Below are 72,089 nucleotides of genomic sequence, written 5' to 3'. Positions count from 1 at the left end.
GTCATCGGGGACCAGAGAGGAGCATTGTTTGTGGACGTTCAAACCACAATCTACAAAGAGAGACAGATGCAGCAGATTGAGTTCATGACTTGTCTGCGGAGGGAAATTTGTCAACCAGAAAATAGAGTCAACAGAATGATTCTGTCGGGTTCAGTCATTAAATCTCCGAGCTGCAGACTATTATGTAAATTTAAATTCAATATCAGGTTCATTTGGACTTGGTTGGGTGCTTTCGTGTGTGTGTTTTGGCTTGAAGAACAGAGCTAATTCCCCTGATCAATATTTGGCACCTGAATGTCACGAGACCACTGGAGAGAGCTTTCCCTCCACCATGCGTTTGACCTTGGATTCACCTTGAGCACTGGATGGATCCAAAGTCACCTCGAAAGGGCTATTTAATAATCACAGATATAACAAATAGTCCAAAAGGACCATTATAAACCAGATGATAAGTTATTGTTATTTATTTTCCTACTTTGAATAGCAGGCGAAAGAATTTAACAATTACCAGATAACCCAGTGAGGAAATTCAGTTTTCAACAATTTTTTACAGCTATTAGAAATGTAAATTATATCAATTAATTTCTGTGAGTAGCGCTTTAGTTGTGATGTCATGTGTAAGTGTCCCACACTGCGTTTTGTCTTTAGTCCCATTGCACGGGGCCCGAGGCTCCGCTGTACCAGTGCAGGTTTCACCTTGTGGGGAAAAGAGAAGCCTGTGGAGAGCAGATGCACGGGGAAGACTGCATCTCTGCTTTGTAACAGAGATGCATGAAGGGAATTAGAGGAACAGTGGAAACGCTGTGGCCTGGAGGAGGGACAGCGAGCACCGCTGCGCACGCTCTATTCTTCTCCAGATCCAGGCTCACACACAATGGCAGTGGAAGCAGCAGTAGAGGCGCTGCGGGCTACACTAGACCTAGTTTCCCAGACTAAAATGGGGCAGCTCTTCAAGCTCTTAGATCTTTTGATCTCTCTCCAAATTCGGAACCGCTTTTTTTGTTGTTGTTGTTGAACAAATGCCATGTGCGGTTTGATTCCAAAACCGTTAACAAAAACACATTTTGACCCTTTATAAGAAGTGATACTTTTCAACATTGAATAAAAATCGCCAAGAATCCATTGCCTCTGCAGGACCTCAGACTACATCGAGATTAATATGGGTCCCAGGAGAAATTCAGGCGGCCTGCATATATATTCACTGATGCAGAAATCTAATTACCTTAAGAGATGATTCTCTTAAGGATACGAGACAGGCAGTATAATAGAGGAGATCCTATCATCACGCAGGAGTCGGCTGAGCTCCTGGCGTCCATGTGAGCTCACCGAAGGCCCTGTGGGTCCCAGGTGGGGCGGGTGAGGGTGAGACAGGGGCCCAAGGGACACCAGGAGACAGGAGACAGGGGGATGCTGCTTCACTGCACCATCAGCTGTGTCTGTGCTGCTATGGGGTTGTGGGCGGCACCTCTGTTTCGTGGAGGTGATGAGAGGAGCTTTATTGGTGGCTGGCTGCTAATCAACACATCACCGCTGTGTCTGAGTTACCAGTTGAAACCGGTCTCTCTCTGACACGACCTGAAGACAAGGCACCGCTCGTGTTTTGGTCGGATGTTTTTTTGTTTTTGGTTCCTTCTTCCTCCAAAATATTTAAGTTAAATAGGGGTTGAGCTGCGTGACCCAGCTCTTTGGTTGAAACCGCCGTGTTCTAATGTGTGTGGAAACGCAGCTCTTTCCCCACGCTCCGAGCTCTGCTCCTCATTAAAGAGACATGCCAGCTTTGTTTTCCTCCATGGGCATGATGGGCCGAGGCTGGGGGGGCGGACTCTGATGAGGAAATGTGGCACAACAAGCTCAAGCAGAGGCTGGCTCTCTGGCACTCGGCCAAAAAAACAGTTCTCACATTCAAAAAGAAGAAAGGGGGCGGCGGAAAAGGACTTTTTTTGGTATGCAAATTTGATCATCATGTGAGTCCTCGCTGGCCTAGATTCTGGGAGCTGTGGTCGAGTCTGAAGGAATGGTGGTCTACCAGTGGAGGAAGCTGGGCTCCAAACATACGGAGGGCCCTTTATTTTGATTGTTGTCAGCTTTCAAAACCCAGACGTCAATAATTGATATCAGCGCTCCCTCAGATATGTGTGACACACTTTGTTTCATCAATAAAACATCAAACACACATCAGACTGCATCAGCGCTCTATTCAGGGAAGGGAGAGGAATTCTAAAGATGGATACGACCAAATGAAAATCTCTGGTTGACACGAAAAGAGACTTATATAACAGGACCTTTTCATTTTAGTCCCAGGACTGGATATGGAGAATATCTAATCCATCACCCAATGTAAAGAAATATTTACAAAGGCTAAAAATTATTTTTGAGTGTAGTTGTTTTTTTGTTTTTTTGTATGCAATAAGGGGCTCATTGTTTGTCGAGCTCGTTTGCTATTCGTTCCTCATATTAAAGAGACTGGAGCTTAAATGTATACAGCTTGTTATTGTCTGATGGTTGCGAGTACTCGTTCCGAAAAAGAATAATGAACAATCCTATATAACCAGTCACCATCGCTCCAAACCCATTATTCTGCGTGTTTGATCTGCACCATTCACAAACCCCATGAAGAAAAAAGTGGGTCAAAAATAACACTCAGCCTAAACGTATCGGTTGCATCACAGTTATAGAGCCACCACGTCCCTCAGACTATTATACAACCCATAATCCACAAGCCACTGTTGGGATTTCGGATTAAAATGGAATAATCCAGCACCAGATGCATTAAAAACCAAGTAACCTATATTCAGTATAATGCTCACTTTGTACATGAGGGAATGTTTTGACAGGATCGAGCAGTCCATGTAAGACATGTGTGAACGTATAGAACATCACGTACCGGCACATTTGACCCCCTGGGCCATCAGTCCCCACATGAAGCTGGCACAGTGCTCGCACCAGTGAGGCCCTCGGAAGGTGTGGACCTGCGAAAGAGAGGAGGATAGTGACAGACGTTAGTGATGAAGAGCGGCGTCAAAGCAGCGGGAGGTTTGCTCGACAGACACCTCATCATCCTCCTCCTCCTCACAACAGGCCCGAAGACCTGAAGGTGCTGCCATCTTAAATGAGGAGGAGGAAGAGGATGGTTGTTCACACAGATCCTCAAACTGACAACACTGAGGCGGGGGACACCGAGCACGGGCAGGCCAGGCCATTATGGCACAGTAGGGTTTTGACACTTGGTGGAAGTGGTCAGGGAAATTCTGCTACGGAGACAATGAGAGGAGCCGGGATGCTCGTGTGGAGCTGGGAGCCACCAGGTAACAACAGCTCAGCCAATCAGAGAGGCATGTGGGAGCGAGAGCGAGCCACAGCTCCCCCGGTTCTTCTGCACAAAGTCAATAACAGACACAGGCAGAGGAGACGTTTAGTATAAAAACTGTATTTTCTGTCGTCCACAACCCTGTACATGTGACCACTGTGTCAGGAAGAGTAATGATCAGTAATGAAAAGTAGTGATTTTCATGTTTACAGAATATAAACATGTAAATCACATCTTTCATATCTGGTCAATTTGTTATTTTTTTTATTTCATATGATCATATAATTATTCTTTATTCTGCTTTTGACCCATCGTGTCATGCATTTTAATAGGTAATAAAAATGTCTAAGTGTAGCTGGTTAGTGGATTCACTTAGAGTAATTAATATAAGAGGTTGGGATGTAAAATGGAGGAGTCAAACTGAAGTGTCGCTTTATAGTGTTGAATAAAAGCCATTTCTGCATAATCCAATTTAATAATTCAAACAGGAGACACAACACACTTCATATGTATGTCTCAAGCTTTACCATATAGAGGACGGTAAAGCTCAGTATGTTTATCCATGTGTTTGACATGGAGCTCACTTTGAAAAGTTTTGAAGTTAAACGATTTCCCCTACTATGTTATTAAAGTCTTATTCTGCATTTATTCTAAACTAACGCACATGTAAAACCCCTCCTTGGTTGTGGGAGCTTTAAAACACAGGAACTGATGAAAAGAGCAACATTCAGCACATGTGAGGGAACAAAGCAGCCGAGAGAAACCAGTGAGCATCAGCAGTTTGAAAGCCTTGAAGGTAATATTTCACCCCCTGCTCTCCATCCCATTAACCAGCCAAACCAGGAGAGTCAGCATGAGCCAAGCAGGGAAACACTCCTCCACTGTCTCCCCTCTCGCTCGGCCTAATCTGTCCATCTGCTGCTCAAAACCAACAGCAGTGGTCCACGGACCGCCCGACAGATTTCCTTTTGATGAAGGCTCACTGGACAGACCCAAACAGCTCTGTTTTTCAATCCCTCTTCCGCTCAGTAACAATCTGTCCCCCCCTCTGGTTCCATCTACCTCAAGGGAAGCCTGAGCAGCAGCCCTCAGGCCCCACATGACGAAATGAAATGAAATACTTATTGGAGATGCAACAGCTGACAAGAGTTCTTGGAGCGGATTCGGCCCTCACCTTGAAGTTGTGGACTTTCTCAGATCTGGGCGTCCGGTCGCTCTCCCTCAGTGTGGCTCTACGCACCAGTGAGGTGAGCTGTGAATAGGCGAAGAGTTTGAGTGGCTGCCAGAAAGCTGCTGGAGGTTTCTGTGGCCCCATCCTCATCCCCAGGGCTGCAGCCAGAATATCCTCCTGATTGGCCTCTCGCTTGGCCTTTTGCACCAGGGACTTCTCTTCCTTGTGAACCTCGTAGGACTCTCTGGATGGCATTCTGCTTCTGCTGCTGCTGCTGTTGTTGTTTCCGCCCCCCCAACCAGATGATGGAGCAAGCCCAATAGAGAAAAGTAGGAAAGATGAAGCTCCTTGATGCTCAGAGCGAGTCTGAATCAAACGATATTTCTTGCATTGTCCCAGTTAAACAGAGACATCACAGGGAAGCAATTCAAATGACAAAAAAAAAAGAGTCTGGAGTCCAAAAAAGAAAAAGTAAAGCAGTGGTCCTTAACAAATCCTCTCACAGCAGTGACAGTGGATCAAGTGGAGCCCTGTGTAGTAGGAGTGCCAGGTTTTATACAAAAGAGGAGCAGCTCTGGGTGCTCATGTGCTTCTCTGGGAATGTGTGTATGCAGATGAGCCGAGTGGCTAATCCTCTCCTCCCTGTGCAGAGCTGATATTCTCCCTGGAACCGAGACGGCACAGTGTTGTGGAGGGATGCTGCTGCTGGGGCAATCAGAGCGAGGGGGAGGAGCGCAGGGGGCGGAGCCTGTAGCAGCCACAGCAGATTAAACGCATCCCACCAGCCAATAGCAGCATGGATTGCACTGGCTGTATGGTATCCACTATGCACCCCGCCCCCCACACAACCATCTCTCCATCAGATATCTAAGCCACGGAGAGGGGGGGGGACTGCATGGTTAGGATGAACTGAGAGTGGGATGATAATGAGCAATGAATGAGTCATGCATCAGGAGTGGGCTGCAGCCGGCAGGAACTTGCGACAGCATTGGGCCGTTAGAGAAAAGAGAGGGGAGCTATTTTCAAAATCATGTTGCCACAGAAACCAGCCGGTGGACCACAAAAGAGAGAGAGAGCCAAAGCACACAGCACCCATGGGAACACGATAGGTCATCCATGTTAACCCAGTGCTCCAGCTTCCATTCAGATAAATATTTATTATTTGATTTTCAGCATCATCTGGATGAAAAAGAAATAAAAAGTCATGAAATAACAAAATAAAGAAAAACATAGAGGAAGTCCTTAATAAAATGGAATATTGCATTTGAATCAAACCATCCATGATTAAAAACAGCTTCATTCATTTATCTACCAACGAGAGTTTGAAATCAAAGTTCTCCCTTTGAGAGGATGCATGTGTATCTTTTATTTCTTAAAGGATTTTCCCTGAGTGTTTTTTCCAGATTATGTGAAACACTATGAATTTTTCCTTTGTGTATGAAACCTGCTTTGTTGTCATGATCCCTGAACCAACAAACAATGTAAATATAGCCCCAAAAGGAATCACAACATTTATTTCAGATATCAGCTATGATTCCAGTCCATCATTTGAAAAATCTATATTCAATGACACCAGCAATTAATCGCATCTTTAAAAAAATATAAAACATACAAGAAAATAATTTAGAAACAGAGGCTTTTTCTGTCTTTGTCTGAAGGTTCAGCTCCTTGATGTTCACACAAACACAGCGTTGTGTTATGTGTATGCAAATGAAGTATGAAATACAGCAGGCACACGGCGATGTGGGAGAAACGGATCTGCGACCTGCTTCTGCGTGTCACACTTCGAGTCAGATGTGATTATGCTCCCACGTCTCTGAGCCTGATTTAGACTCAGCTGTAAAAGTGCTGCTTCTCACCTTTATGGAGCACAGCAGGAGACGGAGTGACTGTACCGGCTCGCCTTCAGGAATCAATGAGGAGAGAACCTGTAATGTGCTGCTGCCCAACCCCTCAGCAGAGAGGTACCACAATGTATATGAACAGCGGCAGGGGGGGGGGCAGAGAGACGAGGAGGGCTTTGAGCATCGTTGTACTTATGTAGAAGGGCATTCGCCAAACTGTGATGTCTGACAGGAACATGAAAGATGGGGAAACGCAGGAGCTTCCCCGTGCAGCTTTGCTCTCCTCCTGCTCGGTGAAGAGTCTCTGCTCGGGAGGGCACCTGAGAGTGGTGGAGATAAAAGGACAATAAGAGCCTTTTATATGCACCGCTTCATCCACTCAGACCCCGAGCACTTTAGAGGGGCTGGCTGAGGCCTAATTGTGTTGCCCGCTGTTAAGTGCAGAATGAGCGCCTGACTCCCAGGATGTGGTTTGCTTTGAACGCAGCTCTAATTGACACTGATTGATTTGCTTGTTTCCCAAACATGTCCAGAGATGGGACCCTGGAGGACGGATGTATACGAGCGGTATCTCTTTACATCTCTGCAGCATCCGTCTGTGTCCGGCCTGGACATCTGAGCTTATCTGAGAGTTTGGCTCCTGCCTCAAGTAGGGGTTGTTCGGTTCAGTCTCACTATTATAAAGTTTTAAACTGATTTAACTCAGAAACTGGAACAAAGTCAGGCTACATCCACACTAGACTTTTAGAATGACTAAAGCTACTGGCCCCGTTTTAGTTTGAAAACTCCTGCACTGCATTTGAATCTGGTCGCCCAGAAACGGAGATGTTTGGAAACGATTACGTAGACTCTCACAAACGACTCACTGATTCTTCAGGCTCATATCAACTGGTCCAATTCCAGAAGAAAACTATTGGCACCAGCCTTAACTACCAGTATAGAACAAAACATAATCAATTACAAGTGTTACTGACTTTGTTGTCTTTGCTACTTATTTGCTACAACTATCTGTAGTGCAGGTAAATTGTGCAATCTACAATGATACAACTCCTTAAGGCCCGCACATGCTTCTGCAACGGCGACTGCAGCTTTTCACGCAGTTGGGACGCAGGACTCGTTGTCATTCATGGTTTTACAAGCGTTGCACGTGTTGCCAAGCAATTCCCCGCCAGAACACTAGGCGGAGTAATGTTTTTTGTCAAAGTCGGCTCTTCTTCGTGTGTGGCACGTTTATTTACATCGCCCAGCAGCTCCTCAGAGCCTTTTTCTGGCGGACAAATCCGCCAGTCAGTGACGGGTTATACTAGTGGTCATAGTTTCGGATCTCTTCTGCCAAGTGCTCTTCTATTTGGTCTATATTCGTTCTTCTAAATCTTCCGTGGTTTCTGCCGGTATTATCGGGCATGAACCGGAAACGCGACTCCGGAAATGATGTAGTAAGCAGACCAATCACAGCCTTGCCGGCTACGTGACGCTTGCGGAGCTTTGCCGTCTAGTTAGAAAAATTGGGCGACGCACATAAGCACGTAAGAAGGGATACGTAAGCACGTAAGGGGCCCGGAAGGGCTCTTGCGCTTCCGGGTCCGTGAAAACGCAGAAGCATGCGCCGGCCTTTACATGCTGTGGAGATTTGCTATTATTCAAGCAATTCCTGTGGAGACCAGCCTGCACATGTCCAGTGTGCGTTTTCAGGTGTGTTGGGGTGGATGGGGATTAAAACTCATACGGAGCCAAACTGCTTGTGTTGACAGAGATTATTTTAGTTTGAAAAAGACATTTTTTAAGTTCAGAGTAAGAATGTAGCCTCCAAACTTTCACATTCTTTGTTTAAACTTTACTTCCTCCCCCCCTCCGTCCCTCCTGTGAGCCATTAAGCTGCTGAACATTGTGCTGACTATTTCTGTGGGTAAGGAAATGTTCCTCTAATGCACAGCTGACCCAGCACACGGACATGAGGATCCATTTAGAGGACATTGGTACATATCCGCTCCGACTCTCAGGGCGACGATTTCTATTCCCGTCTCTCACATCACACACTTTGTTGGGGTTAAAATAACATCAGTTCACATCTAACTCAAAACATCACAACAAGTTTCTGCGACATTCAACACTAAAAGCATCTGAATTGATGTCAAACCCTCCTGATCCATCGACTCCATCCTTAGGGAGAAGCAGGAAAAATCATTAAGTTACGCAACATTACATAAGCAGAATGGAGAGCAGGATGACGAGTGTGAGAGCGAGGGGGGCGCGATGAAGGCCAAGAACATAGAGGAGGGATGTCAGCGACTGGGATGCCTGCACACTGGGAGCTCTCACTGGAGCTGTATATAGCATAATGTGTGAAATGTATGAAATAACCAAGACAAATTAGAGTCTTATCAACATTACTTCTACATCCTTTAACTATTTAAAATGCAGCATATAATACAAAAATAAACATTAATTTCCCAAGCACAATAAGGGATTTCGGAAATAATTTAAAGAGTGTTGAGAGTAAATCGTGGCTATTTTGCTGGGCTTGTGAGAAACCTGGAAGTAATGACATCACAGTGAGACAAATACATTACCTGTGTGTAGCTGGAACAGTTTGTGCTTTGACAGTGATGCATGGCGGCTTGCTATCAGGTTTTACTATTCGCACAGCAAGGTCAGAGCCTGCAGAGGACACACGCTTTACAATGCAAAGTGGGAGGTGAAGGTCGCAGCTGCTTTTTAAACCGTGGAATTATCCCAGCGTGCGATTTTTACTCTTGAAGAATAAAAACATGCATCAACAGCGGTTGAATTAGAAAATCTATTGAAAGAAAGGAATGTTGGTCTGACTGATGGAGCTGATAGATATACTTTAATGATGTGGAAGCAAATAGGTGATAAAAATCCCTGCTGTCTCACTCACAATGGGAAATACATATACTACTGAAAGCCTTTACTCTGAATTGAGCTGCTGGTATTAAAGGTTCAGTGTGTAAGATTAAGTTGAAAAGGAGATATTGGCGGAAATTGTCTTATCATCTAAATTGTACGAAATGTTGTTATCATTACCCTGGAGTGAGTCCTTTTTTAATAAAATACTTTATATTTACATCAGAAGTGGGTCCTGTCTACGGAGGCCGCCATGTTTTCTTTACAGTAGCCCTAACTGGACAAACTAAACACCTTGTGAGTTTCTTATGACTATAAGTGAAGGCTGTTAGGTTCTCCTTCATGGAAGGGGAGGGTGAGGTGAGGGGTATTCAGCTGCAACATGCAACTTCACCACTAGACTAATTCTTCACACTGTACCTTTAAGAAATAAAATCCAATAAAAGTCTTAAATCTAGGTATCAATTTATATATTTTTAATATGTATTAGTGGTGAATTTACAAGCGAACCTCACAGCTACAGACAGTCAAGTAGACATTCTGCTATTAATCCAATCTCGAGAAACAATTTGGTCACGGTGAAGGAAATCACCTGCTTTTATAAAGAACGACCCTGTGTTATGTGGAATGACAAATGGTCGTGAGGAATAATTAAAAGGCTCGAGTGCTCCTTTATCTCTGTGTGAGTCTGTGGAGAGTCGTTTCCCCCCCGACAACAGCGTGAATCGCTGTGGTCGGAGCTTGATGAATGACTCATTGTGCATCAGCTATTTTGGCAACAGCGTGATGACAACAGGACAGAGTGATTTAGTTAATGCCTGCAATATTTATTCAGTCCTTAAGGTGCTTTAACAGAACAGCAGAGCAGGTACTAAAAACATGGAAAATAAGGAGGTTGAGTTTACATATGTTGTATTCATAAAGGAAAAGTGCAACATTTGGGGTATTATTTTATATTTCTATGCAGGACTGAAGTTAGCAAATCTGCATAATCTCATTTATGCACTGAATTATGTGCACCTATTAGGAGATGGTTGTCAGAGATGTGACTGATTAGAGTGTTTACATCTCAACATGGCTGTATAATAACAGTCTTAAAATTGTTTAAAGGTTACAACTACTCTAACAATACAACAATACATAAAATCCAGATATAATGACTGGTGTTAATAACAAAGCATTAAAGATGATTGTAGGTGTGTTGTTCACCCTGGAATTTAGCCATGTTAGCTGTTAGCCCCGGTTTGTCTTGCTGGGCTTTGTCAACCACAAGCTCCAGCTGTGTACAAATTTACATTATATTTTTTACCAAAGAAATAATTAAGTCTTCTTTTCAAGTCTCCTACTATTCTCCTGAAATGTCCTCTTTCAAAAACAGCTAAATTAACTTGGTGGCATCATCTTTCCATATTAACTCAGTTTTTATGCTAGTAAATCCATTTAAAAACACATCAGAAACTAGCGTTATATCCACTGTGCTGAAAAAGTGAAATTACATAATTTGCGAACACGTCTGTGAAGGTGCATTAACGTTGTATATGCATTAGAAAAGCTCCCTGTTTGAGCATCCATAAATCTGAGTGCAGAACATCACATCACGCTGTTCAGAGGTCAGAGATGGATGAAGCTGCCACAGTATATTATAATTATATATATATATATATAATTCACTCTTATGTAACTGTACCTTACTCCTCCACATCCCTGGAGAGACAAAGGCTGAGCCCTGCAGCTTCCTAAAGGACAGAGAGTTTTCATGAGCGCCTCTTACACAATCAGCTCCGGTCACACAGAATAAATACCAGGCAGAAGGTCAGAGGTCATTTCTGTTCTCATCACATAAGCATCATAAGACACTGCACAAAGGAGCATGTACACTTTGTAAAAACATGTCCATTAGTATCTGAATCAGAGGAAGAACTGATTATGGAAATCCTGAAAGACATTTGAACTATTTCATTCCCATACATGATTTCTTGTCGTCATATTTGGTCAAGATAAAAATAAAGACTATCATTGAGGGGGATTCTGGACTGTTCATGTTACCATATAAAATATGTGGAAATGCTCTTCCACATATGTATTTTTGTATCTTTTTCAGGGGATCTTATGTTAATTCCTCAAAAAATGTTAGATATATGCTGTTTAACTAGGTTAAATCCAATTTCCAAGCCATGTTTCAAAGGTATGAGTCAGCCGAAAATGTAAAACTGTGAAATCTGTTCATGGCTTAAAATTCAACATGCATGAAGAATTAAGGTTCAAATCACGTCAAGTCAAAATTGATTTAATATTGACTTTTTGAAATGAAGATGTTCTACTGGGTATCACTGCTCATATCAGCAGTTTTAAAACTCAAACTAAATCTGCAGCTTCTTGCCTCTGGTATTAAATTACACAGGTATTTTAAAGAAACTACCAAGATACTTTTCGAAAACTACAAGGAGAGAATCAACCTGGGAAATAAAGTGTTAGCCAGATTTTCACGGTTTGAGCAACACCCCTTTATGATAGTGATATTCCATACAATAGTACGTTCCATCATTTCAAAGCTAGGTGCATTCAGAGTGGTTTGGACCGATCCGAGCAGGGAAATGCAAATTTAAGCAGTAGTGTAATTGTAATTGTAACACGATTATTGAAAAAAAGCTTTTACATATTAAATTTTTCATCCCAGTTTTTGAATGTCACGATGAAGACAGTGTATAACGACAAGCAACAAATACCGTCTACGTGCTTCTTATGGACAAATCCATCTTTGAGTATGTGTAAAGCCCCTGTGGCTCTATGCGTGCAGACAGGTGGTCCGGGGCTCGACTCTGTGATCAGGAATCTGCTCGCTGTCTGCTCCGGCTGAAAGGGACACAAACCTGTGGAGCGTTGACCATATTGTCTCTTATTATGTTTCACTGGCTGCAGGAGAATAACATCTGTTGAGAGTTGCCATGTTCCCATGAGAACAATGTTTCTGAGCCGGTGGACTTCTTTTATACACCACTGCTTGTCTCACCGACTGAAATTAGCCGACTAGTCCCAGGAGGACGCTGTGTTAATAGATATTTGGGAGGCACTGATGTATGCATAATTTGATTAGAGCACTTTAAACTGCTCTGCACTGAAAACATATTGCTTTTCTCAGGAACAGAGTATTAAAAGAAATACAACTTAAAAGATATCTCAGTTTTGCAGGGAGGACAGAAACAAAAAAGACATCGCTAGAAATAACAAAAAAAACCTCTAATTACGTAACCCTGCAGGACAGAGCTCTACAAAGCTGCGGCAAAGTAGCCTGCAACCCTAATCATCCCTGAAAGTATTCTGGGCTGAGCTCATTAAAATCTCTGACAGTTTTAGCAGCGTGAACATATTCTGCAGTGAACCACAGAGGAAGGAGATAGACTCTCTATTCTCATCATACAAAGACGTGTCCTGTCTGTCAGAGAGGTGTAACATTTGGTACAGTCTCAACAAGGGGAACATGACAGCCGTGGTCACCTTGAAAACTTATCAAACATCACCTGCAGCATTCTCTACTCCTCTCTACGCTCAGTGTTAAATGTAATAGTCGTCTTGCACCAATAGGCCCAAGAATAACTGTGTTCCTCCTTTGTCCACTTTAAAGAATTCAAATTGCTGTGAGCCAGTGAAGTGGTTGAGATAAAAACTGATTGGGGTTCCTGTTCTGAATTCAAGACTATTTCCTGTTCCTTTTTTTTACAACCTGTGCGTGTGACTGTGTGTAAATATGAACGACACATCGCCACTTCCTCCCATTGTTCAAAACTGAGGCCAAAATACCTTGGATGTGGTCGCCGCCATCTTGTGCTGGTGATGCCATGTGCAGGAGTGGGCGTGGTCTGGAGACGCTGTTTCAACGACCCACTGATATCAGCTGTTGATCAAGATGTTTCAGCTCATTTCTACAGCGTCATTAACTAACTAAACCAAACTTACCAAACATATGAAAACTTGAACATACATCAGCTTATTAAGAACTAAAATGAAAAAAACTGTCTTTGAGAAAAACAACATGTGTACTTTAACTTTTTTGTTTGGTCTATGTTTCATCCACTAACATGGATGAGGCCCGGTTTATGAGCTACACTGCAGCCAACAGGGGGCGCTCAAGATGTATTTGCCTAACTTCGGGACCAGTCAGGTCATCCCTCTTTATGTACAATCTGTATGTTCTGAGATACAAGGCGCTTTGGGCTAGATTAATGTTATGATGTTCTGCTATAGGCTGATTTAATAAATCTGAGTTTTGGACAAATTAGAACATTAATTTAATGATGGCACGAGTTAAAAGTCAACCCAACACTAGAGACATTTTTGATCATTAAATCAATTTGGATCCTCAAATATTTCTGCGATTGTCTCGTACAATTGACTCTTTACTGAGCTCAGAACCGTTTCTCCTCCTGAACAGCAGCAGCTACACTGTGTTATATTCACACATCAGACTGAGCCCTGAACAGTCACCTTCTGGAGCTTGATTTTATCACTTTTACATTCACGCCTTACTGCGTTATTCTCATTATCATTCGAGAGTTTCTGCTCTTCACACCTTGAATACAGAATCGTATCAGACCAGTGAGCGGCTTCACTGATTGTGCACTGGGTATTATAACTGTTACACAACAGGAAATCACAGACTTCAGCTTTTAATGAAGATCCAATTAATTTCATCTTGGGTTTTTGCCATCTTTTCTATCGGTGATAAGAATGTCACACACTCTCAGCTGCCAAACATAAGTGAAAAGTGTTGAAGAACACAAGCAATTAGCCAATGATCCTGATTGTATGTTAATACACAGATCTTGTAGTTAAAAGTAAATTAAATAACTCAAACAATTGGTGATCATTTTCTATTCAAGTCTACAGACGCCTGGGTAGTTGTATCTTGTCCTACTGTACTTGTCTTAGCTTTGTGCACAGAGGTCGTTGGTTCGATCCCTGGCTCCTCCAGTCTGCATAACTGATTGGTTGGATGCAATTTAAACTCTAAAGTGCATTGAGTGCTTAATAAGTCTGGAAAAGTGCAACATAAAAAACGTCAATATACAGGTTTCAGAGTGAGGAATAATTAGTTTTAATGACAGTATTGTTTTTTTAATCATTTTGTTTTTACCTCCAACATGGTTAAGCTGTTGGCTTGTGTAAAATGTTGTTTTTTCCCTGCCTCATGTGTATTTCCCTGTTTGACTTTGTAGTTGAGCTTTAATAATTGGACATTTTAACAATGTTGTGTTCACAGATCAAATCAATTAATTTATCAACCAATTGATTCACTTACAACACATGTCAAAACAAAATACAATTTATAATAACCTGGAATTATTCTTTTAAAAATCAGCGGTCAAATTAGCTGTGTTTCTTGTGCTGCAGTGTTATGGCGGGTGGCGAGGGCAGAAATGATTGACACTGATTGCTGCATGAACAACACGCCAGCAGATAGAAATGTATATGAATTTATATTTCTTCCACATGAGGCTTTTTGGCTGCAGGCAGTTTTTCAAAATCAGCAGGTCATGAATATCAAATCATTCAAAATTACGCAGAGCAGAGCGATTGGTGGACATCTGGACGCCCGGTGTCACCGTCGTGCCGCCTGCTTGTTAGCACATCAAAAGACAGGAGAGTATTCAGGAGTGTATTTCTGTAACAGAAAGAGAAGAAAAACACATCAGTTTAAAGGAAAGACTGGAGAACAGGAAAAAGTGGTTTAACAATAAAAATCCTTTTGTCTGGGAGTTTCTAGCTGGCAGAAGAACACTATTAATTTACATAACATCCAGAATAAGACGTTACACAAGCAGTGGGCTGTTTTGTGTAATCTGCTGGGATTTTCACACAGAGCTGCTCTTTGTTTTTAACCATTGAGGTCGAACTCCCTCCCCTCCCCCCCACCCGACCGCTCTTCATCCTCTGAACACATTTGAAAAGCGATGTGAAATTGTCAGATACGTCATCTCTTCCTGCGCTGTTATGCAAACACAATCTCGCTCATTGTCGACACACACTGCCTCACTTCGCCTCTGGCAGTTGATTTAACAGAGGAGTAAACAACTCGCACTCAAACTCATGATGGTTCAGTCCCATTTTGATTTATTGCTGTTATTATGAATAATAGTAGAATATATTTTCCCTTGTTACCTAAAAACCCGAATCAGATGTACAATAATGATGTTCTGGGTTTTTTGTTATCAGTTTATGATGTTGGTACTGTGGGTGGTGGTGGTGGTGGTGGTGGGGGGGGGTGTTACAGTGGTCATTGCAAAGTTGAAGTTGAAGTCACATGAAAGGACTTGTGATCCATGTTTATAAAACCACTGATGCTCAGAGAAACCTCCTCTACCTGTTTCTCCACCAATCATTTTAGAAAGGAAAGGACCAGAGAGGCTAAAAAAGAGAAAGACCCTCTCCACAGACCCAGAGAAATCCTGCAAAACAAATGTTTGCCAGTAAATAACGAGTCAAAGTCATCATATAGGTCAATGTTGTTTCTAATATTCAGTTTTAATGTGAATGTGTGTGAATAATTTACTATGACCGATGGTTCTCGTAGACAGTTTTTCATCCATCACCATAGCATCCATGAAAGTCAGTATTCACATTCACTCTAAATGGAAGAGAAGTGAGACTTTTTACTTGGAGGCTACTAGTTTCCTCCCAGATGAACTTTATGGGTTTAAAGCATAACCAGTCTGTAACAAAAAGGGTTAGCCTGAAATATTAGAAGTCTGATGGGCTGCATGAACAGGGCGGCCTGGGATTGAATCCAATTCTTCACCTGAATTATTGCTTCACTCTGCCCCTGACCTAAACTGACATGTACAGTAACACGCGTGTATGAATATGAAACTGATGCACCGGTGTGGTCAACATTTCCCCTTTGATTAAAACAACCTCCCCTTTGTGATTAGTTCAGCCTTTCCTCACGCATTCTGATTATTTACAAACCAGCCTGTCAGTAAATGGATCAAATGAATAATACACAGACACAGAAGATTAAAAAAAAACAATTGTTTTGCAGAATAAAGACACAGTATTTTCCCCTTTTCCTTGAAAATGTCTCTGTAGCTTTGTGTTCTGTTAAAAAGAAACATATTCCCCAGTGTAAAAGCAGAGAGCTGCAGCCAACAGTGCACAGTTCACTGAGCAGGCCGGCCGTCTTTACAATGGAGAGACTTATGAGGAGGACAAAATGATTGTGGTTTAAGTCGCCCCTAATTCCCCCATTATTGCTTTCCTGACCATGGGAGTAGTGGAGAGCTGCAATTTGAGATTGGACACATTGGCAGAGGCATTCGGTTTGTTTGCGATGAGACATAAATGTAATGAAAGGGTGAAAATATCACATGTCTGGACTGATCAATATCTGTCACGGCTTTCATACACCAGAGCTGCATGTTTACACAGGGAGAGTCCCGAGTGTGTCAGGATAACAACAGTCGCTCACAGGAATTTGGAGTAAATATTACAACTGTTCTCATGTATTTTTTGTACATTAAAAGAGAAAATAACTTGTCGGTTATTGAGTATTAGTAGAAACTTGGGCACAAGGAAATCCGGTGTAAAGCACAAACTGAAGCTCTATAGACAAACTGACAGGAGAGTGGGCACAGAGAGAAAATCTCAAAGTAAAACAGGAAATAACTCAAATTGCTAAAGTACACGATGTAAAGATTCCATACAACAGAAGGATTCTCAAAGGTAAGGGGGGGGTCTCAGGGATCTGAATTAGATTTTGGTGCATAGAGGCCAAAGGTCAAGGTCACTGTGACCTTACAAAACACATCATCAGCCTTGTGAACGAAACATCTCAGAAACACTTTGAGGGAATTACATCAAATCTGGCACAAACATTCAATCAGATCACGGGCCTCACAGGGTCAATGTCCCAGTGGCCTCTTGAACATGAAATCTATCTTTATTGACTTTATCTAAAATTTGACCAGTTGTCACAGAGACTGAAAAATTAACACCTTCAAAATAGAGACATTATATAGAGTGCACTGGCCGGCAGAGGCATCGTAATATTTCAGCTATTTAAGTCTTGTGTTTCTTTTACATTTTGTCATGATGCCTTTTTTTTAATTTTACGTTAAGCACATTGAATTGCGGTGTTGAAATGTGCCATACAAATTTGGGTGAACTAACCCTTTACCAATACAAAAAATTCTTTGACATGACTATACTTTTAATAGCAGAAGTTAGTTTTAATGTACATATCACATACGTAGATGAAATAAAGTATGACGATTTTGTATTTCTGTGCGGATGAAAGAGAAAACAAAACCTTGCTATCTTCAGTGTGAGGTTGGAAAGGGATCTTTGAGAATTCATCAAGAGATGGAATTTGACTTAGTAATTAAAAAAATCCCTGAAAGCCTGTCTTAAAGCACAAACAGTAATTAGCCGTCACTTCATTTAATGGGCAAATGTTAAAACAGTGATTAGCTCGTCTTTGTTGTCTTGATTAATTCATTCTCCGGCGTGAAAGCAAGCAGCTGCAACTCGGCTAATCAGCCGCTCCAATCATTGCAACACGGCAAACTCCAAAAACGGTGATGTTACATCGACCAGGACTTTAGGACCAGGACGTTTCCTATATCCTGACCCAGCTGGGAATGTACCAAGGTTTGATAAGAAACTGGGAGCCAATGTATTTAAATTCCATTTCGCAGTCATGACGATTATCTCTTTGTTTCTTTTCAGATCCAAAACGTGGCCGTCGTGCCAGGGATCGTTCTGTGCTCATCACATGGTCCCGATGAATAATGGGTCAAATTAACAGAGATGGGAGTGGAATGGATTATGGGAAAGGAGTAAAGACAAAAATCACACTGCTAATAAACTGATTTCTTCAACTCGAATGTGGCTCCACCTGAAACCACTGGAAACATAAAAACGATGAATAACAGATTTATTTCTAGCGGTGAAAGAAGGGGCATCTCTTGTAAATTATGCATGACCACTTTTTTAACCATTGCTTTTCCCCCTTTTTATAATATGATCTAAATAACAAAGCTCAAGCAAGAGTTGCTCTCATCAGCACGGAGGTATAATGACATAAGATCAGTAAACTACAATATTCCCCAGGTCTGAATTCAAAATCAAGCAAAGTGCTGCAACATTAATCCGACACACAGGAGCAAAGCTTTTGAAATAAATAAAATCAAATAAGTCAAAAATAATGCACCGACTGCTTTCACAGTTCAGGGATAATACAGAAGCCATTGTTGTGGCTCAATATCATGAGGGTATGAATGTATTGATATCAAGCAGGAATAATACTGACGACATATGTGATGACACAACTTTACAAATTAAGGTTCAGTGCTAATTAATATATTCATACATTTAAAACAAAGAAGAAGCTTGAAAGTACTCAACCTTTTCCTTCCGGTGAAAAAGTACAATTAAAGACTGAAACCCCTGTTATCTTGCTTCCATACTTTTCAGTTATCATTTTTTAAGTCACTAACGTTTACAACTCATCTTAAAAACTCAAGCGTCTCATGTTAAGAAGGTTCAGAACAAACCAAATACAACAATTGCAAGCAGTGTTTTTGTTCGGATCCTTTTCAGTCTCAGATTTAAGCTAATAGGTTGAATTTATATTTATAACAGGCGATGGGAAAAACATCAGTTTTTTGTTGGTTAGATTATTATGTTTTTTTTACATTTTGGGCCATTTTCTGGATCCAAGAACAGACAGAGTCCAACAGAGGTAGTTCTGTGCTTTATCACAAAGATTTAACACTAAAGTTTCCATCGACCCAGAAAAAACTTGTGACTGGAGCCAAGGACAACAACTTAGGGAGCAGGAACATGATGAGGAAACAGACACAGACCTGAACAGCACAATAACTGACTGAGAGCACAGACACTGAACATAACAGCTGAACACAGGTGAAACCCATGAGGTGCAGACAATCACAGGAGCAGGAAACAGGAAAAAGACAGGAAGTAAGCAAGGAAAGTGGCTTCAAAATAAAACAGGAAATGAAAAACACAAAGTGGAAACAAAACCCAAAACCCAAAATCCAAATGTACAAAACACAGTGTCAACACACAAGGATATCCTTTATTTTCAAAGGTCAAAAAACAAGGCTGCAGAATCATGGCAACATTATTGTTTTCCGTCTCCTCATGGGAAAACATAAAATGTCACCTGACTTTTTCTCTAAAAAGACTGATTATGTAAACTGTGAATTTGTGTCACATGACAAGTGAAGACAGCATCTCCTGACATCAGGTTTGACTTCACAGCTTCGTCAACAGCTGGAGCAGCCAGGGCTGGATTTGGTCTCTGCAGACACGTCAGACAGACGCGGTCCTCGTTTCACCTCCATAACAGCGTTTATGAGCACGAGAAGCATGAGACAGACTTTAATATTGCAAATAAAAGCACTGACCTCCGAGTCCCTGGTGTCATCTGATAAACCGCAGCAATAACACTGCCCTTCATGTGTGATGAGGAGTGCCCTCATTAGCTCGGCAGCGCTCTTAAACATTTGATGGTTAAATCGCGGGTTAGCAGCTTCTCCTGTAATCCCATTAACTTCATCGGGCTGCGGCCCAGAGGAGACAGTGTGTGTGTGACCATGCAGGACCTCGCTGAGACAGAACTAATTCTGTCAAATTGTGTGCATCTTGAACGTTTAAAAAAAATATATATAGGGATTTGTGAAATCCACACCAGAGCGAGGCTGAGGTTTAAACCCATTTAAAAGATTTATGAAAATCCCATTAAAGGGTGACTGACTTGAGTTAGTGCTGTAGAAATTAGAAGATACAGCTGTTGTGACAAAAATGGACTTAGCTCATGTTTCATGGTGAAAATAAAAATGCAGCAGAGAGAATCTACACTAGAGTTCATTAGACCCATTATGGTTATTGATGAATAGAAAGTTCATAAAAAGACATTAGAGGAAAATAAAACAACAGAGTGGCTCACAAACTGTATTCCTGTGATTCACAATCCTCACTGTATTCCAACAAGGTCATTTCACTGGAGCCGCACCCTTCAAGCATGACCACAGACTGAATATAAACATCTCCACTTCCTCCTCCTAGCCAGAAACGAAGCCAAAGTATTCTGGATACGAACGCCGCCATCTTGCACATTTGGAGCCCAGCAGGAATCAGGGGAATGGAGCACAAAATCAATCTGGAAAAAATAAGCACTTGTACAAACATCCATTTGAGACTCTGAAACTTTGTTTGACATATAAGGTTGATCTATGTCCCACCTGCTAACCTGGAGGAGTTAGACCTACTGCAGCCAGCCACCAGATGGCAATCGTTTCACATTTGGGGAGCAGTCGTGTCAGCCATCTTTAAACCGTTTACAGTCTTTTACATCCTTTAGAAGTCGATGAGTTTCTTTCTGTAAACTGTAATCGATCAGTATTTAAGTTCTAAGCAGAGGGAACAACAGTTTGTCTATTTTACAGGAACATGTCGTCTCAGTCTTGGATTTGTCAGCATTGTGTTTTACTTTGACGATGAATGAACGTGAACATAGCAGCAGCTGGTACAAATGTTTTTAAAGCTGCTTATTTTGCTCATCTCATCAAATTAGGAACTAAAACCTCCATATGATGCCCAAACAATCCGTAAAATGCAGGATTTACTTATGAAGTCTTCCTGTCATGACGTCGTCCGATTGGTCTTTTAAAGGCATCACATTCTGAATTCAAGATATGATCACTAAATCGATCAGTGCATTGATCACATGCAGGTAAATTGTTATTGTGGACCATAGATCATAACAGTGAGCTGGACAATTTAGAGATTATGATGGTGGATGGTGGTTTGAGATGGTGGTGGCAGCAGAGCATGGACTATGATTACAACAACATTACTTGATATACAGTATGCCTATACTCACATATTCTATCATTACTGTCAATTACTCCTCCAGTTCTCCTGAGCTCTGTCGTTTTCTTATGTATAAATATTTCAAACATTGACACAATTTTCCAATATATTAAAACTTATTTCCTCTAATCAATGTTGTAAATGTTGTGTATGTTAAGCAGGTATGATGTTGACTGTATTCACCATCCTAATTTAGCTGTTGTCATGGTGATATTTGCTCATTAACACTAAACAAAGAGTAGACTACAGCTCTACAGACACTGATGGAGGTACATTCTGTGTCCAGGTATTTGGATTCAAAGTATTAGACAAACTGAAACTTGGAGGAAATTATGGCGCTGAATGAAAGATCAACATATCAAAGTTCTGAAAGTAAATACTTATTACAGAGGACCAAAGAATTTTACAACAGTCTAGGAAACAATCAAGAAAATTACAGACCAAATGATTAATGGAGTAATCGGCCGACTTTATGCATATTGTGAATAATCATTAGTTACAGCACGAATCAGCCCAAACAAACGTGCATGAAGGACATATCTCATTATGCAGAAGGTTAACAGTTAAAAAGTGAGACTGATTTATAGTCCAGTTGTTGTTCTGTCTTATTTATTTAAAACCGGATCTTTTAAATAACCTTAATTGGAGTTAAAGACAAATAATTTCAAGTAAGCCGAGATAAAACCGTCCGGTGCTTGAGTTGCTTTGACTTATTTCTGACAACGACGAAAAAACAGATTGAAGATCAAACGTGGGGAAAAAACGAGGAATCCATCACGGTAACCACCGAGCACGGGAATGTGTTCGGAGCCGGCTCGATAGAGCTCGGTACAATCTGAACAATATGGCCCACCGCGAAATGATCGACGGCGTAATGAGGGAGCTAATGAGGGGGATCAAGATCTCTGCCGAGCCAATAAATCAACACAACTGTGCCTGCAATGATACAGGAGCAATCAGTAACACTGGTCAGTGCACAGGGAGCGGAGGGGGGGAGGGTGGTGGTGGTGGGTTGGGGACAGAAGGGGGGAGGGGAAACAGGCACTGTGGGGGGAGGCCGCCGCTGTCAATGTCAAGAGCACGGTGATGGTGGTTTATGGCTCTGGAAAGAGCACAGCTTCATTTTCTGTGCAGGAAATAAAAATGAGGATTTTTTTTTTCTCTCCCTCTCTCTCTCTTGCTCTGATCATGAAATAATTCAGTAAATAACCTCATGATGAAAGCACGCGAATATGGTAATTGATAAATAAGAATTCCAGTTGACTCCTCTTTGGATGAGATCAATGTCCAGGTTCCCGCTGAAGAGCCCGACGATCGATGAGGCTTTGAGCCGATCAGCACTCAGTGAAGAGGATCCCTGGTGTAAGCATGTTGAAGCGAAAGGTCAATCAACGCCTCGGGAGGCACCTTGACAGCACACTTTCAAATCATTCGAGCACAAATTGTCCTCACGCTGAGATCACAAGACAGCTCCAGTGCCCGGGTCGTGCGTGCCGATCGATATTGGTGAATTATGAATCAGAAACAAAGTGAGATGCCGGCGGAGAAGACGGCAGCTTCTGTCTCTGATCCCGAAACAAAAGAATAAGAACACAAGCTGAGAACGTGAGAAGTGAGGCTGCAGCGTTTTTTTACACAAGTCAACAAGTAAAAAAACAAAACTGAGCATGTGTCGTCCATCTCTCACTTATCATCAGTCTCTGGCTCTTTGCCTCAGGAATACTTGATCCTCAAAATGTGGTCAAAATGTTAAGTTTTTGTTTTAATCAGAATCGACTAAATAAGTTCCTAAAAGAGCTGGACACCGATATTTGTGGCCAATATTTCTCAAACTGTGTGAACTGTCCCTTTTAGTATTTTCAGCTATGGAACCACATCTTGAATCCCAATAGATGGGGAGTCAACACCCCCACTGGGATCACATGAGGTAAGGAGAGAATCTTTCAGGCTGGGAAATGTTCAGAACACAACGAGCTTAGATCCATCCCGCTGGTCCTTTGAGGAGCTGGACCCGATCCCAGTGGCACCGGGAGAGAGGCGACAAACAACCATTCACACTCACATCCACAGTCTCCACCTAGTGCCAGTCTGCATGTGTTTGGACTGTGAGAGGAAGCCGGAGAACCCCCCCCCACTGACCCACCTGACCCCAGTCTCCTCATTACCCGGCTCTGTATTTCTACCTGCTTCTGTCACCAGCTCCTCGTCAGATCCTGTTGGTTTTGTTGGCTTCGTCCTGTTTCCTGTCGTCGACTCTGCCTGCACACGTCTGTTTTCTCATCATTAAAGTATCTGTGCTGACTCTGAGCCCGTGTTCACCTCCACTCTGCCTCCCTGCAGCAAGCCTGACATATGGAGACTAAAAAAGAAACGAGGGTGGGATGGTTTTTGTTCAGATCGGAGATGGAATAACTGCCTAACAGATGGTTCACTCGATTTCTTCCACTATTTTAAAATGTGCAAGATGTTTTGTAGAAATGCAAATTCACAGCTTTTCATTATGTGTTTCGTTCAATGATACATGGATGAGTAATAAGGGGCCAGACAAGATAGAAATACCAAATCAAATTAAACTAAATCGGACCAATATGGGCTTTTTCCATTTGGAGAATTAAATGAATGTGTTGAGAGTAAAGTTAGAGGAGCGACTGACATCTGTGTGAGCTGCAACTGTTCAACCTTTCCAAGCTGCTGTGGTCGCTCCATCCTAACTGATGCAGATTTCATCAAAATCCTAATACTGATCACCACACTGTGTTCAGGCCCTAAAAGATTTTCCTTGTTTCTTATGTGCTAACACTGATAGTTTGATATATTTTTAAAGATCCGACTATAATCTTTAAACTTTATTCTCCAGATTTTGACCTTATTCTGAATGAAAAGAAAAATCATCTTTTTCTTATTTTTTTCTGGCCCTTTGTTTTCTTCTCCTCCGAGATAATTAGAGAAAAACAGAGCCCCCACTTCTTTTGCAGATACTTGCAGAATGAATTTATGTGATGAGCTCGTTATTTCATACACACAATGAAACATGAATGTCTCCAAAGATCTTTGTCTTCAACAACGACTGAGTACAACTAAAGAGGAAAGATTTGTCTCTACTCAAACAGTGTATCTGTGCAGTCCTGCCTGGTTTAACCAGCATGTGCAGGATCATCAGCACAGTGTGAGAAGGACCAGACATAAAATATTTATAACAAAATAAGCAAATCCTCACGGGAAGCGGGATCGAGTAACACGACCCCCACGCACAGTCATGGATAAACCACAGACCTTGATGCATACTAATGTCAGCAGGAGACGTCCTGGAGCCTCCAGACGCACGGAGGAGGGCCGGCGCCCAGAGGAAGGAAGTCGAGCTCCCTCCATGTGCACGTGCACGTGCACGTGCCCACTGGGGATTTGCCTCCACCCTTACACTAGGCGAGCAGAGTTGATATTCCTTGATAATGCTATTAAATAGATGCGCATCCCTGGTGGCAGAGGCAGATCCCGGGAACAGTCGCCCTCCAAATCGAGAGGAAGAGCAAACAGACTCAGTGTTAGAGTGTGTGGAGGTTGCCAAGTGGAAATAATAAGCCCTTATCAGTGTTTGTGGAGAGAACACATTAGATCTCATCAGGAGTTCAATTAAACACCCCGACCACGTGTAAAAGAAATATTTGATATCTTAAATTTGAATGACAATGGAGGCCATCTTGCAGGGGGCTGCAGGCGGCTTTGTGCCCCATGTTTGGTTTGGGACAAGACCAGTGTATTTACATAATCTGTATTAAATGTAAATCAAGCTTTTTCATCTCCGTCTCCCTGGATTCGAGGGGTTAAAGCGTGTGCCCAGAATCACAGCGCCCCTCAGCAGGGGCACCAGGCTCTTCATTGTTGAGAAATCTGGAGAGAAGGGCCCCGGAGCATCTTCCTCTTTCTACAGCAAACCTCTGCGTTTTTATCATTTATCCCCGATGCGCCCTGAAGGAGAGAGGGCGGCCAGTTTGTATTCATGATACAGTTTGTGCAAATGAGGCTGTTTGGCCTTAATCCTCGACTAATTAAGTGCCAGTCTGTTGAGGCGGGCCTACGAAGAGCCAACGTGTAATACCTGTCGAATTATGGGAACAGCTGGAGCAGCCTGTCTGTCAGCGGATCAGCTCCCCATTATCATCATTTATCCAGAGGCTAAAACACGGACAATCAACCACTGGGGCTTGTTGGCCATCTTTACTCCTGTCGCCATTCTTCCCCAATTATGGCTGATGGCTCCATGTTAATGGTTCATGATTTTGTGAAATATGGAATCTAGATTGTGCTTTTTTCCCTTCGTAAACAGTGTGTGGATTTCACGTTCCTCAGCTTGAAAGCTTTTCTTTCAGGCTGCATTAGCCAGAAAACTGAGGCTCTGCTAAATGCCAGGAATCCATTAATGAAAACCTCATGAAATTAGCTGTTTGCCAGAGGGAATTCAATTAATCCAACAATTAAAATGAAAAGGCTGCACATGGAGGTGAAACAGAATAAAAATGATCACTGGTGGTGCCTCTTTTATTTATTTATTATTTCTTCCTCTTTTGATTTGACTTCAAAGATGCTGAGCCGCATCATTCGGTTCCAGCACCGAGCCAAAACATGTTGTTGATGTTCACCAACACTGTGACCTACATATTAACATTTACAGTTCTCCCCTCTGTGATCAGCAGCTAATCAAGGATGCCCCAGTTTGGCTCCGTCAGGGAGCGTCTGCGTGTTGGCAGGCAAATATTTGTCTCTGTTAGATGAAAAACACATAAAGGAATCAGAGGAAACTCAATCCTCTCAATTCATTGTTGACTCTACATGATAATGTTAACTTGCATTTTCTCTTGAGTTTTACATCGTACAAGTTGAACCGGTGAAGATGTGTCTACTCTGAGTCGGTGTTTTGAAGTAAATCTCAAATTTAGAAAAAGTGTTTTCTCTCATTGACCTGATTCCATGTGTTTAATTAAAATTCTCTGGTAATTGATGCTGTGTTGCCATAAATAACAAATGCATTAAGTCAGGGAGCTTCCAGGTGAACTGTGGGTTTGGCTGTATCGCCACCTGCTGGTAATTCAATACTGGTGCTACTCGATCATGTGGAGAAATGTTTGGCTGTGAGTTAAGTGATGTGATTGGTTTGATCCTGTATTTATTTCCACTCTGTTTAGTGTGAGGAGACATTCAAATTCTGGTGACTTCATCAGCAGCTGCTCAGTGTCACCTGAGCTCTGTGTTGTGTTTGCTGAGTCCCGGTAGACAATGTATTGTGAAATGTTTGCAAGAACAACAACAACAACAACAACAACGATAATACAAATAGGTGTTACCATTAAAAAAAACAGTGTAGGACGTTAATACATAATTACAAATTTTATTTTAACAAGAAATTGGCAAATTATGTCTTGTTATATAAGAACTGAAATGTGGACCATTATAGTAGCAATGACTCAGTAATTGGCTGTAATTGTATCTATAACAGTAGCTCATCTTTTCTTAAATCATATCTAAAAAGTAATGGAGTAGATTAACATGAAAATTATCAAGCAAAAAACGTTTGTCACAATTTAGGTGCAGAATCTGAGTGAATGTTCACAGATCTCATTACTACCAGTGTTGGAAAGTAACTATGTACATTTACTCAAGTATTGAACAATTATGAGTTACTGTGTACTTCCACTGTATTTCTGAAGCAATATTGTGCAAATTCACTGCATGTATTTATTTTATCAGTTATATTTATTAGTTTCCAAATAGAACTTTAATAAACAAAATATTTGATCAATAAATATAAAATATTCACGAGTGGATAAGGGAGTTACGAGTATTTTCAAAGTCAAGATGTGAGTATTGTTATAAAGACAAACCAAGAGAATAATGTGTGTAACACTTGGGTTTGACAAAGGCCCCTGGAATCACCATGTTCACCCCTGGGATCATTTACATTAAATGAAGTAGTTGTAAAATGTGCAGTAAAGTATTATTTTAAGAAATGTACAAGTACAATAAGAGTCATCAGCTCCAGTTGTGTGACTGTACTGATACTTTCATCAGATCTTCCACAAGGTGGCAGAATACACCACAAGAAAATATTTGTGTACACCAGCGACGTGTTGGCGTCAGTTATCTCAATCCACCTTGGATTCATGCTTTGTTACAGAAGTTACAGAACAACATGGTCCTGTTATAACTACAGTTAAAACATGTGTTTTGGACTCATCCATTACTTACATTAACAGGTTTTTAAACAAATGTTTTATCATAAAACAGTTTTTTAGTTTAAAACATTCACATATTTCATTCGATCTACAGTTAAGCGATATAAAATCCACCTGGAGAATTAAAAGCAGCCAAACTGGATTTTAAAGAGATATTAAAAGGTTTATTACAACAACTTATCAAGTCAAATTTTTTACAGAACTTTCACAAGTTACAAGAACACTTTCAACACAGTATCACAGCCCGTTTTAGAGGTTAAGCCAAGGTCAATAAATAAAAAAAACAAAAACCTAAAGCTTTCACAAACTTCGAGCCGCAGCTCAAGTCGAAACAACTTGTTTTAAGATATTTAATCTGACGGAGACATTATCGGACAAACAGTTAAATTCTCGCAGAGAATTGTTATCTCATGCAGATCGCACACGACAGTAGATTTAAATGAAAAAACTGACTTTATGAAAACAAGGTGTTAGCTTGTTGTGAAACTACACAGTAGTAAGTCCGTACAGACTAAGAGAAAAGGCAAATTGACTTCACGGCGTAATTTGCTTCGTAAGATTATTTCGATGAAGAAACTTTCACGATTTATACAAAGCAGTAGTAGTTTTACTCTAATATAAATGATGTGACTCCAGTTCACATCTGAACGCTTTCATTTATAATAATTTAACAAGCCAGGATGTCTATCCTAAAGTTCAGTACCTTTTAATCACTAACAGAGCTATTGTGATAAAACAGAGCTACTGAATCTACCCTATTTAAAAAAGACAAAAGTACACAACACCTTGAAAGATCATGTACAATGTGTCAGTGATGTTATTTACAATGTTTTCTAGAAATGTTGTTGCGATCATGAAAACAGCAGAATGGCCTGAGACACTGAAGCCAGAAACAGTTATAAAGCAAAGACATTATATAAAAGCTGGACATCTCCTCTACTCTGAGATTATCTATATGAGACCTTTGATCTGAGAGGACGGCGCCCGACTGGAACTGCTATAAAAAAAAGGTAGAGAAGTCGTTACAAAAATGTTAATGGCACTGAATGAACTCAACATCACCATGATTGAGCAATGGAAAAGTACTGCGATCCTACAATCACTGCTTCAGGAACAATCAGACTACAGGTGGAATGTCAATGAAAGAACAAACACTAGCGGCTCACCCGGAGACTCTTTTACAAACAGAGGTGAGCTCCAACATTCAAACTGTACAACGCCACAACAGCTGCTCTCACGAAAACAACAAGATCCGATTTGTCCGTTTACATCCGTGTAACGCGGCAGCGTTTAAATCTACCTTTAAAAAGCTGCCTGTGCCTAAAACAACGTAAACCCTTAATTCTCTCTAAATGTGCAAAATGGAAAAAGCTAATTATAAAAAAAAGCGACTGTTGTCTACGATATCACAAAGATAGTGCTTATAAAAGACATGGAAACAAACAAGCAAACTTATTACAAATGAGCCACCACACACTTTGGTAAAGACTCCAACCATCAACTGATTGACCGCTTCAGGACAATCAAATCAAAAAATAAATGGATAGATAATTAATGAATAATTCGCACAAATACAAAAACATTTCTGATCCATGTGTTTTACATCTTACACCTAAAGTGCCTGAACTTTCGTCTTCATCAACCAGAGGAAACATTTGCATTATCAAGAAGCATCGCCTGCGGAGGACAAAACGGACCAAACAGGAAACAAACCGATAAAGAATAAATTAGAAAACAGAAGTGAAGCAGAGAGAGAGAATGGTTTTGCTCCGTCGGCCGGAGACAGGAGAGGCGGCGGCGCTCCGGTGGCGCCGCTCGGACGCACTTTTTGGACAATCAGCTCCCTGACGGCTGAGACTGGGTGGTCTCCTCTGTGCTCTGGTTGGACGTGATGGTGCCGGCGCTGGAGGGGGCGGAGCCGGCCGGGGTCGTGGAGGAGGAGCTGACCCCGTTGGAGGTGCTGACGGAGCTGTGCTGGATGGCCTCGTTCTGGGGGCTGCCGGGGACGGACATGTCCTCGCAGCTCTCGTCTTTGTCAGAAACTGTAGAAAAAGAGAAAAAAAAACTGAAATTCAGCAACTAAATCACGACAGTGTCTGGATTTTCTTACACCGCTGTTTCCCCGCTGTTTTTAATTAACGGCGTTTACCCGATATGATCCAGAACGGCTCTAGGAAAGCGCCGTCATGTCGGCCTAATCACATGTAAAAGAGCCATTTGCGTGTGGTGTACACAAACCGTTCCATTAATCCCCATAATGCTACTTGTGCACCCCTTCCTTTAATTAAAGCTCCAATGTCAATTTAAACCCACATCATAAGGGTGCGTTGCATTCGGGGGCATGTGGCAGTGTTTCCCATCCCTAACTGCGTTCTCATTTGTTTTTTGTTACCTTGCCAACTGCTGCAGCGACAGATGATTACAGCACCTGATTTTAATGATGCTCACACTGGAGAGTCGGGAAGACTTGGAGTTGAAATGCCACCAGCTGTTCGGCAGTTGCATTGAATTAATTGGATCCGGATGGAAAAAAGAAAGGGGAAAAAAAGGAAAAAGCTAAAACGAGAGATTCTCCTCTCATGCTCTGTTTCATAAAGGAATAAGGAGCACTATGATAATTAATATTGCTAATGATAGGAAGTCACTTGGTGTGGCACTTTGTAATTAATGACTGGGACTCGTATTTGAGTTTGTAAAATACCGATTCGGTAACAAGAAGAAGCAATTAAAGAACGGGACACGTGTCTTTACATTAGAAGCTTCACGTGCACTTTGACCGTGTGATTTAGTGCAAGTGAATGTCAAAGCGCTTTAAACCACCACGCTGCTTTACTACGCAGAAGGTCAACCTCGGAATAAATCAGCTTGGTGGTTTAGTTCCATGTTCAAGTGAGCATTATCACTCCTAACGACATTAAGGGCTGGCCGGTGCTCACACTCGGAGACCCCGGTTCCCCGGGCAGACGGAGCGTCTCTCTGCTCTCCTGATTCCTGAAGTGGGCACCGCGGAAAAGCAGATGGACGGCTCGGCGTGCCAGCTCCAAGCATGTCCTGGCTTGTTTGCGGGGCAGCCTGGGTAATTTCCCCCCACCTGCCAGGGCTCCGCCTGGTCAGGACGATGAAGGGTATTACCGGGTCTGGAGGCCAGTGTGGCCTTATGGGATGTGTAACTCTCAGACAAACTGAGAGCTTGATGAGGCCTTTAGATGAGTGAGAGCCATGGATCAGTCACAGTTAAATAATGTGTTTGACTAATTAGAGAGACAGATTATTTCAGTGATTCCCAGCCAGGGGGCGCTTGTGCCCCTGGAGGGCACTTATACAGTTGACAAGGGGAAGAGTGTGGAGTAGCTCCAGTCACTATTTGATCTACTATAAAATATATCTGGGGCAGCACTCATAGGGAGGCTTGAGTCGTCCTGCTGCAGTGGTGGACTCTGTTCCGACCAGGTCCCCATATGTACTACTGTAATTAAAGGCAAAGTTAAATTTAATTAAATTTAGAATTAAAGTAGAAACAAAATTATACAAGTAAATTCAGTGTAGTAACAGTGATGAACCGTTGCCTCTCATTCACATCTGTGCGAGTGAGGAAGCTTCCTGTGTCGAGGTAAATAGCTGCGTGGCTTCTCGTGGAGTTTGATACACAAAGTGTTGCCATTTCAAAGCTGATCAAACTGACCTCAACAACATAAATACTATAATGTCTAGTTTTGCATAATCATTAGAGTTTGACAAGAATGGCTCGCGGTAGAATGCTCAACAACGCCCCCTTCTGAAAACACATTTGAATTCGCTAGAGACAGATTTATTTGGATCTGCACCACATTGCACATACCAGTACCATACCAGTCACCTGAACATACCTGCTTTTCTCATCAAGAGCCATGAGAAATCACCAAACAATATAATATAAATATAATGTCCTTGGTGGAGGTAACACGTGTTGGGATTGCAAAGCTGATGAAACTGACTTAAACATCGACAGTTACATTTTAACTTGAATACTGTCAAATCTATTTTTGCGTAATCAATAGTGTTGAATAACATTCAGTTAAAAATCTATTGCAAGAAGCACATTTGAAACATAATAGATGTCAATCAGGGGGGATTTGATCTCATTTGATTGGACTGTGGTTGACCTCAAAGAAAACAGATTAAGAGCAGTTTTTTTTTTAGTCACATCAGTCGGCTTTCCTTCTTTGCCCATCTTTCTCACCTGTCATCGTGAACCAGTCTGATGAACTGGCCGATTTTTGACGAGGTTCTTACATTTTTTTCGAACTGCATAAAAAAGTGCTCCAAATATCATTCTTCACAAAAGGTCTCGAAACACGTCCTCCGCAGAAACAGGTGCGAACGATGACCCAATTCATCTATACTTCCTGCTAAAAAACAATCCCGACGACACTAAATGGGACCCCGGCTCCGACGGACCACTCCAGCCTGGAAACCATCAGTCCCATAATGCACGTGACGTGTGTCAGCGTGTCAATGGTTGGCAATAAGGGATGCATAATGAACAGCCTAGCCTGGTGGACGTCCTCCCGAGGACGCTCCGCAGTCCTGTCGAGCTCGCTGCTTTAATGGACTTATTTCAGAGGCAATCATTGTCAATACAAGTCAGCGGAGGTGTTTAGAGCACGAGCGGGGAAAGTGGCTGGCGGCGCGCTGGTACGGGCTCATCTGTGAGGGAAGGTGAGTTATGAGCGGGGGATCGGGTTGACAGAACCACGGTGTCGGGAAACGAAGAAATATAGGTGATATAATTCTAAATGAGAGCACGCACAGTACAGGCTGACAATAGGAATTTAAATAAAGAGGCAGTAATGGGCAGAAAGCTCTCGTATATTCAAGTATTCATAAGGACGATGGTGGCGTGTGAGCTGAAGACGTTTAACATTATATTTTTAATACCGTATTAAATAAAGACATTCATTTTCATCCACAGGGGATATATAGCTTGATCTGACAAATGGTTATTTTGGTGTCAAATGAACAAACAATTACTTTCTTGCAGTTACCACCTGCGGCCTCATGAAATATCTCTGCCGCTGCCTCCAGTCAGAATTTGTCTAAAAACAACACAGCCTATAAATATCTGAACTTCTTCAAACTTTTTTCTGTTAAAAAAAGGGGGGATTTAATACGACAATAGCTCTTTCCACTGGGCCATAAGTAAGACGTGTCCTTCTAGTGGTTAGCTGGAGCTCATTTCAGGAGCATTTCACTGGAAGCCTCGGGCTGAGAATAATGGAGCATTACTCACTGTGATAGCCAGATTTCTTCTGCATGGCGGTTACAGGGCAATCTTTATGAGCCAGGAGAAGCTGCTTCAGCTGAGCCACTTCGTTTCTCAGCAGGGTGACTTCGTTCTGCGGGAGAGAGGAGACGCACAGCGGCTCTGAATGAAACGGTCACTACAGCATGTCGGACGAAGACGAGAAGACAAACAGATGATGTGAGCTCAGAGTTCAAACAGTCAGATTTCATGTGGGAATCAAAATATGACTTTGAACCTTTTGATTGAGGTGGAGTTGGACCTGTACTTGATATCGATCTTTGTCAGCTACCCATATCCAATCCCAATATATCAGTTGATACATCTACTAGTTATATACAGTACACACACTGGTTAGTAAAGTTTTAACGGAGTCGAATATTTAACAAACAATGTGTATTTGAACACTTGGATGACACCACAGGAGCAGTATGGAGGCATTTTATGTTTTTCCTTGTTAGAAAACGTGGTCGCCATTTACTTCAATTGCATTAGTTTTGGCTGAAACGCTGTTTAACCCTGAAACTCCAAAAGTGTTTTGTGGACTGCAGCACTTCACCCACCCCTCCATCAGCAGAGTGGTGAGTATACAATGGGTGCATTTTAATGTTTTGTGAAATACCATCGACCTTGACCTTTGAACACCCCATTTTAATTAGTTCAGCCGCCAAAAAATGTAAGAAATTCCCGCTCACCATTCCCAAGATGTCTCATTCAAAAAGTAGGACATACAGACAACTTGAAAACATAATACCTCCGGCTCTGGCTGTAGCTGTAGCCAGTGTGGAGGCATAATTAATTTCCAAACCCTTCATAGTGTGTATACTGTAAATGCTTAGTACAGTAAATAGCCAATCACAGCTTGAATGTAGCTCTGTGTCGTCTATAGATGAATCGCTGTATGTTCTGACTAATGCAAGTTATTAATGGGATCAAAGGGTGAAATACTTGAGACCTTTGTACAGTTCGAACACATCGCACTTCATTACTGCACATTAAACTCGTATTTAGTCTCCTAAGGAAGAGCAAACACAGGGAGGCAACAGCACAGTGAATGAATTCAGAATAAAGTATGATGTACTTCTTCATTTATGTTTTTCCTACACAATAATTATGGGCCTTCACTGCCGACCGACCGAGCACATTTGTCAGAGCTGAGCTGTTCGGATTGTCACTGCAACTTTGTAGATGCTGCAGAGATTTACACAGTCGTGTCGTTACGGCTCCCTGGGGAACAGAGGATTTCTGCATGTCGTAAAAACGGAGCCACATTACGCTGAAGGTGACTTTAACTGGATTTAGAGCGGCCAGGGGCCCGCGGTACACCCAATGGCAGATTTAAGCTCCTTCGCTCCTCCTTAAAAGGACTATGGGCAGCTTAACCTATTAGTCTAAAAGCAGCCAATTCATTTGATTCCATCTGTTTAGTCTTGCTGGTGTTGGCAGCGCTGAGTTATTGTAAAGCAGATTTAAAACACAGCTGGAAGAAGCGTACGGACCACATGAAGCCAACGCCACATTCACAGTGCTTTTGCCACGACTGCTGCCATTTACAGCCAATATAAACACAGGCGTTCCTTCCAACTCCCTGTGCAACTAACCCGAGAGAAGCCCACACAATGGACTCGTACACAGAATCTTGTTTCAGTGGTTGAACGTGAAAAAAACAAGACATTCTGCTTTACAGCTTAGCCGTGAGAATAGTGTTTGGTTGACTTACAAAAGCATCAACAATATCACCTAACCGAAGGATGAAGTCCAAAACCGTGACAGTAACGTTGCCGTCAACGCTCCAGCTACAGTCACATCAAACTGACGTTGACAGAGAATGTAGAAATCCTGGCTACGTTGGACTTTTGAGAGTTTCACTTGTTTCTAACTTTGTGAATTAATCAAAATTGAGCAAATGGGCCTCGGGTAACGCTGGGAGCCCTGTGAGCTGCTTGGTCTGACACCTCATTAAAAAGCCAGTTAAGGATGATGTTAAAATAATTGTGCATCATTAGAGGCAGTTTCACTGATCAGCTGGGCCGTGTCAGCGTGTTCCTTTTTTACAAAAACGGCACTGCTGATTAATGCCTTCATATAAAGCAGCCCTTTTATTCTCCGCCACATGTTGTTCTCTTCTTTGTAGTTAACAGCGATGATCTTACTGTTTAAAGCCCCATTCACTCACCCATCCTTCCTCTTTCTTCTACCTATATTTATGTAAATTCTCAGCTGGTGCACCCACGACAAGTGGTGATAACTTGTTTTGTGAACCAGATATTGACACAAACAGCATTTTTCCCCCTGTGCCGTCTGTCCCCTCCTCCACCTTCCACATCTTACTCTGCTTTCATAGAAAAATGAGACAGTGAGCAAATAAACACCACATCTCATTTAATTGTCTGGAACACCGATGTGCTGCACCCCCGGCTCACACTTATCAACAGAGACAGCAGATACATGAACTGTTTCGAACTTGTCAGCATCAGATCCTAATTGCTTCCAGCGAAATGAAGGTTCAAAAAGACACCTTTCCCTAGGAGATTTTTGAGGCCATTCGGTAAACTGCTGAGACAGAAGCGAAGACACGCTTGTGTGCAGCTGACATCTGGAGGATACATCTTTATTGACAGGGACATATCGATGTAAAGGGCTCACACACTGCTGCTGTCACATGACAGCTCTTCTTAATCGGCTTTAATGACTTCATCACCACAGAAGGGAAAAGTCTGTGTGCACATGCTTGTGCCGGCAGCAGATGATGATAAACAGACGTGGGCGAGCGTACAGAGAGAAAGTGACACTTTGTGAGCAGCTGTGTTTACATGCAGCGAGTGAGGGTCAGAAGTAAAAAAGCACCTGTAGTTGTCCGTTCACGGAGTTCATGTCATCTGCTTTCCTCTCCAGAGACTGGACCCACACCTTCCTCTTCTGCCTACAGCGAGTAGCTGCAGCCCTGTTACGCTCCAGGAACTTGCGCCGCTTCTCGTCGGGGTCTTCGCTCGTGGTTCTGCGCCGCCGCCCCCCCGTGATCGGAGGGTTTGGCGCAGGGGGGACCGGGGAAGCCTGCACAAAAACAGGAATATTCACACAGAAGAGCTACGATCAAATCTAAATTTAAAAACACCACATCTGTTGTGCTTACAAAAGGCTCTAATGCAGTCAGTATTTTGTTATTCTGAAAGTACACTAATACACAAATAAATCAATCAACAATAATCTCTGGGACACTGGTGCAACACTGTCCTGAGAAGAGACTGATCCGTGTGTACTGCAGTAGTGAACACTTACAGGTGTCTCTGTGGTGGAGGTGGCCGGCTGCTGAAGAGAAGGAGGGGGGGGTTCCTCGATAGTGGGCTGGTGGGGAACAGGAGTTAGGACCACGGCTGTGGTTGGGGCTGGAGCTGGAGACGGAGCTGGAGTCGGTGCAGGAGACGGGGGGGCAGCCGTGTGGTTGACAGCGCTGCTCTGGACTTCACCGCCATCTCCATTGGTTACCTGAGGAAGATGCTGGCTCAATGTGGCTTCCAGCGTCTTGGAAGAGAATTCAAGCACAGGGGGAACAAATGTTAAACTGTTCCTGCAAAGAAATAGTTCATACAGGAAAAACACTTGAGTCAATTATGTGAGGACAGTTAATATTAGGATAATTTTTGTTGTTTTATCTTTCAATATATTTTTAAAACATTAGACTATACAAGGTAAGACTTTTGAAGTTGACTTTTTCAAGGCACTGTATTCTTGCAGAAACCATGACAGCTTATTAATAATTTCTTGGAACATATAAAAAAAAAACTTTTTTAATCCTAGAAGAGAATTTGTAATCCATCTATTTTATTATTCCATTGCTATTGTTTTAAAGCTGTAATACTTTTAAAAATTTTAGTATTATTTTATTCCCTGATCTGAGTCCTGACATGTTTTAATCGCGTTTCCATTTCCCTCAGAGAAATAAATCCACAGGATGCGATTATAGCACAGATCTCCTGAGTGGTCCTCTGCAAGATATTCAACTGTCAGCGAGACCAACGGAAAACCAAAGTGTACATTTGAGAATTCAGACCTGAGCCACTGAATGATAAAAAGTAAAAGTAAAAGAAGAGTTAAGTGTCTTTTTACAGCTGTCGTGAAGAGCATGAAATTAAACGCAGGAAATTTAAAAACATTTCTCAAATGCTGAAAAAAAAATGCAGTTAAAGATGTTAAGGGATGTTAAGATGTTATTCATTTTTAAGGGAAGTTCCAAAAAATGAATAACACCAGCACTTTGTGAACCAACTTCAATGAAACTACTGAGCTCAAAGCAGAGAAAAAGAAGAGAGATGTATCACTGTTGACTTTATTAACAAGGACGGGTTTAAGAATACATAAAATATCCTCCTTCTACAACTACATAGGGATTCTCCTCAAAATTAAGGTTATAAAATAAGATTCCACAATAAAAAAAAATAAAAAATAATGAAATAAGTCGATAAAGAAAGTAAGCCAAGAGGAAACAGTGAAGAACGTTAAAAAGTAGAAAGTAAGAAAATCAACAAGGTGTCTAATGCAAACATGTGTCACACTCAAAAGGTGTGTGGTGTCCATGAAACATAACATGAGCCCAACTATCAAAAACCTTGTCTTTTCCCCAACATTGAGTGAATTTGACACACACACATACACAGAAACTGTTCCTCTGCAGATTGGTCTCCATGATTCACAGGCCAATTCCTCCAGCATCAAGCACTGAGCAAACAAGGTGAAAGTGAATGAGCCTTTCGAAGCAATAACAAAGTGAGAGGGAATACATTTACATGAGGAAACAGAGGAGCACATTATTCTAACAACTACCTTTGCCAGAGCAATCTATCTACCAAATTAGTTTATAGTGTAATACCCTTCCAGAAGCTCTTCTGGCAGAAACAAGATATTATTCTCTTGGAATGGCCCATAGAACGAGAGAAAAGCCAGTCAGATTCATATTTCATCTCTGCCATGGAAACCTCATCAGTGTAATAACCCTCCATCTCATGGGTGTTATTCAACCATCTGCTACTATATTACTTATCTTTATTTTGCAACTAATTAACAGCATAATCTTCTAAATTCAGCAAGTTAATTATCATTATTGTGGTCTTTGCAGCATCATCAGTCCTTGTAAAGTGGCGCCTCCACGCCCCCTGAGAGCCAGGTGGGGGCGTGGGGGCGGGCAGGTTGAGCGCGGGCCTGTTTTCTTGACGCGGGCTCATTAGGTGTTTGCTGATGAGCTCAGTGCGGTGGGAGGTGCTGGGAGTAAAGGGGGGGGGGGGGCGGGGGGGGTGCAGGTCAGGCAGGATTCTGCTGAACAAAAGGTTCCATGCAGGGTGAGGCCGCCTTAATGTGCCTCGCTGAGCGTGTGCCAGGATGCCCCCAGCTGGCGCTCGCTGGTAGCCCCCCCCCCCCCCCCCCCCCCCAGTTGGCCCCGGTGACGGCGTGCTGAGCACAACGCTGTCTCCGCGTTTGTCTTCTCCGTTACCCCATGATCCTCGACAACCCCCACCTCCCACTCCCTTCCCTCCTTCTCACCAGTCAGAATCAATCCTTCCCTCCCAGCACACACACACACACACACACACACACACACACACACACACACACACACACACACACACACACACACACACACACACACACACACACACACACACACACACACACACACACACACACACACACACACACACACACACACACACACACACACACACACAGCTCATCTCCCTGGTTTATCTGTTAATTTCCACAGACAGACCATGCTGGGAACACTTACAGGTTCTGTGATCCGTGTTTCATCACGTTGCCACTGATCTACCTCACAACACTTCATATCCCCCCCCCTTCAACTACCATGTTTTATGTAGGAGGACTTCAAGAGCTCACAGGACTGCTGTGACGTCTTCTCCTCAAACAGAAATAGTTCTTGTACTTGATTTTTAACGGCAGATTTATTCTACAATCAATACTTTTGTTTATATTTAATATGTAATCACTTTCGTAATCATTTAATAATTGTGTCGTCAGGAAATTGCAAGAAATGCCTCAGAGTCGAGCTAAGCATTCACATGTGTTGTTGGGTCACATATGTCTGAAGATATTCAGTTTATTATCACGCGCGACAAATATGAGAAGTAACTCTCACAAATGGATTTACTGATGTTGTTTTTAATATTTCAATTATTGTACATTTTTGGCTTAGCATTGTTTTTAACCTTGTTGGAGAAGCACTTTAACCTGAATCTTCTCATGTAAATTGTGGAAAAAAATGTATGTAGGCTATTATTTTCAAAATTACAATTATTATTTGTGAAGTTCTGACCACAAGATGTCTGTCTTTTGCTTAATAAACCAAAACAAAGATTTGATTATTGAAATCATTACTGTTATGAAAGGGGGGTGGTAACTAAAAATCGAGCACACTGCTTACCCAAGCTTCCTCTGGCGCCCTAATCAGGTCAAAGACGGCAACTATGTCTTTGTAGTCGAGCTCTCTCATTACTTTGGTTGTTATTATCGCTCTCAGAAGGGAAATAACGGACTCCAACACAGAAATAATATTTGATGTAAAGGAAGAGATAATAAATACCAGCTTTGCTTCTGATTGGACGGGCTGAGGCTGAGGCTGTGGCTGTGCCTGTGGCGAGGGAGGTCCTGGGATCCCGGGGACGTTAGGCACTATGGTGACAGGTCTGACAAGCTGACGGCAGAGACACAGACAGAGAATCAGATCAGCACAGAGAAAATTAGTCTACGGCAGTAAAAAAGGCAGGCGGCACAACACAAACACACACACACACACACACACACACAACGGCGCGGCAGGCTCTCATAGTTTCCTCATATCTCAGCCTCATTAGGTCGGATGGCCTGTTATTTTGAGGAGGCAGCGCCACATGGAGATGCAGTGTGCACGCTAATGAACCTCCGCCTGTCTGCGTGAGAGCATATGGACGGGGAAACTGAAGAGAGGATGGAGAGACACGAGTCGGAAGGGCAGAGCCAGGCTCCCCTCACAGTGAGACAATAAGAGAGAGGGAGGTGGGGAGCGCTGGAGAGGGAGAGAACGAAGAAGGGGGGAGGAGATGATCGAGGGGAAAGGGAGGCCCAGTGGTGGCCCATGTTCTCCATTTACTTTTGCACTGCTTTGCTTGTCAACAGCTTTCTCAATCCCCACAGACTGAGAAGATATCGGTTCTTTCCCCGCTGTGCAGCTATCAGGAGATAATCATGTGTTGCTCAGTGTTCCACACAGATAATCAGGACTACAGTGTACAACAAGACACGCTTCCACATGAGGGAGTTCACAAAAACACCAGCAGGACTCTCATTTACAATATGTTTCCGATATGCTGATACGCTGTTATGGCTGCAGTTATGATTGGTTTGCTAAACACATTAGTAGCATCATCTATCTGCTCTGTCAGAAATTAAGAGAGCTAATTCTAATTGTACAAGGACAAATAGTAGTGAAGTATCCTGGAATGGAGCCTGCTGTGCCTCAGCCAACTCCTGTGTCTCTTGTCACAGTGATGTAGTCGTACTCCACAGTCCATTATTTCCCTCAACCTCTATTGCTTCAAGTGACTGCCAAATCTGAGGTGCCAACGTTGTAAAGAGTCCCTTTGTCCAAGAAGTGCAAAAGAGATTTTTAATATCACGCCTGAAGCTTAAGTTTATTTTGAATATCACATGTGGAGGACTGCAAAATTGCTGATGTTTGTACTTTTCTGTGCACATCAAATTCAAAACGTGAGTCAAAAGCTGTTATTCCCATGGAAGGGATTTGTATTTTTATGTTAAATCTCCAGGATGCACAAACAAGCAAACTGGCGCCCAGCAAAGCGTATGATTTGACACAGTCCAGTGAGTTTGTTGGTCTGCACAATGGACTCCAGCAGTAAGATAAAAAACAAATATTTAAGTTCATTAGTTTGTTAGTTTTTAGTGCCTATAAAACCAAACACTCCCCACAAGATGCATTTAGTAACTATGTTGCTATATGTTCAAAAGGCAAAGAACGAGACTTTTTCAAAATTTCCCAGCTGACTAAAATCCAGTTTTTAAACATATAGGAAATCACAACATTAACACGGTATGACCAGCAGAGAACTCACTGGGATTGTAGTTGGTATATGTACACTTGAGCTTGTAATAGTCGCAGGTATAGCAACCGGCATGGTCTGGCCGTTAGGCAGCTGCAAGAGCACAGGGAAGGTGCCCGACACTGGGCTGAAGGAGAGAAGAGGGGGGGGGGCAAAGTGAGGAAAATAGACAACTTTGTGATAAAAAAAACACAACGGCTACCGATTAACAAACTTACATAAAATCATATTCAGGCAACAAGCGATGGGAGTAAAATGAACCCAAAACCCAAATCAAACCAGACTTAAAGTAAATACACTTCTTGCATTGATTAATTAAAAGAACATGTTTTACTGCCACAAAAGATTCAATAAATAACATCACTTCTGCTCATATATGGACTTCGCAGACCATTTGCTGAGATTTCCGCAAATCATATCTGCATAAACTTCTTTTAGATCACAATGAATCTTTAAACTCTGATAACAGTTTTCAAATTCAATCTGTGATTTTATCACCAGAATAGTAAACAAAAGGAAAATCTCTTTTGTCATAACATAGCATAACAATTAACAGGAATATTAGGGATCAATCAAAAGCAAAAGTAACAACAATATATAATATGTGTGATCGTGATGATTATCAGGGGAAAACGTCCATATTTGAGCAACACTGATGTTTTTGAAAATCTGCCCAATGAGGTCTGCAAATAAAAAAACAAGCACATGCTTCATGAAATATGAGCTCACCAAGACAAAACTGCACAAAAATCATTTAAAAAACAAAAAGGAAAAGGATGAATTCTTTAAAAACTACGATTCTTAAAAAAAAAAAAATTGACATTGCAAGTTACTTACACTATGGGTCTATTAGTGGATGGGACTTGGGTAATAACAGAGCTAGCTGTTGGCGATGGGAGAGCTTGCTGTATTACAACACTAGCCTCTGAGGTTGCTAGAAGTACATTGGGGACTTGGAGGGAGGCAGGATGGACTATAGTGGATGTTGGCAGGGAGGTTGGCCGCAAAGATAAGTCCTGAAAACATCATACAACACCTTAGCTGCAGGAAGTGTTTCACCAAAACCAGATGATGATGCTGATATTTGACTTTTCCTCAAGTGACAAAATCAAATTTAAAATCAAATCAACCTAATATCTCCAATTGTAAATAATCGTTTGTGCAGCATTGTTAGTATTTCTTCTGTGTTTAGACTAGAGATGTTCCGATACCATTTTTCCCCTCACATAACCGATCCTGATACTCAGGTTAAACCTTTTGGAGAGAGATGTCCATGTTACTTATGGGAATTTCTAGCGTGAAATATCGTCGAATTGTTGAGATTCTAGCTCTTGAGAAAAGGTGTTTGGTGAAAAAGCTGCAGTTTAAAGCACTCTGAGGAAGTGGCACCAAATCAGAACATGGATTTGCGTACTTGTTGATGCCCAATGAAACATTTTTAGCAGAATCTTGGGCGTTTCCGATGCTGGTATCAGTATCTGAACATCTCTAGTTTACACAACAGTGTTAGTCATAACATTATTTCAGTCAAAGTCCAATTAACATGACCAGAACACCCATCAGAAGAATATTCATACCAGGAGATATGCTCATTCCAGAGTAAAATACTAATCACAGAAGCAGGAGAATATCCTTAATGAAAAGTCTTGTTAACTTACCCGTGTACCAGTTTATTTAAAACGTTACCTTGTCTTCACTTGTGGTGGACTCAGGGTGAGGCAGAGGGCTGTCTCCATGCGCCTCCATAGGTGTGGGTTGCCCAGTTTTGTTGCGTATGATGGGCGTCGCAAGAGGTGACAAATCCAGCGGTAACTAAAGAAAAGAAGAGGAAGAAGACGTCAGTAATGGACGACGCTAGATGGAAATTATAGAACAAACAGGTGTCAGGTCATCTGCCGCAAGGTTTAATGAGAAGAACCTTTTTAATGTCATCTTCAGCCGCTTTTTTGAAGTCGTGGTCAAACGGACTTGCGAGTTCATTGAAGAGCCCCACCTCCTCGCAGTTCTTCAGGAAGCGGGTAGGTGTCGGGGTTTGATCTGCGGCGGAGGACAACCTTCAGTGCACCGGACAAAAGTATCAATTACACCAACATATATCAACTTCAAGAACATTTACCAGCAATGACGGCATTGTCGGTCCTGGCCGGACCAAACTTCAGGGTCATCTCATGTTTGTGTTTGTGGACGGCCAAGTGGTCTTCATTTGTAAATCTCTGCGTGACGTCAGAGAAGAAAACAGATGGGATGATTATGATGTACATGAATAAGGTCTGGAGAACAAAACAGTTTTGGTTAAAGTTAGAAAAAGAACAGATTATGGATAATTGAGAAAACATGGTGAGAACAAGCAACAAGAACAGAGAAGAAAACCAGGTTATTACAACATCATGTATACTAACACATTTAGAACTCTATCTTGATTTGATCTGTGTCAGGCAAGTTATTGAGAATTACAAATTAGTTACTAGTTCCATCTTTCAAAAGTGACAGTGTAAAACAATTATTCATTCAGGAAGGTCTGCTTCAATTAATCGTATTACACAAAGCTACATTATGTTAGTGCTGCTGAGCCTGGGACACAGCCTGGGAAAGGACTACTGTCAAATTTGAAGCTTCAACAAGTCTTCAAATTAAAGAAAGAGTCAATGATACTGCAACATGAAATTTCAAACTGATCCTTAGACATTTACAGTTATTAAGTTCAACAAGGAACAAAGTCAGATAGAGAAGAGTACGACATGCAACAAAAGGGTATGTGGCTCTGTGGTACGACTTTAGGAATAAGGCTGCAGGACATCCCACGTTGTGCATGATCTTAAATGAAATGTGTATTATCCATTCATCCATTACCATGAACTCAGTAACAAACATTGTGTTTGTAAGTGCTCTGATATGAGACCTGATTGGTGTCAGCCTCTCTGTACACAACACCGTGAAGCTGCCATGTGTGTCATCATGTGCAGGAACCTTGAGAGTCAACAAGACCTTTGACCCCACCCATGTGAATCAGGTGCACAGAGAGTAATGTGAAACAGTGGCAGAGTTTGTGTTACCGGTGATAACGTACCTGTCCACAGCCAGGAGCAGTGCACTGGAAAGGTTTATCATCACTCATATTAAGGGATTGGTGTTGTGTCACCCTGGAAGCAAACAGGACAAACCAGAGATAAACACACAAATGAGAACGTGGAGGCTTCAATGTGTCAACAAACTAAACGCTGACACAATTGTTGTTGAGATGACATTCAGCACATGCACATCTGGGATCAGACAGCGTGGAGGTGACAGGTCGCAGGTTCTGGACAAAGCGTGTGGATGAAGGGCGGCTGCTCCGGTTGTTTACACCGGAAAGACCCGCGGAGCCCCCCCACCTCCATTCATTCTGCTACACACACGAGTCTAAACAACGACACACTGAACCACACGTGTTGTGTACGTGTTGTAAACCTGACGAGAAAACACCGCACACATCAGCCCTGTAAGGTGTGTAAAACAGAGGGGGGGGGGCAACAGCCCGAGCCCCCTTGTGAACATACACCCGTCGCCATGTTTGGAGCTGGATCTCTGGTCCAACCCGGGACGTGTCAGCGGGTTGTCCCGGGCCGTCGTGTCGTGCCGGAGCTCGGGGATCGAACAGTGACACGGACGCAGTGTTTAACAGCATGTTTCAGACAGGACGCATTGTTTGTGTGCTCACTTACCCTCAGCCACTACCCTTCCAAATCCCACGGCAGAGCCAAAGTATCGCGAGAACAGCTCGGGCACTTCCGTGAACGTCACACGAATGGGTCATTAGCATTCAGTTTTTTCTAGTTTGACTGCCCCCCCCCCTGTTCTTTTCTCTCGTTTATATGAACGTTATATAAAATGGGTTTATGTTTTTCCTTCTAATTAATAATTATCTACACGACTATATATTTAACTGCACTGCTGTCACTATTTTCTGTGTTGAGCCAGATCTGCAGTTCTTAAATGAGGCTGTTAATATAAGCCCTATTCACTGTTCTATATTTCCATTGTTTATGTGCATATTTGTTATGCATGTTTATTAGGGCCCAAGCACTGACAGGCACTGAAATTGTAAGGATTATTATTATTTTTCAGGCAAATTAATTGGCTTCATGAGGGCTTTAACATGCTCAAATTCTTACCAAAATTTGCAGAAAATTAGAAAGTGGTGAAAATTTACTTTTCATTTATTTATTTATTTTAGGGCCCGAGCACTGACCCTTTCACCTTGGTTTTCGCTCGCTCTTAATGCAGGAGTGGAGTTGTTTGTTTACAGCTCAGCATCAAAGGATTCATGGTCCACTTCCTGCGCAGACGTGAACTGCGCAGGATTCATTTAATTTGAATGAATTTATTTTTTCAATTTAATTTAATTTATTTTTTCAATTTAAATTTTTAATTTACATAGTGTAGGATATTGTGCAATGAATAGATGGTTGAATTTCTGCCAAATTTAAAGGTTCAGTATTTTGCCAGGGACGCTTTGGCATTCAGACGGGGAATAGTGGGGATTGAACCACCTTCTTGTGGGCGAATGACCACTCTACCTTGCCAAGCATCCACTCACGGAAGAAGATTTTTTTGTGTGTATGTGTCATTCTATGCCGCTTTTGATAAACATTTGATTGTTTTTCATTTTTCAATTATACATATACTCAGGGCCGGCTCTGGCAATGTTGGCACCCTAGGTGAGATTTTAACAACCTGCGAGCGCAATTCCTGCGCAATGGGCTTCTGCGCAGGATGTGCGCGCAGTTTTTTTATTATTTTTTTAAAATTGAATTGAATTTTTTTTTTTTATATTTAATTTGAAATGGTTATGGTTCATTTTTGTTTTTAAATTGACATATTAGATATTGTGCAATGAATAGGTGGTTGAAGTCCTGGCAACACGACAGCCTGCCAAACTTACCCATGACCCAGCTCCTGTGTCCACTGGTGTCCTTGTTCCACCACCCAGCATTTCGCTGCGAACATGGGCGAGGAAATGAGGCGGACCGCTTTTTGCTGCGCTTCTACCTCCGGTGCGTCCCGGGCTTAGAGGATGATGGTGTGACGTTAATATATTGTTTCACATTTCATGTGTCATGTCATGATAATTCAGTCTCTTGTGCCGCCCTCTCAGCATTTTTCACTCTAGGCAACCGCCTATGTCGCCTGTACCAGGAGCCGCCCCTGCATATACTACAGTAACTATGCTGTCAGTGTTATATGAAAAAAGCTTTAAAAAGCCATCTAAGTTCATCCTCAGTAACTTTTCAATTTCGTTTTGCTTTATACTTGAATTAATGCAGAGTAAAACTAGTTATTCAATTGCAATAGGAGAGAAGGTCAGGACTACATTTGAACAAAACATGGGCTTTGTGATAGTAAATATTACAATTATAAAGTACTTTTTTTTCATGTATGAAGCAATTCTTTCCACAAATAACCTTGATCTCATCACTTATCTATGAAAGGTTTGTATGTTTGCACATTAATACATTTTACATGTATATTTAGCTAATAAATGCATTGCAGAAACCTGTGCAAACTTTTAATATCAGTTTCCTAGCTTAAGGGTGATTTATTAGCAAAATATGTAATAGATTTTAGACTTACTTTGCCTGTTTTTGAAAAAAATAATTTACTCTATAAAACACTCGTTCATTAATTCCCTGTGGCATCTTTAGATCTTAAACATTGTGTAAGAAAACCCTGGAGAAGTTGTAAATAACAAAATGTTATACTGTTATGATTGATTAATGACCTGATTACAGAAACTGACATTTTAAAATCGATTGACTCAACAGTTTCAGTCTCAATAAGTTCAGTCCAATCGGCCTAACTTACGATTTTCAGTTTTTGGAACAACCGTTACATTCAAAAAAGTCAGAACCCATTGTTTAACTTAATTAAATTGTCTAGATTTATTCAATGCCATTTACAAAGCAAGCACTCACTTGCTGCCTTATTACATTACTATTTAACTGCATCTGAACCAAGAAGTCATTAAGCCGAACCCTAAAAAGCTTGCATGTGATGCTGTGAGAAAAACAAGGCTGATGTCACAGAGCTGCTTCACAGAAAAGATGACATTCAGGAAAGCCGACCGCTCTCTGCGCTGAGATTCCACACATTAAAGTTACTGCCATCTTTTAAATAGTCAAATACATGTATTTTAATCACGTAATTTCTTACATTCGTACAATACACGTTTTGCTTGTTTCGAAAGTGTCTGAAAGACTTGAAAATGTACATTTCCATGACACCAACACGGGACAATTTTGGTAGCCACAATAAAATATGTAGTCACATCTGTAATGAGCGTGTCACATGACAGGAGATTCTTTTTACATTGCAAACAGGATAAGGAAAGCGACCATCAAGCAGAAGAGTCCCATGGCTTCGGACAGGGCGAATCCCAGGATGGCATATGAGAAGAGCTGCTGCTTCAGAGATGGGTTCCTGAGAGAGAACAAGAACATACTGTCAGTGCATCTAGGAAAAAGATTCTTATCGATGCAAGTGAATATTTCGCTTTTTTTTTTTCAGTTAATGTGACAAAAGCGCAAAACAAACCTAGCGTAGCCAATGATGAGACTGCCGAACACTGTCCCAATACCAGCACCGGATCCGGCTACTCCCACTGTGGCGGCTCCAGCTCCGATGAACTTGGCAGCGGTGTCAATGTCCCTGCTGACAGCGCTGGTCTGGAAGCCCCTCAGGATGACCTGGGTGAGGGGGCTCTGCTGCATCAGAGCGACATTGCTCTGGAGCAAGAGAAGACAAAACGTGTAAACTGTCAAGTCTTAGTGATTAGTTGCACTCACGTTAAAGGTTTAGTGTGTAGAATTTAGTGACATCTAGTGGCGAGGTTGCAGCTGAATATTTACAAACATGACAGAGAACCTGTGGCAGCCTTCAGTTGTCATAGAAACTCAAAAAGGTGTTTAGTTGGTCCAGTTTGGGCTACTTTAAAAAAAAACATGGCGGCCTCCATAGAGAGGAACTGCTCCTGATGTAAATATAAAGTATTTAAATATAAAGAGGCCATTCTTGAGTAGAGAAAACTATTCATACAATTTAGATGGAACCCACAAGTAAAACCCCTCTAGGATTATTTTATATTCAGTTTCTGATAATAGATCCCTCTCTTAAATGTTACAAACTGGACCTTTAAGAACATTGAGCACCAAGATTGACATAAGTTTCTTCTTTATTTCAAAATAAGTGTGGCTGTTATAACTAAAATTTGTAGTTATACATGGGTTCAGGTCGGGGCCAGTGACGCTGGCTGGGCCATTTACTCTCTACACTGCAAGAGCCTGTAATCTGGGAAAAAATAAATAAGTCACGCTCAGGTTCAGACACAAACAACTGTGCTTGGTCTTGGACATAAAAAATAACAGCACAAGCTGCACTACATTTCTAATGTCATAGTGCAGGTCTAAGCATTTGGCATTATATTTGAGTTTATCATCAATTATAAGACACTCAATATTTGCACAATCAATCTCTGCAGAAAGGCCCCTGCATGACCTCTTACCTCTGATTGGATCTCAGGCCTGGACAGCACAGAGGCAGAGAGGGGTCGGTAAAGAGCCCGGGATCCAGCACGGACCTGCAGCAAGGACACAAGCATTTTAAATAATTTAAAAAAAAGTACAGGTCCAGTAACACAGCATGAGCACAAACTCTACCCGACATTAAACACACGGTTGGTACTATTCTCAAACAGACAGCAGGTGGGAGGCACCTTGAAAGTCACTTTGTCATTCCTCTCAGTGACAGTGTGACCTGTGGCATTTGGAGGTTTGTTGGAACAGTTTGTCCCGACAGCCTCTTGTGGTTAGTTTAGTGACATGTTGATGTAATGTGCAGGGAGACTACAACACAGCAAACTTATTCCCAAGCAGACATATTGTGGTTGTCAGTAGTTAGCCAGGTGGAGCTAGCAGAAACTGAAAAGTGACCTTGGAGAAACACCAGGCAGCGTCACTTTGCAGATTGTAAAACGCAGAACAGAGGAGCTGATGGTTGGTGCATCAGTGGCTCAGAGGTGTCCTCTGGTTTCCAGGTGGATTCAGATCTTTTCTCAGCTAACACAGGCTAATAATGACCTTAGCTGACGGCCATCATTGAACATGGCCGCTGGAAGCCACAGCTCGACACTGGGGCAGTTCAGTAAAGATCATAAACGTGCATTGTCTTTGTGAATATCAAAGCTACGATGTCTCCGTGTTAAATATCAGTGTCTTCCAGTGCATTAGCATTAGCAGGTTAGCATGCCGGCCTCCTCTGCAGATACCCTTGCCACGGAGCTGCAGTCAAGTTCAAGCGGAGGCCCGGCGGCTCGGAGCGGGGACACCACGGACACACACCGGGGAGACAACTCACCAGCGCCGGCGTGGACACGAACTTTGCACAGGCGTACATCTTCTATGTGTGTTGGGGGGGTTGGTCGTTGGATGCTGTCGTGAATCCCGGGGTCTCTGTGCGGAGGGAAGAACCGGAGAGCAGCCGTAAGGTCACACAGCAGAATAAACCCTCCGCGGAGGAAATACACACAACAACATGCACATCCACATCCGCCCTGCGCCGCCCGCTCACTTGTGCCCTGCGATGGCCGCTGTGGAGGGAGGATGAAGACGGATTTGTTAGAGAAGTGAGTCTCATTCAATCTCCCATCACACACTTACCGATGCAGAGGTCGTTCCACAGCGGAAGAGTGCGCCTGCGCGGTGTGACGTGTGCAGAGGCCCGGATGTGTGACAGCCAGGAGAGGTCGAAAACTTTATTGAACAAGAGCACTGCGACAGTGTTCAATCACAAAACCCAGCAGGACTTGTGTGGATACAACTCAGAATTCTGATGAGAGATAGAGTTATTGACAGAATGTGTGAGTGTCGATCTGGGATGTGAATACAGAGCCTTTAGCATTCAGATAAATCAAGTTTCAAGTTGTATTTGTGTTGTGCAGTTAACTCAGGGTCAACAGTACAAAGAAAGCTGTTGGACAAGAAGAAAGCCAAGAAGTGCAGTAGTTAAATACAAATTAAATAAAAAGCAAGGTAAAAAGCGCTTACTATAATAAAAAGTCTGATACAAAACTAAGACTATAAGAATTCAGAGGTGCTTGAACTTTAAATGTATGGAGGGTGTGTGAATAGTTATTGCACATGTGTAGTTAGTATCGGTTCACGTTTCCAAAAATCTCATCAACACAATTACAGACACAACTGAGACAAATCTAATGAGAAAAAACACAAGACTTAAAAAACATATCTCACAAGTTTAAAATCTCCAAGAAGTATAGCAAACTCCAGTCTGAGGGCAGGATTAGTAGTGATTCTTTTCTCTAGTCTTCTTGCAGCTGCTGTTGTTCAGAGCTAACTTGAGAGCTATGAGTTCCAGCCTCAGCTAGATCCAGAGAAGTTTCAAGTTAGATCCCTGCGGATTTGTTTGTAATCTAAAATGGGACTGTAGTATTTTTGTGTTGTATTCCAAGTTCTAGTCGAGGTCCCACAGTGACAAATGCCCCAGATGTGTTGGTGTAAATGTTGGAGGAAAGTGTATACAAATATAAATGAATATTTCCATTTGATGGAACAGAGGATCTATAAAAACTGTAGTCTTGTGCTCAGGTCAACATCAACATGTTTCTGCTGAAACATCCTGATTCTCTCTCAGTGTGGAATAAGATTTTTTCCCCAATTTAAGGGGAATTTTAAGGGATCATTTGGTTTCTCCAAAGCCGCATTCAGCTTAACAAGTAAATACAACCAAACACTGAGTTCAAAGTAAGAATATATAATTCTTGATATTTTAAATATTTCGGAATGAATTACTTCAACTCATGTGACATCAATTAGATTGGTAAACACAACATAAATCCATTTACTCTCCTTTCACAAACCATAAGTTGTAATTCATGGTGATTAAAAAAGACAAAATATTACATTAAATCATTTTCCAAAACTGAGGGAATGAGTCTTTTCCAAAGCTGAACATTTTTCACTGTGGGTCAGATGAAACCAGGAAATGACAATTTAGATGAAATTTGTTTGATCCTCAACCTGATTCTGAAGAACGTGTTTCCATTTCCTGCATGTGTGACTGTACATAGACAGTCAGGAGCACAGTTTTCACTGAAATCCATCAAAACCTGTATCAAAGAATTCACCCAGAAATAGGGTATATGTTCCTCTTTTGAATATATTCTGAATTGCAGTCTGACATGAGTGATGGGATAGCTCTACTTTTTAGAATTCAGTTCTAGTATTTTAGCTTTAGTTTTAGCTCCCTGACGTGTCCACTACTATCACCTGTTGTGGTGTTAATTTAAGGCGCCGCCCAGGGGGGCGGATGGCTCGGGGCCCTGCCTGTGCATCTCGCAGGCTGATGGTGGAGCTGTAGGCTACCGACGCCGGGCGGATTTGTAGTCGTGATGAATGACTCCATGGCAGCTGGTCTGTGATGGAAAGGTAATGAGCACGGGGGAGTCCGCCTCTGCTGGCTTTGAGGGAGGAACGTCCCAGTGGCTCCTCAGGTATGATCTTTTCAGTTTTACAGCGCACATGAAGCCACAGATTCCTGACCTCCTGAGCACTGAGTAGATACAGTCAGTAGATCATACATGTACCCGAAATACTGAGAGCGACAATGAAGGATCTGATGCATTAACAAAAGCCCAGAACAGCTGGCTGAATAATGTATTCTATTCTGTTCTATTTACGTCTGTTCTGTGCTATTCTGCTTTTATTTGACTCTTTTGTAATTTATCCTAGTCTAAATTAATCTATTTTACTCTACTCTGTTTTATTCCGTTCTACTCACCACTATTCTGTGCTGCTGTTTCTCTCAGCTCTATTCACCTTCATTCTGTTTTATTCTATTCTGTTCAATTGATGTACTTCCTGGTCTGTACTGTTTTTATTTAGTCTATTCTAACTTATTCTACTTTACACTGTCTAAGTCTGTTCTATCCTCATATTATATTCTAGATTATTTTCTGTTATTATTGTATTGTATTCGATTTATAATCTGCTTTGCAACAGAATATAAAATATAGGTGTTCTGTTCTATTCTACTCTGTTCCTCTCTATTCTCTTTTATTCTATACAAAATATCACAGTATTTCTATATTCATGTTAAAATGATCTTAATACAATAAAAATATGATCTGGTCATTGAACCATCACATGTCGTGTCAGGCCTTAGACTGTGGAGCTTGAATGTGACCTGAACAATTCAAGAACCACGTTATTCCTCTAAAGGTCCAGCAGAGGGTGCAATAGGGTCTAATGTGATCATAGCCCTGGTTGTCGAGGTCATGGCAACTACACAAAAGAGAGGAGAAACAGACTTTGTGTTGTAAAATTCATGATGGATTAATTAGTTTTGATACAACCCAAAAATAAATATCTCATAGACAAAATAGTTGATCTTATTTTTTTGGGAGTAAATCAGTACCAGAATTGGTCTAAACCTCTTCGTTGCCCTTGTTATTTTGTACAGAGAAAGAGGTATAGTTATTATATGACTGATCTTTAATTTGACACTGTTGATAATGTATTTCTGTTGATGTGAATGTAAAATGTATGAATATATTGTGAGCCCGAGTGTAATGGAGCCACTTATAGGTCAGAGCTAACCGTATGATAAAACATGAAGATTTACAATATATTAATTGCACGACAGCACATATCAAAGTGGCCGTTAACCACCTGAGGTCAATGTCATACCGTCTAATTAACCGGGCAGCGGCTGTGTGGTCCTACATGGACTGTGGAAGGTGGAGAGAGTAGCCGATCTCACGCAGCCTCCCCACCACCCTTTACCCACCTTTTACTTCCTCCCATTCACGGGCACGCACGCACTCGCTGTCTGAGTTCTTGCATAGAACAATCTGAGACATTCCATTTGCATGCCCGCCCCATCAAGCTGGATGCACTCAGACTGGTAATAAAAGGCATTGACCCCCTTAACCTTTATGAATTACAATTTGTGCCTGCAGCACGTCCTGTCAGAGGCCTCAGAAAAGCCGGCACCTCAGTCGGGGTGTGTGCGTGTTGTTTTGCAGTTGTTAAGGAGAGGGGAAAAGGTTTTTACAGCTCCTCGACGGAGCTCCTGACAAGCAGGGAGGAGGCGGTCTGACAGCAGAAGCAGGGAAGGGAGGGACTGCAGCGCTGCTGATGGCTCCATGCTAATCTCCATCTCTGGATGCCGCACGAAACTACTGAGGCTCCTTCCTTTGTCAAGGCCAAGGATACGCAGGCTGCAGGGCTGCAGTTCATCTTACGCTGCCATACATCAACACAGGCAGTTTATTCTCAATGAACTAAATCCAGTAACAGATTAAAACAGATGGCCTCTTATGGAAACATCTGGATTTCTCAGCAAATTGTCAGTATTAAAGGCGAAGGGCTATTCAACCTTTGTTAAATCAGTTTGTAAGGACAAAGAGAAGAATTTTTTAAAAGGTACAAGATGTTTACGTAGTATAAATAAAGAAATACATTGTGACCTCATTGTTGTCCATATTAATATTACACCAAAACATTTTCTATCTGAACTGTTATTTTCAGTTTTTGTACAGGAAGTTCTAAGTGAGAAGAAGAAGCCAATCAAAAATGTGATATCTAAAAAATATATGATAATGATCTAAGACAGATGTTTTACTTGGTGCATGAAAAGTTGACTTTTGAGTCACAACAGATTTGTACCATCCCCACCAGACAATTCAGTCAGAGACTGATTAAATACCCACAACATTATTTAAGATAGAGAAAGATAATTGAAGAGTTAAAAATCCATCAGGGAAATGAGTGTATCTGACGTCACTTTCCCAGTTCAAATAGGGAACATTTGGAAAATAGGTACATGAACACAAGTCACATGTTTTAAAGACCTGAACAACAACAATGGCTTTTCCAACATCTAAGCTTGTGATTTTGCAAGAGGAAAACAAGATTCTTTAACATGAGCAGGTCACACAGAGAACCTGAGAACCCTTTTCACTGAGAGTGCAGCCTTCAAGCAGCTGGTCCAATAATCCACAGTAAGAAACATGGGCAGATCTCTGATACTCTCTGAAAATCATCCCAGAGAAATGCAACGAGCGCTCTACACCCCTGAAAGATGTAAAGGACATTAGCATTCGCAAAAATGGATTTTTCAGCAAATCCATAATAACACTGATCTTTGTGCAGCTGGAAGTAGTGAAAGAAATGCTGAGGCTTGCATTACCATTAGTCTTTATACAGAGTTTTAAGCCAAGTCTGTATAACCTCTATATCTACTGAACAAGAGCTTTAATATTAAACAATTCCTTAACAGAAACACTAGGATTTAATGTAAACATTCGCTGCATTTTAAATCAAGTTTAAAACCGACAGTGTGTTCTAACAAACACTGGTGTGAACTGAGCTTTATTCCTTCTGCTGTTTAACATCAGGAAATTCAGGCGGTGGCTGTGTGAACAGGAGCGTGGCTGACAGGGGCAGCCGTGCGATGATTGGTTTACGGATCTGTGCTTTCTCCAGTGACTTCAAGGTCACTGAGATTTACAATCAAATGGCTTATGACACTTTAGTAAAAAGCCACCCAAGGCTGATGACAGGGGAGGAAAACGAGTCGGGCCACTTTAGAGGAATCCGCTTGACCTCACGCTGTGGTCCATTACGGGGATGTACTGTTGTCTTTTTTTATTACGACACCTAACAAAGATATGCACGTTAATTTTTGCAGACAGAAGGTTGTTAAGGATGGCATATGGAGGAAGTGTTTGATAGACAGACAGTGTATGAAGCACACAGAATAGTAGATCAGGAGCACGGTGTGTTTGGAGCTCCAGTCAAACTGCAGTTACAGTCTACTACACAAAAGAGCAATTAAATATGATTTAAAGGCCAATCTGTAATGGCAGTGTGCTGCCCCCTATTGAAATATTATTGCCCAACTACTTACTGTTTTAGATGGTGATTTAGTGTGGTGTTCTGTCTAGTTTAGTTTATTTCTGTCGTCACTCTGAAATGTAATAGCCGAGTTTTGATTTAAAGACTATTTAACTAGACAACATGTGTATGACTGAATATGGAAAGTGTCCCAGCTTTGTTTTTTGTTAAACTGAATAAATGTATACTGATCTTCACACACTAAGCTTGTCAATCTTCCACATGCCAGCTTTTATTACCAAAAATCCCCTTACATGCAAAAAAATGGGTGTGCAGGCTTTATTTCAATCATTAACCAAATCACATTACAAACACTGGATATGAGACTTGTTACACATAAGCATGTTTACTTAGCACTCGCATGGAACGCTCTGGATTTTTATGGGACACATATGGCTGCATTTTATTGTGCTCAATTAAATCGCTTTAAAGTGAGATTAACTTTTTTTTTAAGTGGCGAGCAGTTATATCATGTTTCCTTACTGAAGAGCTGCTCACTGCCGCAAACGTCTCCTCAGCACCGCTCACAGACGGGCATGTCAAACATGAGGCTGTCACAACAATGTTTAGTGAGAGAGCCCTTCCTGCTTTTAATGGCCTGACCTACATCTCAGTTCAGAGAGCTAATAAAGGCAGTCTGGTGGAGGTCCTGGAGCTGCACAATGTCACTCACAGATGCCCAACTCAGCAAGATCCGGAATGCTCAATTAGTTGCTTTTATGGGCCCCATTAATATGCATTAACTCCCTTTCCGATGTTCGAGCACAGACAAACAGTTGCTGCTGCCGACATCAGCCAGGTGATACTGGTCCTTTTTTAAACCCTTGTAGAACAGGAAGAGGTTGGTGTCATAAAAAAAAAAAAAAAAAAACGACTTTTAAAGAGATTAAAAGGAGAAGAACTGAAATAGAAAAACAGTAATGTCAAGATTCAGTGGTGGATTCCAACTAAGAACATTTACTCAAATGGTATCAAAAAATATCTCTATACAAACAAAACGTGATGATCATACAAAATATAAGACACTGCCACAGACTAAACAACCTAAGTGAATTTCCCCGTTGTGTGGATAAATAAAGAAATCTAATCTAACAGTAAATAAAATTTATAAATTAGCTCCACCTACGGCAACTACAATGCTACTTATACTTGACGACAATCAATAATCCATAGTCAATAATAATCTAATGTGATATTTGATACACACTTTACACATCTACATCATCTTGCACTTTTGATTCTTAAAGTTTATGTTGCTAACATGTTGACAATGCTTTTTTCAAAGCAAGGTTTTACTTTTAACTGTTTTTTTTACCATGTGGTACCATTAATATCATTTCTTTAGAGAAAGTACTTAGGTGGGCAACCACTGGAATGAGTATATGGTCTGAAACATATACATGATACGACACAGCAGTTATCGGAAGCCATATGTCTGTGTAAATCCTAACACTTACACAGAATCATTCCTCCAGTCACAGCGCCGCTCTTGAACCAAGACAACAGATAGCTCACCACAGAATCCTACACAATCTGGTACCACTCCTCCCACACAATAAACCGATCTGGCACACAGCAAGCGGAATCAATCATGGCACTTTATTATCCTGTCACTAGTCTGCTTCCTGCAAGTGTGTTTACCCTGTCCATGGCCCTGTGATTGTGGCTGTTCAGTGTACATTAAGACAGACATAATTGAGATTGTGGGCGGCCGAAAGTGCAGGGCTCAACCTGTTGTCGTTAATCTGTCATATTGTCGGGAGTCACAGCAGCGGTGACCCATAGGTGGCTCCACCTTTGAGGCACGGCTGATGGGGCTTTGTTGTTCATGGCAGAGGGCCTCACCTATTAAGTTTATTGGTTTGCCACCAACAGAGAATTCAAGGAAAGTGTGATCTATTGGCCAACCTCTGACTTCAATTTCTCTGCTCTGGTCCTAATCCAGGTTAGGGACTGAATGATTAGGAGTGACTTTCTTAAAACTCATTACCTGCACATTACATTCTCGTATACATGATTGGAGGGATTAGGCATCAGAGGGGGTTTCTGATTTCAAAGTGTTTCGGTGAAAAACAAGCTGGAAAACTCACAGGAGCGAACAGTCATGCGCAGCATAATGAAAGCTTAATACTGCTTTTTGTAATATACTCAATTATACAGGGAATCAATCTGAATTAATTGGTGGCCCTTCAGATAGCAGCAGTCTCTCTTTAAATGAGATTACTGATGGCTGTGCTGAAGATTCACCTTCACTTTGTATAAATTAAAGCGCTGGAAAAGCATTTACAAAATAACAAGATATAAATGAATTCAATCGTCCTGTTGGAAAAGGTGCTTTTTACAATCACACAGCATATTAGAAATAATAGCTAAATCTTGCCTCAGCGGCCTGTTATTAATTACCTGGCAAATAGGACCTGTCTGTTTTGAAACTGAGTTATAGCGGTGGCGAGAGATCACCAAAGAAAATTAAACAGCAATCAAAGTGTATTTCTATCATCATAATTCTGATTGTCAGGATCACCTTTCCCAAGACGGCTCATAACAGCACAACAAATCCTGCTATTTATTAAGTGGCACAATTTGCTGCTGTTCATATTTCATATTTATGTTGCTGTACAACAGCGTCATACATGTGTTCCACAGTCTTTCTATACGTGGAATGCAGCTTGATTTATTACACATGGAAATATGAGAATTCTGCCATGAGGCTGAATTAAATTGATAGTTAGAGAGGACGTCTAAAGAGTAATCTGTGGCATCCTCCGCGCAGAGCAGCAACCATGTTTATGCCGCACTAACACGGAAGCTGCAGCGATAACGCCCGAGCCCCTGGAAGGTTTTAATCACATCATGCGTGCCTTTTTATCCAGCCCTGATTCTGCACTGCAAAAACTCACAAGGCAATCACTTAAATCTCTGAGAGGAAGTAAGTATCTAGCTCTGTCTTCAGAGCGTGGCTTCTTTTATAGTGGGGGGTTATATCAGCCTAGAGACCCATAAGTTATGAAATGTCAGGATCCTATGCATTCTAATTGAGTGTGGAACAGTTAATGGCTGTGGAAATTCAGCCGCTTGACGTCTTATTCCCCCGTGTGCCGTTACACAGCCAAGCCCATGAGCCTCAATTAAATGACAAAATGGGCCCATTCTTGAAAATAACAACAATAAAAACACAAGCCTATACAGCAATAATATCAGGTCTCACCTTGAATCAACAATGGTCACAGCTTGCAAATGACTAAACAGAGACACTGATTGGAGCCTGTGATTCTGAGCGGTTACAGGGATATACTGCAGTGGGTCTGCGACTCTGATTTTCATTATTACTTTGTTGATTATTTTCTGTTTCAATCAATTAATACTTTGGTCAATACAATTAAAGCCTAACACCCACAAAATATTCACTTTGGGATCATTGAAGACGGGGTGGCACGGTGGAGCAGTGGTTAGCAATGTCACCTCACTGGCTGAGTATAGTTAGCATGTTCTCCTTGTGTCTGTGTGGGTTTTCTCCGGATGATCCACCTTCCTCCCACGATCCAAAGACATGCAGATTGGGTGTTTAGAGAGTTTAAGTTGCTCTGGATGGATTTATCGCTGTCAGCTTATAAAGTGTGACGTAGCCTGTGATGATGTAGCCTTATCTGGGTCCAAACCTTCAGGTCACAAGCAAGCAACAATGGCAGGACCTGAGTTGTTGTTTCTTTGTTTGTGAGATTGAGTGACAGGGGATGTGTTCTTTCCCTCTTATGTATTAGAATGTATTTCCGTCTGTAATGGCGTCTGTTGCCTCATGTGTTGTTTTCCCTCCTCTGCTTTGTTTATCGATGAAAGGATGCTGCACTGGTCACTGTTGTCTCATCACAAGCCCGGTCAGCCATGTTTGTTTATGTTTGACGTCGTGCCATCACCGGGAATCGGAACGCTGGGAAGTCGGAACTTTCAAATTTCAAGTCGGAATATCCGACATCCGAGTTGTCTTGAACGCAGCAAAAGTTTTATTCGCTAACATTAGCATACACCGGCAAAAGACAAACTTTGTATCACGTCGTATTTCATCTATTACACTATCTGAGATCCAAAAATACAGCAAAGAACACAGCACTGCGTCACCTTGAAAATACCCGAGCTTGAACCTAGAAACAGATATCACATGTCACGACTTAACAACTGAACATGTTGGCCCTGCAGTACGCTGGCGACCTGTCCAGGTTACAACCATGTCATCTTGGATTGTCTCCAACCCCCCGCGATCCTCAAATGATAATCAGCATAGATAATGGATGGATGGATTGTTGAAGACAAGGAAAACATGCAGATACTGTAGAATGCAGGACGAATCATTTTATTCGATGTGGATGAAATTATACGCTGGTGTACCTGTCTGTCACTAACCATCCTGCCGGCCTGCGCTGGAGTCTTTAGCCATAGAGACATACACCTCTGAACATTTGTCAGTCAGGCAGTTCAGGTTCATGTGTTTCGGGGGCACAAGTTTGACGAGAGGCCTGGCAGAGGGGGGTGAGATATTGCTAGCTTTTCCATGATTATAACCCTAACTTTAATGCTAATTTTGATATAATTTTGTTCTGTCACTCAACTACCTCATTAATCCACAATTTGTTTCAGCTCTATAATGTTAAATATAATGTGTTGAATTGTGTATGATCATTTCCTACACTTTAAACTGACATACAGGAGGTAGACGTGGCCTGTCCACTGCACCCATGGGAAAAGCAGGAGTTGTTAGTTTTTATAACTTTCAGACTCAGGGCTACTTTATACCAAACTAGATCATGTCCCAAAATACTTTCCCCCCAAAACTTAAAGTTACCTATGTGCTACTGAGTGAAACTAAGAATCCAGAATCCATATCACCTAAACCGGAACCCATTTTCAGCAGATAGCTGCAATCTATAAATACACATGGAGCATGTCCTATTAAATCCTGTGATATGGTGAGGGGCTAAATATTGACCCAATCCTGATTGGAGTAGATTTTTTTCTCACCCTTGCTTATTGTTTTTATGACTCTTTGACTTTAACCCCTTTACTGCTTCACTGATTTCATGCGACAAACAATAGCTTTTCAATAATTCAATTTATAGCTCGCCATAAATGGAATTCAAAGGACAATGCTGCTGCAAATGAACACAGGCGATGGGTTTGGCTCCAGCAATGCCCCGGCTGCCAGAGGAAGGAGAGAATATTTATTCACATTCCCATTAAAACGAGGAAGCTACATTTCCAAGCACGTGGTGTACATGTAATATACAGAGTTGAAAAAGAGACAGATGGTGGAGGGAAAGTCTCCTGTGGCAACACTGTGTAATGTTACCACTGCAGCCGCTGCCAAACAAGAAATCCTCCCAACACCATCCGAAGCCAGATTAGATCCATTAATACGCCTTCATGTGCAACTATTGCATGCCTGTTCACATACATGTTCACATGAGCAGGCGGATCCCGATGCACACGAGGCCGCATCTCGTTCATCATTTAGTGTTAACGCCAAAATAGCCAGAAGTTCTATGTGGGAATGGATCTAAGGCGAAAGCACAGAAACAAATTACCATCCTATTTATTTATACAGGCCTTTCTGTCAATCACAGCATTAATCAGTAACTCATTCAAATTTTGAGAAAATGAAGGATGCATTCCGTCCAATTTTCAATTTGGAAGTGGCAACTATGGCCATGATGAATGTCTGAATAGTCCATCTTCTTCTCCTCATTTCTCCTAACCTTTCTTGACAGCTTAGATATTGCCTACCTGGTAATTTGCTCTACAATAATTGTTACTGTGAGATTTCCCCCAGCTTTTAACCAGGATTCTTAACACCCTCTGTAGGTGACAAAATGCAATTACAAACACAAGCGCCCCATCGTGACTGGTCATCAGCAGCTGCCACCTCCATTCCCCAGCCCCAACAGGTTCCATTAAACGGGAAAAAAAAGACCAAACACATGCAGACAGATACGGCCAACGTTTGCTGCAAATAAAACTTTAATTAAAAGATATGAAGCCGCTTTATTGATTAACAACATCGGTGATTAAACTGTACGGGTGACATTTCTTTCCAGGCTCGCTGTTTTGTTTACTCTCGGAGATCATTTATTGTTTGCTGTTTACTGATAAGTGTGTTTGATGAATGCAGATGCGGCTGTTTGGAGAGTGTGCTTGCTGATGGAGCGATCATATTGTGTGGAACGTCAGGCTCAGGCAAGAACAGCTGTTGCGGCACCGTCCACTGGGACGCCATGTTTCACCACCACCCTGAGTGCATATGCAGGCGTACTGCTGTAAAGCTGCAACCAACCTACTCATGGCGTCCTAACAACTCTATGAATTTTATGACACATCACCAGAGCGCTCTCATCTCTGTCCGGCACTAAAACCTTAATTATTGAACTAATTAGTGGGTCTACATCCATCTATTCTGTTCAATAGCAGGCTTATCCTTTAATTAAAGGGATTATTAACCTTTAAAATTGAGCCATGTGGGATTAAGCTCTTGAATGTTACAGTCAACAGCATTTTTTCCCCAAAATAAGCAGACACATTTCAGTTAAAGAATGTGGAATGGCTCATTGCCAGGGTTAGGGATTGTCACAGATTACATGTTATTGGGATTACGTAACCAGGACTCAGTTGTTCAGAGGCAATTTGATCAGAATTTGATAAACGGGTTATTTGAAAGAAAAATAAAGATGACATCTTTAGTATGTCTTGTTCAACATGTCTAGTACCTTTAATCCAATGCTTGATCATCACGATCCCAGCAGACAAATGTGAGGTCAAACATTAAGTTTCTTATATTTTCATGTAGTATTAATACCTTTACTTATTTCACACTTGATTTGTTCAACAGTGATAAAGTCGATTTTACCCATTAAGACTTTCATTCCAGGTAAACTCCCATAAAATGATTCTCACTGCAGTTATCAATATCAGTTGTCAATATCAATATCGATGTTATGCAGGACACAACAGGTAACGCTCTGGGTGGTTCCACTCACAAGTAGTCAAAGCATGTAAGGTGAGCAGTGTTTAAGTGTGTTTGCTGCAGCTAAAGGTCAGATGAGGGCTCTGACTGACTGAAACAGAGGGGAATGTTTCTATTGTTTTGTTCTGCTGTTTTCTGTCTCTTCACCTGTTGTTCTTCATCGCTGGGAGCCTACATTGTGACATGCAGTTCCATGTGAAGCTCTGGTAATCCACATCTTGAAAAGTTATTTTGTGGATCAGGGTGATCCAATCCAATGTTAACATGTATTGATGTTGGATTGTTAATATTAATATTACATTTTATTTGCACGTAAAGAGAAACATTTTGAACCTCTAATTTTGGAGGCTTTATTTTTTTATACAGTATAAGGTGAAATACTTTCCGTTTCAACTTCATCATGAAATAGGCTAATCCAAAAGTATCCTGATTATACTTTTGTAGTTGAATGGATTACTTCACTAATTACAAAGAATTGCCATGTTATTTGTAATCTGTTACTGCCTACATTTGAAAGTAAAATGACCCAGTCCTGCTTGTAGCTGAGATACATGTTAGCTTTTCTAAAGAGCTGACTTTCAGCAGTAATAAGCCATCATCCATATCTCCCTCCAATTAAAGTCCACAGAATGCTGACACATTATACCTGGAACGATAACAATCAGTGCAAAGAGATGGATAATGATACAGATCTGACCAGTGCCCATATAAACATGGTGAGAACAAGGTGAATGGGTGAACAAGTCAATGGTAGAGAAAAACTAATTATAACACAGACAGTGAGATGTTTGGCATCGCAGGACTTCAAGGCCTCTAGAGCAGGTGAGTTCAAAGTCAAAGTAAGTGGAGTGTGATTGACAATACCTGATGGAAAAATTAAGAGCATATTTTCGGACAACAAAGGAGGCTGATGTAAAGGAGGATTGATATCACCTCATAGGATCTACATAAGGTTTTGGTTGGGGAACAGTAAAAGTGAAAATATGCTGATAGGTACCTGAAAACATGTCAAAATGATAACATCATTGACCATCTCTACATGGACAGTAATACTCCAAATATTGACTTTATTCTGAATAAGCCATTATTTCCATGATGATGTTTACTTGAGGTGCAAATAGAATATTCCATTCAAACTCATGGCAGATCATAGTCTGGCTGTGATGTCCAGCAGCTGGTAACTGCCATGAATGTTGATGTCATGAAAATGCCGCAATAACTCCAATAGTACATTACAATGGGATTAAGACGTGTACATTTCAACTATATGCGACTAATATCAGAACACTCCACATCTTAGGCCTTGTCCACACTACGGCGGGTCACAGTGTAAATCAACATTTTTGCCTGCGTTTGAAAAACAAATCTGTTCACACAACCTTCAACGCGAAAACACAGAAATACAACAAACACTCAAACAAGCATAACGAGCCAGTAGGTGGTGATAAAGTGCAGAGAAACGGTTACATAGCCACCTGTGTCTATGTTTTTTCTGGAGCAAGCTAATTACACAAAGCAACAGTAAGCAGTGGCATCATAATTTTTGGAACATTCCCTTTTACATGTACACATGGATACACAGAAACCAGAGATTTGGCGTTAGTAAAAATCTGAGTCTCAGTAACTGAAAAAGCCCGATCAGGTGCAGGTGCACTGCTCGGCTCCGCGTCTCAGTTTCTGTTTTGTCTAATGTTGTTCGAATATCTGTCTAATGCGTCGAGTCTGAAATAATTTTAAATGTTTGTATTTTTTCTTCCTGTCCTGATTTTTTTCAGATAAAATTCTGACAATTAAATATCGTCATCATCATCATCATCATGTGGACGAGAGCCAAATATCTGCATTAGGTCAGGGTGTTAATTCAGTAAGTCCGAGTATAATCAGAAAATGCTGTTTAAATTGAAGTGTCTTCAGTGTCCTAATTGGGTTAATATCTGAATTTCACTGTCATGTAAACATAGTCAGTGTCACAGGTCCTGCTCTTATCATCCAACGCGGCATTATTTTGTCTGATCAATACTTGCCCTCGTCAATAGTACAACAGAACAACATGGCACCAATGAGGCAAACAGGAAGAGACCATGAGGCTGAACCCCCCTCAGCTGAGTCAAGCAGTTAGAATCAAGAGCTGTTTGCTCATGCCAAAGCCACGCCGCATTATCCAGAGCAAGTCTTCATTTGAATGTCCTAATTAGTTAATTAGTTGGTGGTTAAGGACGATACGAGCATCTCATCAATCTCTGGATCTCTAAAAATAAACACCCGTGAGTCATTAGAATACTGATGACTGTGGGAAGTGTCTGCGAGGATGAGAGGTCTGCTCGTGACACTCCGTATTTCCTCAAACCGCCCGGCTCCATAAAGAAGACTAAAGAGCAGTTGCTGCGAGCATTGTATGGATGACAAGCCAAGCGTGATGTAATGAGTTTACAGAAAGTCTGAGGAGCTCAATTAATGTGTTTTCATGCGTGGCGTTCGGGAATCGTTTACTTGTTTATCATTGATGGAGGGAAAATGAGAATTAGACAAGAGAATGAAAGTTGTTTATACTCACAAACCATCAAAACAAGCTCAAGGCAGAGGAGATGTGTGCCATGGTTTTCTAAAATATTAATGGGGACTTTGTTAAATTGACCGTTGATCCTACCAACCAAGAACATTGGGTCCAGACATTTTCTGGACTTTGTTTTAACCATATGAATGATGCAGCAGGAGACTTTTTAAATGCATAGATGCTTATACATACTTTTCTTTTTGGTTTTGCTTGAGCAGGACGCAGATGCTTTGTTGGAAAATGTTGATTATGCAACAGCCCACACCCTTTGGAAAAATTTTAAGAAAATGTCCAGACTTCGGGGCATGTTCCGAGAGCAGCTATGCAGAATGTTAACAATTACTCTGGATGAAGTACAGGAGCAGTGAGGATAGAGAATTCGTTCTTCATTTCTGCAGCTGAATGTATGAAGGAAGGAGCAGAAAAGAGAAGAAGAGGAGAAAAGAACTGGTTAAAAATAGTTAGCACATGGCAGCATATGATTGAGTTTCCAGGGCTCTGAAAATTCACTCTAATTATTCAACAGTATCCCTCTGTCACCCTTCCCTGTATGCATTCCTTTGTGTGGAAGTACAAGTGACTCCAACTAATATACATAATTCTGCTACTTAATTGGCACGGATCGGGTGAAAGTGGGCTAGGAAAACTCCTTAGAGACTAATAGGGGCACATATCATTGGCTCCATCAGAACAGTAGTCCCATAGGTGATAGAAGTCAGCAAATATTTCATGAGCTGTACTATCAAAGTACCTCACCTCTGGAGTCCTGGGCACTATCCTGTAAAGAACACTTCTGAAACAGTTCTGCTGTCAGGTGTATTTATAGCAGGCCGGCCGATGACTGATGCTAATGCCAGGGAAATTATGCAGTGCACTATTGCTGTCATAACAATATGTTAGACTTAAACAGGAAGGTTAACTAAAGTAGTCATTTAAGTTATAAGTGGGCCACTGGCGTATGTCTGCGTCCACACTACGGATTATGCTCTGTGCTGCAGGAATGGGGGCTAGATTTAGCCTAGTGTTGATTTAGGTAATTTAGTGTTAGATGGAACGATGATGCTCACTGGGGGATTAAGTTAAATCACCACTGAGGAAGAGTTAAAGGTTACCCCAATGCAGAAGTTGGACCAAATAAGTGAAAATGCATAACACATGAGAGATGTCAGTAATCATGATATATTGTATTTTTAAAGTCCAGGTCACAGCACTGAGATGTGTTTATTTAACACCGAAAAGCTACAACCTTAAAAACACAAGACAAATGAGCACTAACTAAATTGATTGCTTTGCATATGAAGATGTGTGGACAGCACATGTTAAAACATAAATGTTTCTCAATGCATAAACATCTGTAAGGAGCAATCTCTGAGGTCATTGGCTATAGTCTGATGTTGAATTAGCCCCTGGGGGCAAAGGTCTGTATTTTGGGAGTTCCGGTGCAGACAGATATCTGGGCCAAGACTTCTCTTCCCGCTCAGTGTACAGCGTTTACACCCATACAAAGAGCAATACTTTTTATAGGTGTTTTAGACTATACATTGCCAAATACCTTTCAACAACCGTCTGCATTTGAATTTAGATAAAGTATAAAGCAGATAGCCGATGCATATCGGTTAACATGTTCAGTCTCTATTACTCTCCACACAGTTAATCCATGGGCGACCAAAGCCTGCTCAAACATGATTGGCCAAACTAGAAACAGAAACCAAAAGGCTTATAGCCCAAAAATCTTGCCCCTTGCCTTATCTTTATAGCGATAACTGCAAAGAGCAGATAGAAAATATGTGGATATACTGCAGGGTAAGGTTTATTGTATGGCGTCAACTGAATTGAATCGAAATGCTTCTGTATGCAAATACAAAATAAAAGTAAAATGTGCTCAAAAACTACAAACAAATTAATCAAATTAAACAGGAAAAACTGAGCAGCTTGCAGTTCATTTACAGGTCATTACATTTTCTACAGTAAATTAATCTGCCAATGGAGCAAAATGTATTAATAAACTTGTTTTGTTGATTTTCTATGTTTTAAATTGAAAGATTTTGTATGGACAGAATAATTAAAAAAGATTTTTTGAAGTAACGCTCGTCATCAAGACCGAAAGTAAAGATTCATGGAATGTGTCATCAATCAACCAATCTCCCAACGAGTCTGTGTATTCCTACAGGACGAGGCCCTTTAACCTTTCTAAAACGAGCGTGCACTGCCACAAAGATCTGAAAATGATTGGTATCTTCCTTTTCTCTGCCCAGTGAAGTCAGCAGCTGTTCGGCTGACACCAAAACCTGCAGAACCACGACAGTTAATGGTGGTATTGTAAAAAAAATAAATAAAAGGTTCACACTATATCAAAGCAAATTGTGGCCACAACAGGAATCAATTTTTGACATTTCACCTCCATCTATAGAGTTCAGTGACCCTGGCTCTTAAATTTACAGCTCTGTACGGCCTCAATCAGAGTGTTTGTCAGCAACACGTTTGGCAGAAAGTTTTAGTGGAACACACCGCAGATCATGACATGTATGGATTTAATGGGCCCTTGAGCCACTCGTATATATCTCCCGTCGTTCACGCAGGATAAATATCTTAGTTCTTGGTGTAATAACACGGGAGGAGATTTGTGGATGAGGCCTCCAATTCTAATCTTAGATCTATTAAAGTGCTTCTGAATGAATCATCAAAGCTATTGATGTCACTGTGGGCTTGTTAGCCGGATCCTGGAGTCAATAACAATTTCTGATGGGGTTTGTAGGAAGGGTCACAAACACTAAGGTTTTATGAACATGTGTCAATTGAAAAAAATATATATAAGGTGAGAATTTGCCATTCGTATTTACATTTGACTTCTCAGAGATTAAGAAAGATCTGAGAGATGTAAACTGTTTAAGGCTAAAGATGTTCTGATACCTTGACTTTTCTTATCGAAAGATACTGAGTACCGAACCAGTGTATTTAAGAAAATGACTTCTACAACGTATTTTAGAAGCTGTATGATACTAACCCGTGTGGAAGTGATGGTTATAATTGTTGTACCGCCTGGCTCAGGTTAATGCCTAATTAATGCCATGTTACTTATGTTATTATCTTGTTTGAAAGTCATAACTAAAAATGAAGGGAAAACCCAACAATTACTTGCTTTAAACAGCTTGAAACTGAAATCATGTATGCGGTACACGTCGCTGTTTTACCTGTGGAACTTTCCAGTGTGAAATATTGTTAAATTACTGACATTTCAGGGAGCTCTAGCTAAAGCTACCCTACTGGAAACTACTTATTTTGCTGCTCTAAAAAAACTACATTTTGTACAACTATTGTTTTGGAGCGGCAAATAATTGATTGCCTTCTTAGTGATTAGAGGGAAATTGCCGTCTTATGTGGCTGAAACTAGTATATTTAAAGAAGTATATTGGATCAGTAGATAGATTTGAGTTCTTGACATTTTTGGCAGTATCAGAGGCGTTTCTGATGCTGGTATTGGTATCAGAACATCTGTATTTAAGGGTCAGATCAGTATCTTTCAGGGACAAGGTTTAGATCGCATGTCAGCAGTCAGGGAAGAGGAAAATAGCAAATATAATCCCAACTCTTTCCGTTTGCAGGGGCAAACACAAGCCACCGGTCAGGTTTCTGTTCAGTCAGAGAGAGAGAGAGGAGATCTACTCAAGCTGAGGATTCCCTCTAAGCAGCAGAGATGACTTTGTCCATCGCTGTGAGAGGCGGTTTCTGTTAGCCCGCGGAGAGGGATCATGAGTACAATATTGACTTCAAATTACAGCAATAGCTGCTGCTCATGCTGTCTCAGGACCATGCTGCGGATCAAACACAAAGATCAGGCCTGGATTAGGAGAAAGCCACTGACAAGCACAGAGCCGCCTCTCTGCTGCAGCAGCACGCGCATTCACACAGCACCTCCCAAATCTCACATTAAGCTCTCCCCCACCTCTCCACATGTAACACACAGACCTTACAGTAATCTCATTTGGGTTTCAAAGACAAAATTGATTGTGAACTAAGTCATCTAAACACAAGGGGTAAAGGCAGCAGGCGGGTGAGTGTGTGTGTGTGTGTACTTGTGCGGGCGTGTGGACTTTGTCAGATCTATTTTGAGGACTGGATGACGGCAACATTTCCTCCCTGAAGGTGAAGACTCTCACGTTAGCTCACAGGATACAGACGTGTTCTTGCAACGCCTTGTAACTGGCCTTTTATTTCCCTTTTCCTGGCAGTTAAACACAAATAACAGCATGGATGATATGCTGGGATTCATTGTCTGCGCTCGGGGAGGAGTGCAGGATATGACTGGTGTGATAAATGATCGTGCCGTGGCGTGACAAAGGAACTGCGACACAATCTGCATGTGCTCCATCCTTCGCCATCATTAGGTGTAATTGGGACTCATGGCGAGGCGTGTTCTTCTTCGGCTGTGGAGGTATCAGGGAATGAAGCTGCTGGACCCGTAATAGGACAGGCTACAGAGGGGAGACATGTCCAGGCCACTGCTACAGCAGTCATCTGTGTCCTAATATCACACTGCTGGCCTAAATGGACGCTCAACAGATACTGTATGTGCAGGTGTCAAATCTCCTGAACCTAAGTGTCTGACCAACTCTTTCCTCTGTCTAAGAAAGCTGGATGAAAGCATGATTCTTTATTATGAACAGATTATAGAACGGTAGAGTGACCGCCAACCTTTAGAACAGCTCTGGTTACTGGAGTAAATTTCCCATTCCTTTTCTCAATTGACATTTGTGTGAATACTTATCAAAAGAGTTGTAAACCTGGAACCTGGCCGACCAGCTATGAATCATGACCATAAAACATTTGATCCAGGACAAGAAAAATTATTGGAAATTAAGTAAAAGGCAAAGGTACGAAACTGTGTAGATAATTATTTTAAGAGGAAATGAACTAGGTATCCTATAAACCATTTCTAATAAATTCCAGCTTGCTTCCTTTCTTTAGTGATTTTTCCTCCAGGATGTCAGAAAAAGAAAGAGTGATTGTTACGTGGCTTAACGAAATGTAAAGTTGAATGATCTGATAGCAACACACATGATTTTTCACAGTTGTGGAAAACAATAAACAGCAAGCTCCACCAATCAGAAACATTGCCATTACACCTGAGGAATGTGGGAAGCTTAGTACTAGTGTATAAAACGTGTTTTTCTTAAAACACAGTAAAAATAATACAGATTTGTGGCTTCTACGGGAGCATAAAAAAAAACATTTTATAATCTCGTAGCTTTTGTGATGTCTACCATGGATGGTTGCAATATTATGGCTGAAAGTAAAAATCTCTATGGGAATTTTGGCTTCTGGAACCACGTTGTTGAGCTCTGTTATGCAGAAAACAAACAAAAACACACAGTCAGACATTGATTAAAGTGCTGCTCATTAGCTTTAATGGGGATGCATGTGGAATTTACTGTGATGTGTAACGAGGTTAAAAACAGGCTCATGATTGGAGTATTCGTGCAGCCCTTTTTCCTGCAGCTCTATTATTCATCATTAAGACAAGAATATTCAAACAGCACAGCTGAGTATGTGCACTTACCTGAGACATAACTGATGGAGAAATAATAAATGTAGAGGGTTAAACGAGACAACACGACAACGCTGTTTGTCAGCAAAATACCCAAAACCATCTAAATGCAGCAGGCTAAGTTTTATCAGCAGTACAAACACAAAGTCTTTGTTCCATGACCTCAGTCTGTGTATCCTTTCCCCTCCTTTGAATCAACCTCCCCCCCCACACACACCATCTTTAGCATTTAGAATTAATTGCACAGTTATCCTCAAATTAATTCCTAACTGTTTTACAACACACAGAGAGAAAAGGGCAAACCAATTATTATTCTGTTTTCACCTTACAGAGGGGGATATTATGCAAATGATCCTCTCTACATGAGAAGGAAGAGGGGCTTTATTTTCCTCAGCAGATGCTGCCTAGACAGTGTAGCGTTCTGTGGGGGACAGGAAGTGGGGATGCTGTGAAGATCTGATCGCTCCACCTGGCTTCCTACCGACTCCATATCCAAGCAATAATAGAAAACACACTGATTAATTATTTATTTCAAAGAATATCTTTTTTTTCTATATCCCATGCTGGACAAGTAAGGTTAAAAGGAATGTTCCAAGTGCTGTCTGGAAGTATTTTACAACTTCTACACTTACGAGCTAGAGGTGTTTCTTGATGGAACACAAAGTCCCCTGGCTACGGCAGACCTGCAAAATATTTTATTTGCTACTTTCCCAGGAAGACAAAACACGCCAAGACCGAGCCCGTGAGCCAGACATCAAGATGACAGGATGGCGATGTTGGGGTTTCAGAGAAAATAGGGGGCATCTCACCCCCCTCGGCTGCGCCACACTCCTGACCACAGCGAGTGTTTATTAATCTGAGACCTTGAGACCTCTGAGAAGTTGCTAAATGAAAACACAGGCATATAGAGTGTCTCCAACTTCTTAACAGTCACGAGCCATAATAGTTTGCAACGAGCCGATTTAAAAGGGAGCTTCCTATTCCAAGGTGGAACAAACAAAAGCTTTAATGAGCTGTAATGATGAGTTAAGGTCAAAGCACTTATCATCTTTACAAATCAGGAGAAGATGTGCTCATGGAAATAAGCTCCCATGAGTATCTATCATCACCTCAAGAAACCGCACGCAGCGGCACAGCTCCAGGTGCTCAAGCAAATTGGGCTTTCGATGTGGAATGGATCAAACGCCGGCTCAATATTCATTATCGCCTCTGACTCTGATCTGCCGCTGTTCTGCGAGGGGGTGAGGGTAATTGTGTACTTCATTGTGCGCGTGTTTGGGCCAAACTTAATCATGATGTCAGGCTGTTAATAAAAGGTTATTAAGGGAACAAAGATCCAGGTTTTACATATGTTAGGCAGGGAGGTCTCGGGAACTCCTGTCTCTGAGGTAAACAAGGGGCCTTCATGACAAATGATGCTCATGCTGAGATCAGATAGTTAACAAGAGATCCCCTTATTAACCAGGTCTGCGTAGATAATTGGCACTTGAGCCTCACGTTTCGAATCTGGCCTGAGCAGTGTCATTTATCAAGAACCCCAGCATGCTGTCAGCTCTCCATAATAAGCCGCAGTAACTGATGAATCAAGATTAAGCAGATAGATTGAGAATGAAGGAGTAGAAAATGGGCCACAGCCACATTGCAGGGGGCTTAGCTCGATATTCATGACAGTAAAGTGGTATTATTCCTTTACAGGGAGCTGCATTAGAAGCTGTGGTTGTAAAACAGGTCCAGCACGACAGCCCGATGATGAAGAGACTCGCTGTAGATTACAGCACTTTTCTCTAATGTGCATACGCCGCAGCTGTTTGACCTGGAGAGGGAGAACTTGTGAATTGCTGGTTTAGTAGAACATACTGCAGCTCCTCTTCAGTTATTTGCTGTGAGAAATCTTAGGGAGCTTTTGATTATAGGACACTGCGGGGCATGCTTCTGAAAATAATCTTCATTCAGCTTCTCCAGTTCGAGGAATATCTGTCTGATATTTGAGGGTAAAATTATTTATATTTAGTTTTTTTATTTTAGTATGTTTGTCAGACAGAACAAGCGATTTGAAAATGTCACATTATGCTCTGGATAAAATGACAATGTTTTCGGTTTTTCTATCTTTTCTTTAGACATATCTACAATACAAAACAAATCAAGAAAATCATTGTCAGATTAACTGATAATGAAAATAATCATTGGTTGCCGCCATAAATCAGCAATTATTTTAAATGACTCACATGGGACTGTTATATATTTTATTGCTGGTTCAGAAATAAGTGAGTTTGAGTTAATTATTGTTGTTATAAAATATAATTAGCATTGGCTCATTAGTGGTCTTACTGCTAACAAGGT

At 41.6% G+C, this 72,089-nt stretch overlaps 3 protein-coding genes across 4 annotated transcripts in view; all 3 read right to left on the bottom strand.

Moving 5' to 3' along the window:
- The window catches only part of chn1 (chimerin 1), an 8,619-nt gene extending 3,886 nt beyond the window's left edge, over window positions 1–4,733 (bottom strand). Inside the window, exons 1-3 of the mRNA XM_061088978.1 lie at window positions 4,482–4,733; window positions 2,885–2,969; window positions 1–50 (exon numbers count right to left, since the gene is read on the bottom strand). The exon at window positions 1–50 is cut by the window's left edge and continues 124 nt beyond it. Of these exons, the coding sequence (XP_060944961.1) occupies window positions 1–50; window positions 2,885–2,969; window positions 4,482–4,733 (387 nt within the window). The remainder of the gene's footprint in view (window positions 51–2,884; window positions 2,970–4,481) is intronic.
- Window positions 4,734–27,448: 22,715 nt separating this feature from the next.
- atf2 (activating transcription factor 2) lies at window positions 27,449–44,330 on the bottom strand. The gene is made up of 12 exons (XM_061088399.1): window positions 44,232–44,330; window positions 43,763–43,835; window positions 42,812–42,908; window positions 42,614–42,732; window positions 42,382–42,507; window positions 41,533–41,711; window positions 40,708–40,822; window positions 39,180–39,290; window positions 35,867–36,109; window positions 35,435–35,641; window positions 32,576–32,681; window positions 27,449–29,348 (listed from the first exon to the last, which is right to left on the bottom strand). Exons 2-12 carry the CDS (start codon window positions 43,808–43,810, stop codon window positions 29,143–29,145), a joined length of 1,557 nt encoding a protein of 518 aa, XP_060944382.1. The 5' UTR covers window positions 43,811–43,835; window positions 44,232–44,330; the 3' UTR covers window positions 27,449–29,142.
- Window positions 44,331–46,594: 2,264 nt separating this feature from the next.
- On the bottom strand, window positions 46,595–49,447 carry atp5mc3a (ATP synthase membrane subunit c locus 3a). 2 transcript variants are annotated; one of them, XM_061088170.1, is made up of 5 exons: window positions 49,386–49,447; window positions 49,084–49,178; window positions 48,233–48,307; window positions 47,266–47,456; window positions 46,595–47,151 (listed from the first exon to the last, which is right to left on the bottom strand). In XM_061088170.1, exons 2-5 carry the CDS (start codon window positions 49,120–49,122, stop codon window positions 47,037–47,039), a joined length of 420 nt encoding a protein of 139 aa, XP_060944153.1. In that variant the 5' UTR covers window positions 49,123–49,178; window positions 49,386–49,447; the 3' UTR covers window positions 46,595–47,036. The 2 variants fall into 2 exon arrangements, with proteins under 2 accessions (XP_060944153.1, XP_060944154.1); XM_061088171.1 differs by lacking the exon at window positions 49,386–49,447 and adding an exon at window positions 49,297–49,379.
- Window positions 49,448–72,089: the final 22,642 nt, after the last annotated feature.

Source organism: Limanda limanda, chromosome 16 (assembly GCF_963576545.1).
Source record: "Limanda limanda chromosome 16, fLimLim1.1, whole genome shotgun sequence".
Taxonomy (NCBI): Eukaryota; Metazoa; Chordata; class Actinopteri; order Pleuronectiformes; family Pleuronectidae; genus Limanda; species Limanda limanda.
This window is presented reverse-complemented; position numbering and strand designations above follow the sequence as displayed.

What these genes read in the sequence shown, in the direction of transcription:
- atp5mc3a (XM_061088170.1), bottom strand. Translation starts at nt 49,122, where the DNA reads ATGTACGCCTGTGCAAAGTTCGTGTCCACGCCGGCGCTG. An exon ending in GGCCTGAGATCCAATCAGAG is followed by an intron (nt 47,457 to 48,232) that starts GTAAGAGGTCAT and finishes CTCTTGCTCCAG; the next exon opens with AGCAATGTCGCTCTGATGCA. An exon ending in CTCATCATTGGCTACGCTAG is followed by an intron (nt 47,152 to 47,265) that starts GTTTGTTTTGCG and finishes GTTCTCTCTCAG; the next exon opens with GAACCCATCTCTGAAGCAGC.
- atf2 (XM_061088399.1), bottom strand. Translation starts at nt 43,810, where the DNA reads ATGAGTGATGATAAACCTTTCCAGTGCACTGCTCCTGGCTGTGGACAG. An exon ending in CCACCACAAGTGAAGACAAG is followed by an intron (nt 41,712 to 42,381) that starts GTAACGTTTTAA and finishes TGATGTTTTCAG; the next exon opens with GACTTATCTTTGCGGCCAAC. An exon ending in TCCAATCAGAAGCAAAGCTG is followed by an intron (nt 36,110 to 39,179) that starts GTATTTATTATC and finishes TTCTCTTCCAAG; the next exon opens with ACGCTGGAAGCCACATTGAG.